This window comes from Homalodisca vitripennis, chromosome 8, assembly GCF_021130785.1.
Source record: "Homalodisca vitripennis isolate AUS2020 chromosome 8, UT_GWSS_2.1, whole genome shotgun sequence".
Lineage (NCBI taxonomy): Eukaryota > Metazoa > Arthropoda > Insecta > Hemiptera > Cicadellidae > Homalodisca > Homalodisca vitripennis.
The window spans coordinates 28085605-28148710 of record NC_060214.1 but is presented as its reverse complement, the minus strand read 5'-3'; the positions used below and the strand labels follow the sequence as shown (position 1 = coordinate 28148710).

The 63106-nt window shown below is 33.4% G+C and overlaps 1 protein-coding gene across 1 annotated transcript; it reads left to right on the top strand.

The window, feature by feature from the left end:
• Positions 1–2469: 2469 nt before the first annotated feature.
• On the top strand, positions 2470–45081 carry LOC124368091 (glycogen debranching enzyme-like). The gene is given in 24 exon segments (XM_046825365.1): positions 2470–2484; positions 5622–5786; positions 5788–5861; positions 6902–7028; positions 7031–7089; positions 7512–7641; positions 9045–9168; positions 9884–10149; positions 12512–12646; positions 13958–14148; positions 17116–17320; positions 23280–23287; positions 23371–23540; positions 25716–25983; positions 27202–27380; positions 29097–29202; positions 32045–32261; positions 32478–32549; positions 32551–32626; positions 33776–33991; positions 38589–38797; positions 40577–40762; positions 41656–41892; positions 43783–45081. Coding segments are annotated over 24 exon segments (3489 nt in total). The 3' UTR covers positions 43837–45081.
• The last annotated feature ends 18025 nt before the right edge of the window (positions 45082–63106 follow it).

Below are 63106 nucleotides of genomic sequence, written 5' to 3'. Positions count from 1 at the left end.
TAATAACTTTGTTTTATGATTCGGTGTCCCAAGTTCTCAAAAAACAACTAGTGAGTGAATGTTTTTATCTGCCTTACAATAACTTTAAATGTAACTTAAACTGTGAGGGTTTTATAAAACAATTCAAACTCAAGTTGGCCACCAAATTTGAGAGTAACATTAGGAACCTCGAGTTTTGTGCCATTCTTCTTCTTTTCAGAATACCCTTAAAAATAAGATGTGACTTGCTAGGGGTCTCTATTTAAAAATTTTGACTTAGTCCCAAAAATATCCCATTTTGGTGGTGGAGGGGAGAAATTCTCATACATAAAAAAACTCCTCAGTTTGTCATATAAACATCTTCTAAAGTAAATCACTCCATCTCTATTCATATGAAAGTCACCTGGTATATTTAGTTAGGTGTAAAAAAGGTGTAAGTTACTTTTGCCTTTACGACCTCGTGTGTTGAATTATGATATTTGAAAGTTATATCAAAGTTGTAATTTAGAACCTTACATTAAAGTGGTTCAATTAAATCTCTCTTGTGTGTTATAAACATGTTTGAAAATGTCATATAACTCTGTAGAAATAAAATTACACGTCACTCTAAATCTGCATAACTTGTTTGATACAACTTGCATGCAAATATTATACAATAATTTATATGATTTTATTCCTGGGCACGCAAAGAGAAAAAATTCTAGAAGCCAATATTTGCATAACTGTAAGACCTCTTGCCTGCAACACTTCTCATTCTCGTACACAATATTAATCCTATAAACGCTATAACATAATATTAATTTCAAGCAATGTTTTACTAGAATTTAATTGTAACTTTATGGATTTTCAACACAAACTATGAACCGTCTGAATTAATTTAAAATAATTATTAATCTCTTAGTTCCAGGTTGTGTAATGTGACTCAGACAATGTTAAAATGCACGTAACAATGAAACTGACAAAGTTAGATGTTTTTATATCCACAACTAAGTCACTTTATAAAAAAAGCTTTTTACTAACACTGTTATATATACTCTTAGGGTTTTGGGTTGAGTGATTTAACAGTAAAACCTTTATACTGGAACTGACAAAATTAAGAGACAAGGATTAAGAACTAAACATCAACATCTTATTTGGTTTATAAGAACTCAAAAATCCAAAAAATATTATTAACTGAAAGGTTTTTTAGATATATTTATGAATGTAAATAATGCTACATGTAATCCAAATCAAATCAAAAACCATCCTTATAGTTTTTATTATAGTTTACATTGCATTTTATTCATTACGTAAGGGGCTTATGGGGGTTAGGAGCTTGCTGCTGGGGGCCTGTGGGGGGTGACGGGTCGGTGCTGCTTGTTGCGGTCATGTGGTCAATCAGTGTGTTAGAGTGATTGAATGTTTCTTTGCTTTTTGCTCTTCATTTTGAATTAGCTTGTATTTCTCATAATATGTATAAAGTTTTCTTTTGTATTTTAAGTATTCATTTAAGATCATTTTTACTTTATGATAATTTAATTTTGTATAGTTAAGCATTTTTTGTTTTTTTTCTATTTAAAGAATAACTTGATAATTTACCAAATTGTATTAAAACTATTATAAATTTACAGTAATACAATATGACATTGAGTGGTAGAGAGAGCTTAATAGTCCTAACTCCGCCTCTTAATAAAGGCATTTTTCATTTTATTACGTGAAGCCATTGTGTTTATGTGTTTTATTGCAAGTATATGCAATAATAAGTAGCCTATGAGGGAGAATAGTGAAGTGTGGCACTGGGTTGAGAGAACAGTGAAGTAAAATATATTATTTCTTAACTTCTGTACAGTTTTTTCACAAAGATCACAGAAAAAGATCTGATGAAAGTATAGTGTTGTAAAGAGAGAGAAGGATTTTAAAAAAGTGCATCCGAATTAATGTATAATAAGACATCACTTGAAATAAGAATGACAAGGCTTTGTTTACTGCGTCATGTTATATAATATACAGAACAGTTGTGCACTACTGTTACAACATTTGGACTCCGATGTGCTGATAGTGTACCTAGCAGAAGTTCTTTGGCCATGCTGAGTTTTAAATAAAGTGTTAGTGTGGCAGTATCGCTTTGAGAAACTTATACATGATAAAATCCACCTGCAAATTAATCTTTTCAACCACTTTCAGACACACAAGTTGTGTTGAAGTAAATTTACCTGAGCGCTGAGCGGCCATAAACAGATGGACGAAAAATAAATCCTGTTTCAGAATCTCAAAAAAAAATTAAAATAACTAAACAACGTTTTACAATGTTATGTATATGAGTTTATGACTACAAGCATGAAAAATTTAGATTAAATTAAAAATATTAAAGAAGATTGTATGATCAGAGTAAGTGTACACGATTCAGCCCACGATTAAATCTTAATTGAAAATTTATTACAATCTTTTTTTAAAGAATTGCTGTTCTCAGGCCTTCTACTGCACTATTAACATTGTACTTGCATGGGCAGAATGTCAGTGTACGAGGTATGACTATTAAAATAACGGGACTGACGCTACAGTGGAACGAGTGCGCATGTGCCAACCAACAATGGACCAACAGCTGTGTAGTTTAAGACTTCCTCTTCAGAATGCAGTTAGTCTCGTTTCTGTAAACAACATCCGTTGTGACCTTCATTTATGTAAGTGTTGTTATTTTTTTTTTGCCGGAAAAATGGTTAGTGTAATAATAGAGCAACGAATTTGTTATTAAATTTTCACGTTAAAACTTGGAAAAACCGCTACCAAAACCTATAATTTACTAAAAGAAGGTGTATGTCAGTGAATGTTTATCGCGGACTCATGTTTTTTTGAATGGTTTTAAGCGTTTTCAAGATGGTCGACAAGACGTGGAAGATGATTCGCGACCAGGTCGTCCTTCAACATCAAAAACGGAAGACAATGTCGAAAAAGTTGCTAATTTGATTCGGTCTGACCGACGATTAAGCATTCGTGCAGTTTGCTGAATCTGTAGGCATTGATAAAGAATGTGTACGGCAAATTTTACATGACAATTTGAACATGCGAAAAGTGTGTGCAAAAATGGTACCAAAAATTCTTACGATTGATCAACAAGCAGCTCGTAAAAATGTTTGTACTGACCACTTTGAATGCCATTGAAAATGACCCAAATTTATTGGAAAGAATAATAACATGTGATGAAACGTGGTTTTTTTACTTATGATCCGGAAACGAAAGCGCCAATCCATGCATTGGAAGACCTCAACTTCACCCGAGAGCCAAAAAAGCAAGAATGAGCAAGTCAAAATTTAAAGCAATGATGATTGTTTTTTTTCGACATTCGTGGGATTGTGTACCTTCACTGGGTTCCTGAAGGTCAAACAATTAATCAACATTACTATCTTGAGGTACTTAATAAACTACGTGAAAGAGTAAGAAAAAACTACCCGAAATGTGGAAGGACAAATCATGGATTATGCACCAAGACAATGAGCCAGCTCATTCCGCGTTATCTGTCATGCGGTTCCTGACCAAGTACAGCATCCCAGTGTTAGAACATCCACCTTACTCGCCAGACCTAGCACCATGCGACTTTTATATCTTTTCCTAAGGTGAAATCTGCATTGAAAGGTACGAGATTTGAATCCGTAGAAGCTGTTCAAGAAAAAGCGGCAAGACCTCCTGAAAGAGTTGACAGAAGATGACTTTCAGCATTGTTTCCAACAATGGAAAATTCGCATGGAGCGTTGCAGGGATAGAGAGGGGTGTATATTGAAGGTGATAATAAGTAATTATGTTTAAAATGAAAATGACATTTTTTTACCAAATATCATGGGGGGGGGGTGGGGGGGGGGGGGGGTGGGGGGGGGGGGGGGTGGGGGGGGGGGGGGGTGGGGGGGGGGGGGGGTGGGGGGGGGGGGGGGTGGGGGGGGACAGTTAGCCCTACAATAATTTAGTTTATTCTGTTGCACCAAGCTTTTTATTTTCTCAGGCTTTTGTAAGTAAAATTCTGTATATTAACCTGCAAAAACCCTTGTTATAGTTATCAAATATGCAAACCTTTGTTATAGTTATCAAAGAATATTTGATAACTATATACAGGGTAGCCCACCCAACCGGGAAACCGGGAATAAGCTGAGAATCTACCTGTAGAATAGGGAAAAATCTCAAAAAATTTTTTTCTCTAAGAATTTAAGAAATCATTTGACAGCTCCTTGGAATAAGCTGTCCAAATAATGTATTCCCAAATATGTATTTTACAAGTCGTGATTTGTGAAATTGGGAACGAAGATCGACGATGCAAGCCGAAAGACTGCGACGACCTATGATGTTGCTGAATCGTTTACAGAGTCCGTGGACAGCACGTGGCTTACTGGTAGGAAGGACTACCAGCTCAATGGGCAATGAGCTATGGAACAACATGGCATAAGGTTCTTCTTACACGTAAACTGTTGGTTGGAAAATTCGGAGTTACAGTTCCGAATTGTCCTACCGATCGTGCACATGTGCAGGAAAGTCGTTCAAAATGATTAGTTGATCGGAGAAATTATGGGATTTCCAACAGTCATCATTTCAGCAACGCTGCTCTAAGGACGAAAAACGGATGTGTGTGTTTCTCTGAATGTGTGGAGAATTTAAAAAAATTTTAAAATCTAATTGCACTCAATTTTTATCTTTTGTAAGCAAACTTATTATATTAAATACATTATGTTTAAAATATGAGATACTTTTCTTGTTCATATAATACTAACACTTAATTATTACAGACAGAAATTCCTTTCTCCATTGCTTATTTTTTAGTGATAGGATTATTAAAAGGAAACTTGGACAAAGTTTGTAGTTCAAAGATGAGGAATACAAAATCCTCTTTCTATGTAATAGTTTTCTAGGTATTCAAGATTAAAAATTTCAATTTAACATTTCACAAAACATTTTATGTAACTATTAGAGAACTTGTGAGAAAGGTTCCATAAGTCTTAGTTGTGTTTGTTTGTTTTTCAATAGTGTACCACAAAAAGGTTGTTCTATAAAATTTTGAATTGGGAGGCATCTACTCCTTTTGTGCATTGTTTCTTCAAAACTCTGAACGTGCTAAAAGGTAGTTAACATTGGCCTAGAACTAATCAGTACCCAGTTCACTGATTAGCCCCTTATATGAAGCTGGAGTTACTACACAGGTCTGAAACTGTCCCAGCAAGTTTCATCTCAATATTCCCATAGCAAATTTCAAGTTTCACTAAATACCATCTTCTAGACCAGGGTTACTACATGGTTAAGAATTTTTTTAAAGAAGTTAAACAAAATTTAATTTAAAGTTTTTTTCATTCACAGCCACATATATTTTAAATTAATATTGTTTTTTATATTTTGTTTTAAAATTGTAAATAAATGAACTGCATAAAATTTGTTGGCATTTCTCAGGTTGAAATAGCTCAGTAATGTGAAGGAGAAATTAATAGCGATTTTTAAATTTACATTTGAGTTTAGAAACACTCATAAAACTGTTTTCTATTCTACAACCATTACAATTTTAACACAATCACTTGCCCATCATGTATATTGTATCCAACTGCTACAGTTTGTCTCTGAACAACTAGTTGTTCATGGTAAACTCTGAAAATTCGCATTACATTTTAAACAGTTTTTGTGTGTATTTTTAATAGCTGTTATACTCTGAACTGTACAGGAGTGACTGTTTTGATGAGGACACCCGATTGCGAAGATGTACGGAAGAGTTCAAGAGGAAGCTGGAGGAGCTGAACGAAGCTGTAAACACCCAAGATACAAGGGGCCACCTGGTGGCAGCTGTGGAGAACTGTATTGCAGGCCATGCGCTACTTCCGGGTACAAGGCGACGGGCCCAGGATACCTGAAGTGACGGCAAAAGATCCACTCGTTCCTAGGTATTGCCATAATTCGACACAGTATTCTGGTAAAGGAACCTCATCGATCTGTGGATTATGGGTTACTAGTGTTAGGTTACAATTGTGAATGCAGTGGACCATGTTGATTACTAATGCTGGGTAATCAGTATACTAAAATTAGTAAATTCGATTGTAGTAATTTTTCTCCAATTTCTGTTTTTATTAAATCATTTTTATAAAATATGTTTGTATAAAACCTGGAATTATCCATCCTTGTAGCTGCCATTTTGATCAACTGACCATAATGACGATATCCATTTCATATGTCATAGGTCTAAAAAGAAATGAATAATCTTGATCCACCCATTGGCTTAACTTTTGCCATTCCCAGGATATGAGCACATCCATATTTAGCCGCATTCAGTGCAATAACAATGAGCAAGTCACTTTAAGTCCATCAAACTTTAAACTGTGATTTAAAGTTTAGGCAGTAAAATGTCACTAAAAGTTTGTTGTGAACATTTTTGTGATTATAGTGTATTGTATTTTCTTCAGTTAATTCACACAATGAGCAAAGTGCAACATCAGTAACAAGTTTTATTGACTATAAAAGAAACATTAATGAGCATAAATATTATTAGACTTAGTATGATATTTGATATAGTCTAGTGAGTGTGTAATAGCGATATTTTTCAACCAACTTTTCCATTATTCCGATCAAACTTTAGCCACACAGGTAGTCGGTTGACAGGGTGTCTACTGTAGTATAATTTATCATAGCAAATTTCAATTTTTTCTTTGTATAGATTGATTTCTGAAAGTACAGTTAAATTTGAGAAACATTAACTTGAATAAAATGTAATGTATTTTGTAGTATTCTAATTACATTCATTTACAAACATACTTAATGTAAATTTCTATCATAGCTAACAACCTAAACAGAGTCAAAACATTGGCTGCAGTAACAACTAAGATTGATTCCTGAGAAGATTTTTTCAGTTTATAGATTTATAGTAGTTTTTTTTTTATTGTTTAAAACATGTTGCAACAAAGTGTACAACTGTTGTGGCCATTTCCAGATACTTCACTGACGCTGACGAGTCGCTAAGTGAAGATGTCATGTACTCTAGCAACGCTTGCTACGTGATGGCGCACAACGGCTGGGTCATGAACGCTGATCCTCTCGCTAACTTCGCTAGTCCCGTCGAGAGTCCAACATTTATCTGCGGCGTGAGCTGATCGCTTGGGGTGACAGTGTGAAGCTTAGGTGAGTAACAACTTTTATAAAGTGACTTATTGAAAAAATTAAGATTTACTGTTCAAATATTCACTCTCATTTGATTTCAAACTGTACAGTAATTACTGTTTTAATAAGAAACTACATCCATTTACCAAAAAAAAACCTTTGCAGTAATATTTTTTCTACTTAACAATTTAGTAACCTGTCATTACAAGTAGTATGCCACCGAAGATAATCCAAATCTTGCTGAAAGCACCACTAAATATTGTAGCAACAGCAACACTGCTTTTTGCTAGTTCCAATTTTGTCATTTAATGTTAGACAACATGAAACGTGCAATTCTTTTTTCCTCTTAAGTCCAGAGTTTCACGCTTTTGGTATATTTTCAACACAACAGTGATAACTATACTTTCCTTATATACCAGACGTTGCTAATGTTTATCTGCCAGATATGGAGAGAAGCCAGAAGACTGCCCATTCCTGTGGCAACACATGCAAGCCTATGTGGATCAAATGGCTCAGACGTTCGATGGAATCCGCTTGGACAACTGTCACTCCACACCTCTCGTTGTTGCCGAGGTTAGTGTATTGATAAATGGGAGTGATTTCATTGTCAGTGTGTAGTGTAAAACAAAGATCAGAACTTATGCATTATTATCTCCAAGATTCAATACTACAAAGAAGATAATAAGCAGTGTAGGTCTTATTATAAAACTTATAAAATATGCTTTCAAATTAGTACAGTAAAACCAGTTATATCTGGCCTAACGGTCTATTGAGTATGGAATCATAATATAAAGGACAGAAGTATGCAGTATCAATGTTTCTGGGACACTACATAACTATTAAATTGTTGAATGCAGCACTATTGTTCCTCATGAAATTTTATGCATTTATGATATAGCAAATGTTTACTATTTGAAACTTTAAAAACTAAGCACTGTGGTGGAATGTTTTAGTACATTTATGGTACACATTTAATACATTTTAAAATAGTATAAATACAATTTTATTTTAGAACGAAAAAGGAAACATTCTCTAATATATAGTATGTAAAATTCTGATCTTGACTTTTAAAGCACTGATGTCATGGTTTCATCAAGGTTTTTTAAAACAGTATGGAGGAAATCATTGGAAAGGGAAAGAAAGTAGTGATGAGTAAATTTAGAATTTTCAAATCTCAAATTTATCAACTTAATAAAGAGTTAAATCGTTACAATTCCAATAGAACAGTGAAGACCAAAGGGGTACTTCAGGAATTATACCTGATTAAATGGTTCTTTTTCTACATATTATTTTACAATAGTGTGCCATTTGATTAATAATTATCTATTTAGGAATTTTAATTTTATTGTTTTCTAATAGGTATTTGTGAATCTTACGTGAGTAAAACAAAAATCACAATAGCCTTGTCCTGTAGTATTCGATTCTCCTGTGTGACAAGCATTTTGCTTAATTTTGTATTTTTCGCCATGGCAATATTTTTAAGTTTTTCTTCTTGATTGGGAAACATTGTAGAAAACTGTAGTGACATTAAAATAGCTTATATGGATAGTAGCTATATGTCATTTTCTTATTTAAAAGAAAAGTAAAATTTCTCTTGATAAAAATCGTATTTTAGACTCTTTTCAACTTTTAGAATACTAATATACATGCTTTATTTCCATGACTAGTATGAATAGTATTGCTTTTGTAAATTTACACAAGTAATTTGACCAAGCACAAGCCGTAAATGTAATTAAAACGTAATCAAGTTTACTGTAAGAATGTGTTTACTGTATTTTTGTATTATTACAAAAATAATTATTTCTAATGAGTAAATAAATGTGATATAGACCTCTTGAGCTCTCAGGGTTCGTAAAAAATAATAGTTTATTAATTATGTGGTGAAAGAAATAAGTTTGGGATTGTTTATGATCTTTTATAGCAATAAAAAAAATCCATTGTATGGAAAGCATAACAACTCTTGTCTGTGATTGCAGTATTTGCTAGACTCAGCCCGGAGAGTAAGACCAAACTTGTTCGTGGCCGCCGAGTTGTTCACCAACTCTGATCAAACCGACAATATTTTTGTCAACCGACTTGGCATAACGTCTCTCATCAGAGGTACGTGCAGTTAATGTTTACCTGAGTAATGTTATATATCAACCTTTTTCTTTATATAAGCAAGAGCTGTCTGGAATGTATAAGAGGCATTCAATAATAAAAGAGACAAATTTGTATGGGAAAAAAAGTTTACAGAAATGTTATTATAAAACAGAAATTTTTCAAATTTTTCAACACAATTCCTACCAATATTTATGCACTTGTCATGGTTGTTTACTAGCTTTTTTTGAACCTGCTGCAAAGAACTCTTCATCTCATTGTTTGAGCCACTTTCACCAAAAATTGTTTGATATTCGTGTTATTCTGAAGCTTCTTCCCATGTAATAATGCCTCATTCAATGGACCGAACAAATTCAATTCTGTAATGAATGTAGCCTATATTTACATTTAAAATTGGTGTTTTAATACATTAAAAAATTTAAATTTAAATATATACAGTACATGTACGAATTTTAAAGATATTGCTGACATTAAATGTACAATATGTATATGAGTTTAATAAGGACTGATTTTTACTGACATTTATGTTTTTGTTTATTTTGTACAATGCACTTGATAAAAGTGTCTTTCTACAGACATTTACCAGTAAAAAGTTTTTTCTACAATTCCGTGCATACAAGATAAAACATTTAACAAAAAAATGTATATTTAGTAATTTTATATGCTTAACTTCTTTAATTTAGTAAAAGTGAACTATAACGATACTGATGTACAGAGGCAATGTCTGCCTGGGACTCTCACGAACTGGGAAGGCTAGTGTATCGTTACGGTGGGGTGCCAGTGGGGGCCTTCCTGCCCCGCCCTGACCGACCCTTGGCTGGAGGCGTGGCCCACGCATTGTTCCTGGACCTGACCCATGACAATCCCTGCCCGCTGGACAAGCGCAGTGTGTTTGACAGCTTGCCAAGTGCTGCACTGGTCGCCATGGCCTGCTGCGCTTCCGGTAGCAACATGGGCTACGATATGCTTGTCCCACACCATGTGAGTTAAACATTACGTTTTCTCTTTAAACCTCTTCATATAATTTCTTTCACCTTATTTTAAATTTACCTAATCTCTTGTATTATCAAAGGTAATAATAATATAATTGGTATTAATTATGAAAACCAGACATCTCCTATCCAAAATAAGAAAAAGGTATAAAGGATAAAGCTAATAATTAGTATGATACTGTCACTAAATTTAATTTGTTTATTAAGTCTGGAGGAATTTTCTCCTCATAGAAGAATGTTGGAGGAAAGAAACAACAGAAAAATCTGGAAACAGGAAAAAATACAAACTTACACTACTTTACTTTATATGCTATACATCGAGAGACTCCATACGGGCCCTGAGAAGCACGACAGGGGTGTGGTGCGGTACGGAGTGGGAGAAAGCCGTCAAAAGAGGGGAGGGGCTGACTGCCGCCCGCGCCACAAAGCTTGCCACTGGCACTATTGTCAGTGAGCTGTATCTGCGTGCTGCGTACGATAATTTAAACACATGTTAGACAAATTTAACATTAATTGTTAACATACTTCCAATAGTAACAATTAAAATATTTCTATCTGAATTTAAGCATTAATGTATACAATTGAAACTTAGGATTTAAGAACAATAATTTTGTTTACTTACTGAATGCTGTAAACTGGTTACTGTGGTAGAGCTTCGATCCCACTTAGATTAAAGTCACCATTATCATCATCACTGCCACTCTCACTCATGCTGCTGTCACTGTCACTATCATCTTGCAAATTAATGACGATATGTTCTGTCATTTCGTTAATTTGAGGCTCTAACCTAATGTAGTCTTCCTCTACTTTTTTGACGTGGTTTACACGAGATAACCATTCTTCAGTAGTTATTTCCTCAAATGTTGTTTCCACAAGCTGCTTTATTATTTCCATTGAAAAAGACACATTACGTTTAGCCACCCTCTGTTTCATGATACTCCATATCATTTCTATAGGATTAAGTTCGGGATGGTAGGGAGGCAAACGCAGAGTTGAATGACCATGTTCAGCTAAAATTGCATCAATTTTGAACATTTTAAATTTAGGTTTGTGTAAATTAATCAAACTGTACAGCTCCGGTTTTAGGCTACTTGTTTGGAAATTTATATTTCTGTCTGATAGCCATTTAATCATGTCACCTTTTCTGCAATTAGATGTTGGCGCTTGGTTAATTTCGACATTGTGGTATGGGGCATTGTCAATCACAATAACAGAATGTTCAGGGAGATTGGGAATTAATTTACTTTTCAACCATTTCTCGTAATTTGCAAAGTTCATATCGTTATGGTAATCGCCGGTTTTTTTGCCTGATTTAAAATTTAGCAACGCGTTTTTTATAAACCCTTTCTTGTTTCCAGCATGTACTATAATTAATCTTTTTCCTTTGCTAACTGGTACTTTACATCCCTCATTGCTGTCGTCAGTCCAGGCTTTAGGGGTTGCATGAGTCGTATGGATATAAGTTTCATCCATATAAATAATGGGTCTGTTCTCAGATCTGTACTGAGTAATTTTTTTGAAAAAAATTACTCTTTTCTCTCGGATGTTAATTTTTTCTACTAATACTTTTCTGTAATTAGTAGTCTCCTTCCATCTAAAATTCATTTTTTATTAAATACATCGAAGAGAGAAAGAACTACCTTTAAAATTAATTGAACTCTTCAGAACAGATAGCAGAGATTTTATTCTTGGTTTTCGCCATGAATTCGGTGAAATTCATTTATAGTCCTCCTAATAACACCTATATCGAAATTGTCTAGATCGGTTTTAGGTTTTGTACGATTTCGATTCTTTTTCGGAGTGCTAAATTTTGCATTGTCTTGAATTACTTTTTTCCTCTCAGAAACTTTTTTTTTTTTATAGTTGTCAATGGCACGCCAGTTGCAGCTTTTAAATGGACGAGAACATTGTTTATGTTTATTGCGGCGCCACTTTCTTTCTCATTTTTCATGTATTCATAAACATTTGGTACGATTTCTCGAGCTTGGCTATGATATACTTGACCACTTTCAACTTTTTTCATGAAGTTTACACCCGCCATTTCAGAAATATCACACAAAAAACCTATAAGCAGTAACGGCAGCAAAACAGTGCAAGTATCACAGAGGCAAGAAGAGTGTTGAACAAGCAAGCACGAGGTCCACACTACACAGCTCCGCGATACGGACTGAGGAAGCGTTACCCCCACTCCTCCAAATGACAAGTAGACCACTGCGCATCGCCAGGCCAGGGCCCGTATGGAATCTCTCCATCAGTACATTTGTTTTGAAATAGGTATAAATAGTCTGACAGTTTTAGTTATATTTTGCCTCTTTTAAAACGTAGAGATAAAAATTAAAGTTGTTGTTTAGATCCATGTGGTGGATGAGTCTAGAGAGTACTTGCCATGGGCAGACGACGCAGTAAACATCAACACAGGCATCATCGCTGGAAAGAGAGCCCTCAACAACCTACACTACCAGCTGGGAAAGAATGGATTTGATCAGGTTTGTATATAAACTAAAACATGGTTAGGATTGGAATCTTGATGATTGTTACTTAAAATCTTAATTGCTTTATAGCTACTATTGAATACTGAAGAATGCACGCATTATTCTGTTTGTGAACCGTAAGTTGTAAATCAGGATTAAAATTGTAGTACTTGAGATTTTCACTGCTAGATTTATGAACAGTAAGAATAAATGTATTATAAACGTACAGTTGAGTGTTTGAAAACATGATTTTACAATTATACATAAAGAAATATACACTAACAGCAATTAACCCTAGAGCTGGCATGGAATCCAGTTGATTCGAACAGGAACAGCGGGTATACTAAGTAACCTAACTGCACATTCAAGGTATCAAGTTAGGATAGCTGTGTGGTCTAAGGCGCTGCTCTTGGATGCAGGAGTTAGCCTTGGAGTTGTGGGTTCAATTCCTGCACTTTATGTTAGGGATATTTGCAGTCTTGGTGTACACTTATGAGAGTCACTGGTCTGTGGTAAAGCCTGTGGGAGGGCCCACCTTAAATTAACATTGGTTGGTTTGGATGGAACTTGAAAGGATCAGTGATTTTTGTATGCAAGTATACCAGTCCCAAAACGTATGTTTTGCATTTTTTGTCTTTACTATATATATATGCAATTGATTTATGTTTATTTTCTGTTCTACAAATTATTTACTATTGAATCATTATTATAATAATACTTTTAAGAGTTAAAATCCATTTATATCACAACAACTTCCAAATTGTAATATGCAAAAAAAATTACTCAGCAGGAAAAAATACGTCATCAATTATGACTCTGCCAGTTTCCAGGGTTAAAATAGCTGTGTTTTCGAAAATGAACAACGGCTCTCAAAGCAGTCATGTACAAAACACGTTTGTACATTTAGTTGCACATCTATTTTGTGTGAAAACCTGCATTTTCTTTAACAGTTATATAATTTAAAGAATAGTTATCTCTTACTTGCTGGGCTATACTTGTGTGTACAATTTAGCGTTATGTTTCTGATGTTGTGTATCTATAATTTAAAAAGTTTTAATTGAAAATGTCAGCACTGTAGTTGTGAATAAAATATACCAATTTTATTGAGTTATTTTTAAATTTTGATCCTACTGTAAATAGCAATAAAATGATGTCCACTCCATCATGTTCGCTTGTACTGCATCTTACCATGTCTAAATAACTGAGGGAAAAGATCAAATTTTGCACTCAGTTCCCTTGCTAACAATTTGAAGAACTGATATCTCCCCTTGTTAAAGAATTATTGAATAAAACGCAGAAAGAAAGATGATATTTTGAACGACGCAGGTATTTGTTGACCAAGTAACAGAGGACGTGGTGTGTGTGACTCGACACTCTGCCACCTCCAGAGAGACTGTGGTGTTGGTGGCCTTCACAGCGTTCCAACACCCCCACCCTGACAAGAATGTGGTGGGTCGTGGTGTCACCGTCTCTGGCAACGTGGATTACATCATACTGGAGGCCTCTCTCGCACACAGGTAATTAACCCATTGACCACTTATCATAGTACCGTCTCGTGACGGCCGATGGGGTACCAAAACACCGATCACGAGACGGTACTGTAATGACGACATACGTTATTAACATTAGTATGGGCTCAAACAATAAAGTTTATGTATTAAACTTAAACTAAAGAACATGTCCTATACATATAAATATTTATTAACTCTATAAAAATATCGGCATGATCAGCGTTTTGGTACCTTATCAGCCATTACGAGACGGTACCGTGATGACGACATACGTTATTAAATATTTGTTTTAAACATTAGTATGGGCTCAAATAATAAATTTTATGTATTAAAAACTAACAGAAGATCATATACTATACATATAAATATGTATTAACCCCAGAATGTGAATAAAGGTATAATACTATAACCTTGCCCTTTTTTCGTGTTTGCTAGGATTTATGTAAGAACACAAATGTCACATTTTACAAAAATCTATGTAAAACTTGAAAAATTTTAGATAAATCAATGAAATAAAATGTTCCCCTTAAAGAATTAAATTTCATATAAAATTACATCAATCATCATAGATTATAACTGTGTTTTGTACTAAAAATATTATCTTGCTTTCAAAATTTACCCAAAAATAAAATTTTTTAAAATTATTCTCGAAATTAAAAAATCTTATATAATTTAGTACTTATAAATTACAGTATATTATAGCCTGTTTCATTAGCTAAAAAAAATGGCTCAGTCAACCAAATAGCAATAAAAGTGAGAGTTTACTAAACTCATGTATTTTTTTATATTTTAATTGGATTTATACAAGGAGGTTGCGCACAAGAATATTGAGTGGCTAATCAATGGGTTAAGCTTTCTTTTTCGTCTCAACGGCAGTGAACATTTTGTTAAGAAAGAAAAATTCACCATTTTGTATTAGTTAAATGGTAGGTAAGTGATATAAAAGTTCTTTAGAAAGAGAAGTTACCATTGAATTCGTCTACTGTAGAATTTCTACAATAAAAGTTGTTACAGTTCATATTAGTTTATAATCTGGCATTCTTAGCAAAACGATGTTGTTCATAGCTATGTCATTGGAAATCCTGTTATTTTCCATAAATACAACTAACTGTACCATCAGCCAACTGAGATGTATTATCTAATTAGAGAGAATAAATGAAGCTGGAAGTGAGGTTCTAATGTGATTACTCAATCAGACCGTGCTTAATATTAGAACCCTAAAGTACATGCTAACTAAAGCTTCAATTATTCCCTCTAATTAAATGATAAACCTCATTTTACTGGCGGTTCATTTGTTTTTTAACTTGGAAAATTTCCAATGGCATAGCTGGGAACAACAATGTTTTGCCAATAATGCCAGATTATAAACCATTCTGCACTGTACCTATTTTTTATTGTAGAAATTCTACTGTAGACGAATTCACAAACAATAGTAACTGTTCTTTCTAAAAAACTTTTTCCATAGAAAAGGAAGAAGATAGTAAAAGAGTGTATTATTAAAAAAAAGGATATTACAAACCATAGTAATTTCATAAAATTACAAAAGTTGATAACATAATATAGAGGAAAGTCACTTTAAATTACACTTATGCATGGCTATGGCCACAATGGACTGTTGGCTGGATTAGCTGCCATCCACAGATAACTGTAATGTTTGCTTGTTTGATTTTAATAATTAAATTCCCCTTTTAATTACCATTTAGACATCCACACCTCTTTCAAGAATCTTAGCCCACGCCAATCCTTTCCATTCATATATGATAGAAATGCCACGCCATGAAGTTTTCTTTGAAAAGAATTTTTTGATTGGGGGCTAGTATTGGACAACATACGAAAAAGTGATGTGTCTTTGTTTTCCTGAAGGTTGTATAAAGAACATAAATTTTGGCCAACCATCCATGGCTTAAGATTTAAATTAGTTAAATCAGCATGTCCAAAATAAAAGAATATAGAAATTTTTTTGATAAATATGATGTATGACCAAGTTCAAGGTTTAATGAGGCATACAGCCTGTTTTACTTAGCAGCTCCAGCTCTCTGAGATCACCCCTTATTCCTTTACATTTTTGCTGCCTTGTTAATTGATGTCAACTGATTACAAGTCCATTCTATTGTATCCACTTAAAATCATTTATCAGTTGTAATTATATTCTGTGCCATCACCCTAACTCTGTCCATTCTTTACACCAATAAATATTATTCTTGATAACTAATTTTGATGAAATATGTGGTAATCTGTCATTATTTAAACACATTACATTAAGGTTAAAGGGTAAAATTGTGTTTATTTGTAGGTCTGTTTCCAAATACAGGATGTAGTTTGGTGTATTGTTAGGCAAATTAAATATTATTTTACAAACTGTACAACCCCTTTGATATAAATGCAATCCAAACTTGACCTGTGTAACTCATTAGTGATCTAATTAAAAACCTTAAATTCAAAACATTTTATTTTGTAGCTGAATTTTGTTATTGCCAAAAGATTATTCCGCATTAAATTTATTATCAGTTTAGCTGCCTTTGCGTTTTCCTGCAAGTGCAATTCCCATGATAATTTTGTTGTTAAATTCATGCCTAAATGTTTTGTACCTATTTCACTACTTCTATTTTATCAATTTTATAAAGCCACAGTTTTTCTCCACAAGTTCATTTCCATAACTCTTAATCTATCTATTTAACTCTTATTTTGTACCCATATTTCCAAGCCCTAGATAGATGCAGTTTCTATTATTGTCCTATAAATGACATGTTTGATTGTAATTTTATCATTCCACAATTATGCTGTATTATTGCCATTTTACCTTGATCTATTTTATTGTTAGTATATGTCTTGCAAGTATCTTCAGAATTACACATTTTAATAATATCCCCAAACGTAAGTGTCATAAAGATGTCTATTCTACTAAAAAGATGAGGTTAATCATTTGTGTCAGTTACATTTAGTTCTGTGCTGAAGATGTGTACTGTTCTTTAGTTCGGCAGAGAAATTCAGCAGGCCAACTCAGTTTGAAAAGGATCCCAAGAAAATCAACGGTTTGACAGAATACGAGCTGAGCTTACGGGAGAACTTCAAGCCGTCTGAGACAACCATGTTGGAGATCATCCCCAGTGGTGACGGTGGGACGCGGCTAAACTTCACAAACAAGTTCAAGCCTGGATGTGTCGTTGCCGTCAAGTATGTTGGCTTAAACAGCACTAATTAGAGTGAACCTACTACATGCAGATATGTTATATTCAAATATCTGTATAGTCAAACTGAATCTAAAATAATAATGATCTTTTACACGGAAAATTAGTAATATTCATCTAGGTGCATTCAAAGATGTAGAGTAACAATTAGTTTTCTACACACAACGTAGCGGTGGTGGTAAGGGTTGATTGAATATAAATATTGAGTTTAGCTCCAGTTCATCTTCCTCGTAATGTTGTATCTATAATTTGATGCTATTGCAGACTTCACTCTTGGAATCTGGAGCCATGCTCATCTGAAGAAATAAAAAAAAAATCGACGACAAAGGAGCTCAAAACTAATACTTTACATTGTTTCGATATCAGAGACACCTAGTTTACAATATATAAAATGTAGTGTAATTCAGGTGAATTGGCATTCTTATTGCCTCATCAGGTGCACAATTCTCTCTGATGTCAAAACTATGTTAATTGTTCTTTTCGAGCTTCTTTCTTGTCAACTTTTTTTAATCTCTTCAGGTGAACATGGCTCCAGATTTCAGGAGTCAAGTCTTTAACAGCACCGAATTCCAGGTGCTGCCCTAAGAGGAAGGTGAACTGGAGCCAAACTCAACATTCAAACATTAGTTAATAACTTTTTTAAGACTGTCAAACCTCAAATCTGCAGATCTTGCGTTAACAATCTAATTTCAATATAAAAGTATGTACAGGCACACCTCATTCATTCTTTCCATAATTGTAACCAGATTACTTGACTGTCACAAACTATACAAAGTGTATAAATTGAGCCAACGTAGTCAAAGTATGAGCTATCTATGTGGCACTTGTCAAGTGTGCTCACAAACACAAGTGTGCAGACTACAATAACCAATGTTCTATATCATAATATAGTAAAAGTAATCACAACTGTTTTGTTTTGATGCCATCATACACCTGCCTGTGAATTTCTTAGCATAACCTACTATGTGCAATATGACAGAAACCATTAAAACTGCAAGAGAACTTTGGTTAAGCTTAGCCATACTCCACATAATAATTATAAAACAACCGTCTAAAAACTAAATTTAATCTATAATAAATAATAATAATAATATTTATTTGCCATAAGAATCACAAAAGATCATTGACAATGTCATTTAGCTGCTAAGTAAGCTTAGTCATGAGTCCATCACATATTCAAACATGGTCAATCAGTATTTTATAATCAATCAAACACAATATTAAAAAGGATTACAAATTACAAATATTATATGTTAACTACAACCTAAAAATATTTACATAACTAATACAATGTAAGATTACACCTTGTGAAAATCCAAATCATAAAATTCCCTGCATAAATCAACATAATGATTTTAACATAATAACCCTCCATTTAACTGATACTATCCAATATAAATACCAAACAGTACCCATCAAATACTCCGTCAACAACAGCCTCTCTCCGCATCAGCTAAGTATACATCCTTCAAGCAAAGACCAGCAAAACATGATTAACAAAAATGGTGATTTGTAACAGGCCTCGTGCAAAGTTCTAAAAGTCTATTGGATCAATGACAAAAAAGTCATCTAGTTTATAAAGGGGATGTTCTAATAGCCAGTTATAAAACTTGTTTTTAAACTGCAGGATTGGATATTTATCCATAAGTACCTTTAATTTATTGTAAATTTTCATAGATATAATGGTATGGCTACTTTGGCATTTACTCAGTCTAGAAAACGCTATGAGGGCTCTATCCTTATTCCTTGTATTATAGTTATGAATATCATAATTATATTTATAACTACTTTTATTTTTAATTGCATATAGGGTTAAGTCATAAATATAGAGATTAATTACTGTTTGTATTTTCATTTTAATAAATAAGGGTTGACAATGTTCATATTCTTGTGAATTTGTTAAAGCCCTTAAGGCTCTTTTTTGGAGTATTAATATTTCTCCTATTCTGCTACAATTTCCCCAGAGTATGAGCCCATAACGCATTATTGACTGAAAATATGCAAAATATGCTGTTCTGTTATACGATTCCGGGATTTTATTAGTAAGACTCCTCAAGAGATAAATGATTCTATTTAGTCTTGGATTAATCGAGTCAATGTGTTGGCTCCATGTTAAATGGTTATCAATAAACACTCCCAAAAACTTGACTGCATTAAGGTAATCAGGATTCTCAGGGATATTATTTTTTAAACTAAATATAATTTTTTGGGTTTTATCTTGATTTAGAAGAAATCCATTGGCATTGAACCATGTGGTGGCACCCTGAAGAGCGTTTTCAGTTAATTCTTCCAAAGCATTAATGTCTGCAGTGGAATTCACCAGAGTTGTGTCGTCAGCATATAATATAGTTCTGGCTTTTATAAAATCAGGGAGGTCATTTATTGATATTAAAAAGAGGAGAGGTCCTAGGACTGATCCCTGAGGTACACCGAAGTTGACTTTTAGTTCTTGGGACCAAATACCATCAATTAGAACTTTTTGACTTGTATTTTGTAAGTATGATTCAAAAAACTTAAAGGGGGAGTTTTCAACACCATAAAACTTAAGTTTATTTAAGAGGTAGTCATGATTGACACAATCAAAGGCCTTGCTCAGGTCACAGAGTGTGGCCTGAGCATAGGCCTTGTTTTCAAATGCCTGAAAGGCTTCTTGTACTAATTTATCTATTGCATCTACAGTTGACATCCCCCTTCTAAAACCGAATTGTGTTACATTAAGGTAGTTATTTACTTCAAGATGCATATTAAGCTGGTCATATACTATTATTTCAACAATTTTGGATATTATTAAGAATAAGAATAAGAATATGTTTTATTGTCGTTCAGGCTTACAAAAGCATTGACAAAGTTATTTATATTGAGCAGTATTGCCACGTCACTAACCTACTTAAATAAATAATATAAGGATATTTAAAGTTACAACAAATAAGTCAATAAATAAAAAACAGTTAAAAATGTATTACTTAATAAAATCCTAACAACTTAATCTCTATGAAAACTAGAGATCAAAATAACAATAGAAAACAATATAAGTTATACATACATAAACAAAACATAAATGTATTTATTAATAAAATTAGACAAACACTTATTATAAAACGTTAATAAATAATTAAGTACAGTTGCACAGTATAAAAATAAATTCTTAGTTTAAAAATTGATCACAGACAGTAAAAGAAATGCATTTAAAGAATAAAAGGGATTGTTGAGTAACCACTTATAAAATTTGTGTTTAAATATCTTCACTGAATTTTCATTTATAAGGTGAATAACCTTATTGTACACTTTAATAGACAATACTATGACTAGATAAAGATTTGCTTAGTCTGTGATACTCAATTACTGCCTTATTCTTGTTACGAGTATTGTGGTCATGAATTTCATTTGTAAATTTTAACAAGTCATGATTCTTCAAAATGAAAGTAATCAAATCAAATATATATAAGTTTATGATTGTTTGCACTTCTAATTTAGTGAACAAAGGTCTACAGTGAGCTTTTGTATCTGATTTTGTTATTACTCTAATTGCTTTTTTTTGAAGAATTAAAATTTCATCGATCCTAGAACAGATGCCAAATAAAATTAAACCATATCAAAAAACTGATTGAAAATAAGCATAATAAGCTGTTTTCAGATAGTGACTTGGTACACAACTTGTTAATTGTTTTAAAAGATATATAACTCTTGATAATTTTGAGGATATATAATCTATATGAGCCTGCCAACTTAACTTATTATCAATGTAGATTCCTAAAAATTTAGTCCTGGAAACCCTATCCTTGTCAATATTATTGCTGTCCATAGTTCGTAACGTAAATAACATCTTTTGAGTTTTATTTTCATTGAGCAAAAATCCATTTGTTCTGAACCAAGAAGCAGCATCTGTTATAGTGGCTTGAGATAGTAAATTAAGTTCATTCACATTATTGGCAGTATTTAGGAATGTAGTATCATCAGCATATAAAAATGATTTTGTGTTTAATGAGTTTGGCAAATCATTAATGCTGATTAAAAATAAGAGTGGTCCTAACACAGATCCTTGAGGTACTCCCCATTCAACAAAAACATCCTTGGATGTTTCACCATTAACTGAAACTGACTGCAAACGGTTCTTAAGATAAGATTCAAAAAATTTTAGAGGTGTACCAGAAATACCATAATATTTCAACTTCAATAAAAGGTCATCATGATTTACACAATCAAAAGCCTTACTCAAGTCACAAAATGTAACCTGAGCAAAGGCTTTATTTTCAAATGTCAAAAGAATTTCTCTTACCAGCCTGTCCACAGCATCAATTTGGTAGTATTGATACAGGGCGGTAACTTTGTGGTGTACTTACTGGCCCTTTTTTGTATATTGGACATATCCGAGATATTTTGAGCTGGTAAGGAAATACACCTTCTTCCAATAATTTGTTTATGCAGAATGCTAGAGGAACGGAAACTGTCTGAATTATCTTTTTTAAAACGCTGTTAGAAAGGTTATAAATGTCTTTACTGTTGGAGTTGTTAAGTCTCTTTGCTGCTTTTATAATATCTTGGGGGGTAATGTAGTTCCAATTAAAGTTAGCTTTACTTATTTGTTTCCTACTTAGAAGATCATCGAATGTCACGGGAGTCTTAACAAGTTTTCTCTGAATACCATTAACAGATTCAATAAAAAAGTTATTAAAATCATCTGGTGAGAGATTAGACTTGGAATGACTGGGAGTTGAATTGTTATTCTGTTTAATCAAATTCCAGGCAGCTTTGCACTTGTTGCTACTATTTTCAATATACTGAGCATTCGATGCTAATTTTGCATTCTTAAGAGCTGTTCGATATTGGTATTTAAGATTTTTCATTTGGTTTACCAAATCATCATTAGGACTAAGACTATTTTTAATAAGGCTGTTATAGAATAACAGTTTATTTTTCATCGAGGCCAGTTCACCCGTGTACCACTGATGTTTATTTTTATTTTTTGTATTTCTTTGTTTACTGTTTTTTATTTTAAGGCTACTATTTAACTGTCTAAAAAGATTTCAAAAAATACTTTAAAGTTTTGACAAGCATTTAAGTTATTACTGAGATATAGCTCCCAATCGTATGTGGCTAAGTGTTCCTCGAGCAACTGGACACTTTTGTCCGTAAGAACCAACTGTGGGGTTAAACCAGCATTAGTTGGTAGCTCCAGCCTGGAGTTATTCCTGGTTTTAATGGGCACACTTATTATCAAACCGTCATGGTCTGAAAAGGGACAGTTAAAAAGCTCACATTCTACTCTATTGTTTAAGTTAGCATTTATAGATATGTTATCTAAACAATTTTTACCCCTAGTGGGCATTTTATTTACACAATAAAAATTGAATTGCCTTAAGATATTCTGAAATTGTTTTAGCTGTAGGCTTATTAGTTGTGATATCAAAGGCCGAGTTCAGGTCTCCTCCTATAATAACAGTATAGGAAGGCCAGGATAATAAAAAGTTAAGAAATTTTTGTATATATTCTAGAAATTTGTATGATTTTCCTGATGTTGAATGGTATAATGATGCAATAATAACTTTTAAATCTTCATTAATTACTGCGGACACTTCAAAATTTAGTTCTTCACACAGTGCACTAGTGTCAAGTTTTTTGGTGTTAGTATCGTTACGGGCAAAAATAAGTGTTCCGCCCCTTCTTTGTACCACTCGGCTGTATACCGCTGCGCAGTAAAAGCCTGTGGGAAAAGAAAATTCTGATTCGTTCTCATTTAGCCAGTGCTCTGAAATACAGATAAAACGTATTTTATTATTATTTGGTAATAGACTTTCTAGGGCTAAGGATTTACCTTTCAAACCTTGTATATTCAAATACAAGACCTGAAAGTCTGAATTTACTCCTACTTTAATTTGTGTTGGACGTTTGTACCTGGAGAAACCATAACTCAGACCTGTGACATATATATTACATGTGGCAAACTGACAGACTGAGTAGTATTTGTGTATGTTTAGGATATTATTAAAGTAATTAAAGTAGATTGATAGAACTCAACTCTGTGTACAGGGTGGTGCCACAGCCACAGGTGCGCCCCGGCACTGCAGAAACTGAGTCTGGTGCCAGACATGCAGCACGTCGTGGCAAGCCTGTCCCTGGCCGACTGTAATCGAGTCCTGTTCAAGTGTGACAAAGAGGATGCTGCCTACGACATTCCTGGCTTCGGGCCCCTCGTTTACTGTGGTCTGCAAGGTGAGGTTGAATTTCATAGTACCTTTCTTATTCAAATTAGCAAAGTTTGAGATAAAGGAAAAATTTGTATAGAAGTTCTTCTACATCATTGAAGAATTTCACTCTATTACCACCTAATTATGACTTATAAATTGTATAATAACCTTGACTTTTATATTAATAATTTGCAATATTTTTTAAATACGTGTAACAAATATATAATGACCCAAATTCATATCTCACAGATGTTGAATAAAGCATTTTGATTTTTTTAAATTATTATAATGACAATAAGCTTATGTTTAATATAGTAACCAGTAGAAATTCTTAGTTTTTAGTACAAGAAAACTTCAAACTTTGATAAATTTGGACTGATTTCATGAAACATTATTTTTACTATAACTTCAATGCCACTGGCGGAAAAAAACAAAAGTAGATTTACTTATTGGCCTAAAATCTAAAACTGGTAGAAATCGTTCATAATTTCAGCCAGTCATTCCCAACTAAAAAACATTCTCTCTCTTTGGCAAAAGTAATAAATAACCGACCGAGCTATTCCAGAAATAGTTGAGATATCGAAAAGTAAAATTAAAAAAACTCATTTGTAAAATAATTTATTTCAGAAACTTGAATGCGAATTTTCAGAACTATGGGATTGAGGAAAATATTCAAAAAATTGCAAGGGTATATGCAAAAAATGTAATGCTATGATAATTAATGTTCACAGACCAACAAAATAATTGCCTGCTACACTTTATTGTGGCCCAACATGATGAATCAATCTAAAAAATATTTTAGAATGGTTCATTATTTTTTTGTTTATAACAGAATCACAGACAATCTATTAATCTATTTTTATAATTGATTGTACAATGAAGCAAGTTGTTATTTTTTAAATTGTATAGAGTTCATTTATTTATGTTGTGTAAAGAAATTTTAATATTAATTTGTGTAACTGCCAGCAGTTTAGTTTAGTTTAGTTTGTTATGTAAAGTTCATATTAAGAGTACATTAATTTTAATTAGGATAGCTGTTTTGGGAATAATTGAAGGTTTTGTACTTTGTTTGTGCTATATCATGTCCTGTAGCTGTCATGTAAAATTGAAAATAAATAAATAAATAATTGTATGTAATGTTCTTGCTATGAAATGTTAAAATCTGACTTTATTGGGTGTGAAGTTGAGACTATGAAGTTTTAAATTTACAAACATGTAAAACTCTTTCAGTACAATTCAAACTTCTTTATTAATTAAGTAACACATGTTACATAAAATAGTGCCAAATATACAATACCAATGTATATTAAAATGTAAATAACATGTAAATAAAAATGTAAGTACAGACAATTTTAAATATTTTGTAATTTTAAAAGTTTACAATTTATTATACATCAAAATATTGTCCAGAAAAATGTAAGGATAATTTAAACATGTCTTTCCTGTTTAAACTATTTGTATTTGCTCCTACTTAATGTATTGTGGAATTGAAATAAAATATTTCAAACCTACATACTTGGTTTATTTGCAATAAATTTGTAAATTATGAGCAAGTTACGCCAATTCACTCTAGCAAGAAGTATTATAATTGTATGAATCTCTTAGTAATTGTGGATTGCTACAATTTCGTGAATATACTTACCATAGAAGTTCAGAATATTTAATGGGACAAAATTTTGTTTGGGCAAAAATGTTTTACTTGAATTATACCTGTCTTTTTTTTAGTTGAATTAAAATTAGGATGGAATGGTTAGTACTGAATGTTAATGACAAAACATATCAAAAGATCTGATGGAACGTAATGAAAGATTTATTACATGGACGGATGGACAAAGTGTCTAAGAGCTTTTGACCTCAAAATAAATACAATTCTTCCTTGAACTAAGGGGAAACTACATACATAGTTTCAAGTTTCTAGAATTTTTTCTGTCAGTAGTTAATGCAAAAATGGACAGATAGACAGACTGCCCTTTGACCTTTTGACCCAAAAACCGTAGCGTTCTTCTTTAGATCGAGATGAACTTATGTACGAAGTTTCAATTGTCTAGAAACTTTCTATCAAGAGTTATCACACAGACAGACAGACAATGACACGATTTTGATAACAAGAACAAGATTAAATTGTATTTGATTTATTGAAGAAACAATATATAAGTTAGCAAGTAAAAATCTTCAATTATTGAATCCTTTTGTGTTGCAGGCATAGTGTCGCTGCTGTCAGAGATATCACCGAAGAATGACCTTGGCCACCCTCTGTGTGGTAACCTGCGCGGGGGGATGTGGCTGTGCGACTATACAGTGGGGCGACTACAGCTAGACCCAGGTACGCGACAGCTGGGTGACTGGCTGCAAGTGAGACTCGCGCCTCTCGCAGACGTTCCCCACTTCCTGCGGCCCTCGTATTTCGACCTGGTCATCACGCAAGTGTACGACGCTGTTGTTGATCACACCTACCACCTCATGAACAGGTACCAAACTTCTCCCTCCCACCTGGCATACTTTCAGGTTATACAGAGATTAAAAAGATATTAGTACTTAAAGTATGCAGATTATCGATCAAATATCCTTTTATGGTTCTCAAAATATATAATAAATATTGCGCTTATTGTACTGCCAAGTAACACAAAATGTAGACACCACAAAAGTATTTTTGCTAAAAATAAACACAATGCTAGAACTATGAAAGTATCTATCCATGATGCGTAGTTAATGTTGAGTTGTGTTATGTAATTTGAAACATTTGGGTGGCTGAAAGGGTAAAACAATAATAAAGAAAGCATATAGTTTTTGGATTTTGTTTCCAACTTATGTTTCATTATTTTAAGAAAATCTATTGTTATACAGAACACTCTGGTTTTATTGACAAGTTTTAGTAAAACAATGACTATTAAATCATTTGTTGGATCATTTTTAAGAGATTAAAATGAATCAACCACTTCTTCTGTAAAAAAACAGAGACAAATATTCATTTTAGAGAGTGATAAATGAAACATCAGATACATTCAGAGGTGCCTCTAGGATCAGTTTTAGGGCCTTTCATTTTAATCAATGATTTTGCATCTCAGATGATGCCAACCTCTTAAACCCAAACAAAAATGTTGAATAGCTACTTATAGACATGAGCGTGTTTCAGGGGACTCAAGCTCCCTCCCCCCCAAATTTTGGAAGACTAACATTAAAAATTGTACCCAGTAGTTTGTTTTAAGCTAGAACAAATTAATGAGGTCTTAAAGTTAAACAATTTCTGAGGAGAAAATTCCGGGGTCTCTGTTATTGGAAGTATTGTATTTCTCTTTAGGCACCCAGCGTGTCAGTCCCTCCAAAATAATATACATATACATATACATAACCCACACTTCTTGTGCAGTAAAATAAAGGGCCTAGGTGACACAATGTGTAATATCAGATATAATCGTGTTTGGCATTTTTATCAAAGTGTACCATTCTAATATATCTGTCTATGGCGTGGGAAGGGTTAAAAATTTCAAACTGCATTATAAATAGGAACCTATATCAAGTCCATGAAGTTATCACATCAGAAACTTAGATTTCAGTGTCTCTAAGGCTAATGATGTATTTAAAGTTTTATTATCTGTTAATACTAATAGTTTATAATTTATATTGAAAATGGAGTTTCTCATGGAAAAATATGTTCTACTTATACAGAATTGTAATTGTTGTCACAGATTTGTCAGTGACGGTTCATCGTTTGTGAAGGCACTGTCACTGGGCAGTGTGCAGTGTGGGGGGGTGCAAGCAGATGCCCCCCTGCCTCCTCTCTCAGCAGCCCTGGCTCCCCCCCTGCCCCCCACACGTACACTACCTGGGGGAGAGACTAAACAGGCCTGCGTCACTCTGTCTGCTGGTACGTTATGATAAGTAATCTTTTATTGATTTATTGTCTTTTCAATATTATTATTGTCTGTTTGATTACACTTTCAAGATATCTGTCTCGAAAGTTATCCAAGTTGAATATAGAGTGACATTGGGTTAGAATAATAACAATCTCAGGAAAATTAGGTAAAACTTGAAACAACAAAAATTTGTACTTTGGCTTAGTATACAGTTTTGTAATTATTACCATTACACACTAGAAATGTGTGTAATATATTATAATAACAAGCTTTCATACTCTTTATAATATTTAAGTTATAAAATTCAAGTGTTTTATTATTAGCCTTGAATTTGATTTTACAAGTCTTAATCAACTCAGTTACAATAATTTCCTATGAAATATGCTGTAAATAATGAAAAAGTAAAAATTTGTTTTTATGTACATAAATTAAATGTATGCCTGTTATACATTTGTTTCATTGCACAATCAAAAATATTATTTCCTGATTTCAATTATAAAACCTGGGAGAGGAGAAAACTGAAAATGCTTTTCTTTTTTCACTTAACCCCTTAATGGTTTACAACGGTTTTCTTTTTGTACCTTAAACTATGTTGTTTTAGTGTTATTTACATATACAGGTTTGTAGAGTTTGGGTATATACTTTTTATGTAAAAAAACTTATTTGTAGTGTCTTTTTTTAATTTTTTAATATATATTGTCCCCTAAGTCATTTTCACTATTTGAGTCCGTGTCATCATCAGGCAAATGGACCCATTGTCTCTCTGTACATTGAATATTTCCATGTACAATAGGTACTCAAAGTAAAAACCATAAAATACATCAAGATGGGTGAAATGCAACAACAACACTTGGTAACTGTCTGCACTGTGTGACTAAAGGTACAAACATACATGACACACGACCAAGGAAATGTTGTCATCTAGTAGAAAGTGCCATAACTATTTCTGCAACGTGTGATTGTCATGGAAATGTTTCTTAAACAATATTACGGTAGACAATATAATAAAACAGGAACGATATAATGATGCGTAATATTACGTCAGTAGCACACTTTAGGCAATAGCTATGAACGTAATATTACATAAAACCTTGTGAAGGGGCTAAGGCATGAAGTTGAGGAAACCTCTCACTGCACTCAGTTATGTAAGAATCTCTGCATGGCTCCTGGATAAGTAAGGTTAGGGGATTGGGGCCGCCTCCTGCCAAGATCCCATGTTTATACTCTGGGGAGAGATAGTAAGTAAAGTAATGCCTGTAGAGAGAGGGATTTTTTTAATGTCTTTAAAGTGGGGTTTTTAAACTTATTTTTAAGGTGTGACAAGTGTATTAATAAAAGAGATTTAGAAAGATAGATATATGTAGAATTTGAAAATAAATATGTTTTTAAAACAATTAATTGGTTTTTGTAAAAAAGAACTGTCCTCACTCAAAAATGTTTCTTGTAGAATTTGACTAAAATGTAAGCCAATATAAAATAGCTTTTGAACTTCAGTCTTTGTATTTGGATTCTGGTTTAATGTTCTGCAACTGAAACAAGATAATTTCAGTTATACTTTCTCCGTGCTTTTATAGCAATAGTTTATCTTATTGTTGGGATAATGTGTGCTATTTGTCTTTCTCTCAAGGATATGCGGAAACAAAGAGTATTTTATTGGTAAGTGTGACTGGGATGAAAGTATGCGAGAAAGATGAGTAAAATATTGATAAAGTGGTTAATTGTTACAGGGTTGCCTCACTTTTCCAACGGCTACATGCGGAACTGGGGAAGAGACACGTTCATTCACGCTCTTCCTGGTCTTTTTCTGCTTCCTGGGAGATATGATGAGGCCAGGTCTGACTTTCTCTATACAATATTTACTTTGTACTAATTGATATAATCAGATATATTAACCCATTGGCAACTTTACTCATGAAACAGCTGCAGTGCTCTTCAAACTTTGTGGTTTAAGTAGCAAAATGCAGGCTTTTATTAGAAAATGTTTCCTAAACTTATTTTTAAAGTGTTTTTATTGAAATTTTTACTAAATCATTGTTTATAATTTTGTTTTTAAAACATGTTATATTAATTTAGTTTTTTACTTTATTTTTATTTTACATTATTGTGTTTTTTGTTAATAAAAAAATTTAAAAAATAGCATTTTTAAAGTAAAAGCTTTTACTGAAGAAAATAATTAAATTATGACTAAAACACATTTTTTTATCAAATTTGCATGTAGTTCCCTACACAAAGATATTTAGACATGCCATTAAAAAAAAACCTTTTTATCACAATGTGTAGTTTTACAAGTAAATTTTATACTTGGCAGACTATTTGTAATAAGATGTGAATCATAGGTATTTATACAAATCTAATTTATTTTGTCATGAACCAAAACACACATTTTATTAAAACATTTTATTTTTGAATTTTTTTACTAACATGTAATAGAATTTTAAGGTTGTTGTGGAAACGACTGCTCATAAACACTCATTCACTTACATCAAACAGTAATGAGCCTATCCTTCCTCATCGCAACAACAAAAATAAAACATTGCAATACAATAACAGAAACACAAATCATACAAATAATATGCCGGCTCGTGTGTAAACTGCGTAGTCATGGTCACAAACTGCAAATTGTCAGTGCTAAAGCCATCAGATGTTGGCTGAGAGAATAGCAGATAAAAGCAACATGTCAGTTACTAATGATATATTTTATGAATATTGCTATAATTGAATATTGCTATAATTGAATATTGCTAAAAATGATATATTGAATATATTGATATAATTTATGAATATGCATATGTATAAAATAAACATATTTTATTATTACGTTATAATAATTTTAATTTGTTTAAAAAAATAACATTATTATTAAACCTTAGATTTTAGGTTTCGGGCCCTGCAATTGGATTACGAGTATACTCCAATGGGTTAATGTGCTAAATAAATTATGTCAAAATATGAAACAAATTCTATCCTTTATCTATACTATACATTGCGTTTTACAAATTTATTTCTATTTCTAGAAGCAGTGTGTGGATTTATATGGTTTCAATTAGGGTTGCATAAAATCAAAGTTAAGTCTTTTTTTAATAGATATTTAACAAATTTTATATTGTAAAATAAAGACCATTTAAGGAATTAAATATTAATTTTATTCAAAATGTCAAAATGGAGTAGGGATTGCTTTATTCTCACTTTGCATACTTATTAATTATTATAAGTTGTTTTAATTATAATTAAAACATTCTTTTTTTCTGAAATTTTAGTCATAGCAACAACCCAATTTGGATCATAATGACAGCGATAGAAAAGGCAATATCGCAATGGCTTAACCTTTTTTGTACCAAATCAAGTTTATCTTTTTTCCCATGAATGCCAAGTTAACTTGCAAATTATTTGTTTAATTTTATTAAATCTAATTTTTTATTAAAAAGGAATATAAAATATTATAATTATTGTGTTTACTTTGTATTTAATAGTTTGTTTGTTATCAGCCACACACACACACACACACACCATAGGCAAACGGATATGTTTAACACTTTGAGTGCTGGCCCTAAATGACATGTAACTCTGTAGAATGCTGGGCGTTTTTGGTGGATTTCAAAAATTTATTAAAAAAAAGTATTTAAGGTATGAGAAAAATACTTACATGCCTTAATTCAGCTTACTTTCGTCTTTCTTTTAACGTGAGATTGTTAGTGGTTTTTTAAAAAAACTACACATACAAAATGTTTTTTTAAAAACATTTATTTTTTGGAAAAAAAATTATTTTTTGAGACAGTTTTTTTTATCTAACTTACTAAACTAAGCATATATACAATTATTTACAATGCCCCATTTACAAATATAAACTGTCCTTTGCATAATACAAATCATGTTTTTATGTTTTGTAGTTTTTTGAGAAAAAACTATGCCGTCATATTGATGCGTCGGCATCACTTTCGCTGTCAGCACTGTTTTCAGCATCTGTAACATAATAATATACTATGTAAAATATGAATATATTTTCATTTTTATTCATAATAATAGAATATTAGTTGAATAAAGTTAATTTATTATAATACAAATTATAGTTTGATTCACGAAAAAAATAACATAACCAAACTTTTAGACTGATGTTTATATGATAAATAGACTTACTTATTCTTACCTGAAGTATGTGTCTAATCTTCTTCCATTAAATCAGGATCAATGTCAGAATCGTCAAAAATACTATCTACACCAATAAAACTATCTTCATCTAATACATCACTGATCGCAACGTCGTTTCAAGCTGCGAGAAGCCATGATTGCGACATCGACTGCCGGCTGCAACGAACGTCACGTCAGCGGCAAGTAAACAACGCGACCGAAGTTGCTTTTGTCATTAACCTCATACAATACATCTGACGCTTTCTAGCGGTGAATTGTGTTACTAAAAACCCAAATAACATTGTAGTGTAGGCAAAAACCCGTTTAAATACGGACAATGTAATATAATACCAATTGAAATGACAACCACGTAAAACTACGGGATTAGCATTCTTCGGAAGTTTTGCCGTTCCGTAAAATTACGGGATTAGCACTCTAAGTGTTAGTTTTGGTTCTGTAGAGGGTGTATGGTGGGACATGATATTAAAGCCTCACACCTACACCCAGTGATTTAATGTAATTGTTTTAAAAAACATTATTGTCGGTGTAGATTCATCATCCTGGCTTATGCCGGTTGTCTCCGGCATGGCCTCATCCCAAATTTGCTGGACGGTGGGGTCAACGCACGCTTTAACTGCCGAGATGCTGTTTGGTGGTGGCTGTACAGCATACAGTGCTATGTGCACAGTGCTCCTGGTGGCACGAACATCCTGCGTGACACAGTCAACAGGATCTATCCACGTGATGATTCTGAGCCCACCTTTGTTGTAAGTATGCTAAATATAGTTATCTGGTGTATACAACAAATAAAAACCTTTTATGATCTGATATCACAATAATTGTAATCATATGGCCAAATATTTTTTTAAATCATTTTTTTACTTCTTTCCAAATTTTATTCAAAACTAATGTATAATTAATGTTAAACCAAAATAGCGCTTTAATGTTTTTTGAACTAAGTGTTTTGTCCGTTTATGGAATAGGACCAACCACTTTATGATGTGATACAAGAAGCGATGCAAGTTCACTTCCAAGGGCTTTGCTTCCGAGAGCGAAAATGCCGGTACGAAGATTGACGCTCACATGACCAACCAGGGCTTCAACGTACAGATCGGAGTTCATCCCAAGACAGGTCAGCAAAGTCGAGTTTCATAATTGATTGATTTTAGTCCATCTAAATAAGTTAGTTGAAAATTACTGTTACGGTGGTCTAAAATGTTTATTATTGGTTATATTTTTGAGCACTAGAGTATCACTTATCTAATATTGCCAGTTGTGTATGTTGTATGGGATAAAATCAGGCCATTTAAGTCATTGTGTAAGAGAAAAGACTAAAATAAACAAACAAATTAAATCAATTTGAACCAAACATTTTAAATAATCAAATAAAAACTTAGTGAAGATCAGGTTGACAAATTAAATTAGGACAGTAATGATATTTAGTTGTACCAAGTAAGCTATTTAAAATTCGTAAAATGTCAAAAGGAATATCGATAAATAAATGAGAACAATTAGTTATAAGTTTGCTTTGATATGCAACACAGTAACACCATCTACATAAAAGTTGTAATGAAATAAACACACAGTAATAATTCAATATATTTTATTTTATAGGTATAAGCAATTTTGATGTCAGAAGTGTATGAAAAAAATAGAATGAAAAGAAAATATTCCTTCCATCTCAGTCCGAAGAAAGATAGATTTCATCTGTGGTTGCTATCTTGAAGTATCAAATCTAGGGTGCATAGTTGACTTGGAAGGATTAATTAAACAAACACTGATGATATGCTGGCTCTTTATTAATTGGTATTTTAATGTAATAATTTCAAAAATACAGGAACCAAAATCTTTATTTGTACAAATACATAACATTGGTGGTGCACAACAGCAGTAACAGGTACAAAGTTATATTAAGTTAAAAGTAATCATAACTTAAAACTAAAATAATTTTATTATCTAAGTTGTTATACATGAGAAATAGAATAAAATACATAATATCATAAAATATCATAAAATAAAATCAATATTGGTCCAAACATTGGTCCAAGCTTGTCAGGCTATAACTACATTAATATAATTCAAATTGTATAGAGCATTTGTTTTTGCATGAATATTGACTGATTCGGATGCATAAGGGATAAAAAGAGAATAGGGCCTAAATTGGATCCTTGTGATACACTAAATCCTGACAATATTTTTATTGCATTGTTTTCCATGTAATAGAGTTTATAAGGATATAGTGCAGGTCTGATTATGACTTGCTACTGTAATGTTGCTGCAGGGTTTGTGTTTGGCGGTAACGAGTGGAACTGCGGCACCTGGATGGATAAGATGGGTTCAAGTGATGCAGCTGGGACGCGAGGCAAGCCGGCTACACCTCGTGATGGTTCGGCTGTGGAGTTGGTCGGACTGTGCAAGGCAGCGGTACGCTTCTTGGCCCGCATGTACCGGGAGGGACACTTCCCCCACAGCGGTGTCACCAGAACCAACAAGGATGGTAAGGGCTCATTACCAAGATGTTTGCTGGCTTGATCATTATGCTTGTGATTTGGTGGTGCAGTTTTTATTCACGTTCGTAGTACCTTTTCTATGTACAATTATTATATTTGTATAATCTGAGCAGTTTAATTAGTAAGGTTGACAATTCCATAGAAAAGGTAATTTTTCTGTATTCTGAAGGATCAAGAAAAATATTGGGTGAGGTCTTCCTATAGACTTCTCTAACGGTCTCCATATATAATGAGACAACATTTTAATAAAGTACTCAATTCCATTTACTTTTAAAAACATTAAAAAAAACTTTCGCACCAAAACCCAGAAAAACCCCTCTTGAATGTTAAGAAGTATGAATTTCAAAATTGATGGCACTCCAACACCTAGGGATTTATTGAAATGTTCTAATCTGACATTGCTTCACAAGTAGAATATCTTTTGCATACATTGTTTTCTTGGTCTGTTACACTCTTTACAGGCCGGATCTATCATTTCTTCTAGGGGGCCAAGCTTGACTTTTGGCGCCCCCCCCCCCCCGCCCGATACCCAACTATTTACCATAAGTTTTACTACTATATGCTTTGTATATGGGGTTGAAATAAAATAAAACTTAGCTCTATTTCATTCTCAAGCTCTTCTTCATTTAAAGTCACTGGCATATGTTGTAGCTAATTCTTTTGCTTTACTTTTCAAAGTTTTAACATCCATTTTTTTTTATTTGATCCCCACACAAAAAATTAAACTTTATCAGCAAACGATTTTTAACGCATATCATATCTGTTAGTTAGCTCACTAATAATTCTATCACATATTTGAAAAAGTGATCTTTTGAATAAGCTCTTCTTCTTCTTCAGTAAAATTTGGCCCATCATCTTCATGTGTGTCTCCTGTCCATTTTCTTTTTCTTTCTCTTTCTTGTTTCCTTGTACTCTGCTGTTATGCCCATATTATTAGCTAAAAATGTTGCCTCATCAATTGCCTCTGAAACAGTTAAATCCCTAGTTGAAGATAATACATTTTAGAAGACCTTGTATGTTTCTTGCAGCATTGTCTACTGTTGTGTCCTCTCTTTGTAGAAACTTGCTAACTCTATCAATTTTCTTGAGGACTGAAATACCAAAAGTCATGTCATAATAACATATTCAAACCTTTTCATGTTTTTAAGTAGCGATTTAGCTTCAGCTCTTGTTTCAGGAGATGAGAACTCATGGGTAGTTATAAGGTCTTCAAGAGAAGAGAGCACTTTGTCCATATGTTATAAATAACCTCCACAGAATCAATCCTTGCTGACCATCTTGTTTTACTTTCTGATTTTAACGAAAGGGGAACATGTTGTTTTAAAACTTCCCACCTTGATGTAGAGCCATGAAAGAAGTTGTAGAGGCTGTTTATAATACCAAAATAACGATTTGCTTCAACACAGGCCTCTGCTGAATGAAACCCCAACTAAATTTAAGGAATGGGCTGAGCATGGGACAAAGTAGGCCAGTTTGTTCTCTTGCACAATCCTTGACTGGACACCCTTGTATTTCCTTAGCCATGTTTGCTCCGTTGTCATACGACTGGCCCCTGCAAAACATCAAGTCTAGACCATCTTCTTTGAGCTTTTTAGCAATGCTTTCAAAAAGCCCCTCGCCTGTTTTTTTCATCACAGTAAAAAAATCTAAAAAAGCTTTCACATACCTCTGGCCCTTCGTCAGTATATTTAATGTAACGAATGACTTCAGTCATTTGTTCATTTTTACTTACATCAGGGGTACAGTCGAAAATCAATGAAAAATATTTAGCTTTTTTTATGTCCTGAATTATGTCTTCTCTAATTTCATTTGCAATGAGATCAAGAAACTCATCTTGTACTGTGTGAGAAAAAAATAGCCGAGTTGCCCTTTCTTATGGCGACCAATATGCTCACGGCAAGGTCTCATTATAGTGGGAAATTAAATCTATAGTGTTGAGAAATTTTTCCACTATTTGGATCTGCAAAGTTACAAGTTTTGTTTGTCCCTCTGAATGCACTACCCTGTTTTGCCAAAAAATAAGACAGCATCTAGTATACAGCGTAGTACTTCTCTCCAGTGGGTTCCTCCTTTTTTATCTGATCCCTGCAACTCCTTGTCGATCCCTCCTTTACCAAGTGACGTTTCTAATGCTTTCCATGAAACAAAGGTTTTTCTTATGGTACTGGGAGTTTTCATGTTCTGGCAATTTGTCACTGAGTTTTTTTCCAATTTGTGAATCCCTCCTTTCTTGCTAAAAACGAAATTGTTGATTCATGTTCTGTGTTTCAAATGACGAAAAAGCCTGCATGGAACACAGTACAAAAGCATTCATTGTCTCGCTGTAAGCCAAATAAGATCTTTTGACCTTTGAACCATTTTTCAAAATTTTTTGTAAAACCAATCTTTTGTAAGGTGTTCGGCCCTCCCTACCGCTTTTACTCAAATCAGGATTATGATCATCGTTTTCACATCTCCTTTGTATGATGTAACATCTTTGTTTGTCACTAAGCTGAGTTGGCCAAGTTCCCAGGGTCATTAAAATTAAAATTGTACTCCACATTCACTCTCCTGTTCTTCATGGTTAGGCCCTTTTTGAGTCTGAAACTGAAACGGCTTCTTGAAATGACGTAGAAGAGGCCCAAAAATCAGTAGCATGCGAAGTATGTGGTTTTTCACAAATAAAGTCATTGTTGTCTTCTTCCTCTGCACAAAAACGTCCATGAGATTCTTCTCCTCCAGCGTTTTCTTCTTCCCCACTGCATCCTTTTGAACAGACGGTTTATTTCTTGTTGCTTCAGGTTCGGCTTCATCTGTAAGCAACAGACATAAATGCACACATGACCAAACATTTTAATTTTTTAAGTAGGTTACATGTACAACATAAACAAATTATTACATTGTGTAATGTTTTATAAATCATGTAGGCCTAACTAAAAACATTTACAAAAAATATAATGTTGTTAAATAGTGCCAATAATGCTAAAAAAACATGCTATCTTAATTGGGATACTATTACAGTACTAGCCCACAGCCTATTCGATATATTAATTGTTTTAGTAGTAAGGGCCAAGGGGATATTATTACAATCAATGTAATTGTTAACATTTTGTAACGTATGTTACCGTATTAAAACTATCGTTAATAATAGCATAGAAAGTAAGTGAAAGAAGCATTTTATGTATATGTTTTTTTAATGTATTTAGTTCTGAATATTTTAAATGTGTTTATGCTACGCAAGGTGTGGTGGGCGTCGGCCGAATGAATGTGAACGGGAGAGGATTTTCATTCAGGCAACGAATCTATAAAATATCTATAAACTAAAACTATATTTACAATTAATGATCTATAACCACTATTTTTAACATTAAAACTGAAGTTTTTTTGTTATTATGCCGCTATAGCCTATAAACTGTTTTTGTACTCAAAATGAATCTTAACAAATTAAAATACAACAAAAATTAGTTTACCTTGGTCCTTGATAATTTTTGCAACCATGATGACATTAAAGTTGACGATTTCGCGGCCTCTTGTTGTCTTGCTTTAGCTTTCTTTCTGTGGAAACACCCTGATGGTTTTTTCGAGACATGTTGATCTATGTTAGTCACAGGTAGGATAATTCATTACAACTGCGACATGAAAATTCTAACCTAAAACTCATCAAAAGTTCACGCTCACGTCAAGCGGGAACACTCACGATGTCACTAGTCAGGGGCGGGAGCGGGAGACTTGCGCTTGCGCTTTCTAGTCCTAGTCAAGCCGTAGACAATGTTGCCAACCCACAGCCTTAGTTATGAAAATACCCTGCCGCTTTAAAGATATTTCTTACTAGGCCTATGTTCTTTTGGTTTGCGCAAATATAGTTTACTGAAGTAAGAAATTGTATGTACGTAGACTATATTGTGCTATTGACACTTGACAGTAGAAATGGTAAATGTTTTTTTTATGGTGGCCTCATCCCATCATTTGGCGCCCGGCGCGGCGCCCCCCCTAACTCGGCGCCCGGGTCACATTGCCCCCCCTGCCCCTCCCTGGATCCGGCCCTGCTCTTTTATTATGGATCTGAAAAGGATTTAATCTGAATTGAATTTATTCCACAGGTTAAAACTCTCATAGTTACTTTTATTAAGAATCAAATTAAATATTGGTTATGTAGGAATTTATTATTGCTCTATAATCTTTTCATTAATCTTCACTTGTTTTTCAATTATATTCGTACACCAACTTTGAAGAAAAATTGACTAGCTAATACTAATTTTTTCACAAATAATGTATTATTTTTAAACATTAAACACAGATGAAAAAATATATATTTAGATCTTCATGTGTTAGATGTGATAGAGACAAAATAAAACATAAATTTGGAGTGTGAGATTTTAAAATCTTTACAAATCATACCAGGTTTAATCATAATAAGCTGAAATTTAATTTGTCCATAGTTTGATTTCTAATGTTCTAATGGGGAGTTTATGGAAGGGAATCTTTGAAGAATGCTATACATTTAAAATATTATTCCTCATTACTCCCTAAATGTGGTCCATGTTTCATCTAGATTGGAAAGATAAATGCCAGAAAACAATGTGTGATTACATCTATATTCTGCAGGGAGCCAGACTTCATGGAGGTACGAGGAATGGGACGCTAGGATCGCCAACAACTTTGAGTCACAGTTTTGGGTCCCCTCGGCTCCGACGGCAAGCGAGGAGAGACCCGATCTGGTAAACCGGCGCGGCATCTACAAGGACTCAGTGGGAGCCACCCAGCCCTGGACGGATTACCAGCTGCGACCCAACTTCACCGTCGCCATGGTCGTGGTATGTACAAGTTTTATTTTCTTATTGTAAAGAAAAATAGATACCCAAATTGTGGGGTAAATTTTTATATTTACAAATTCCAAAACTTAATCACTTTTATTATAATAAGCTTTGTAAATCTAATGCTTTCCTCAGCTGTTTTTACATGAGTTACTAGTTTCCCATTTTACAGTATCATTTGTGTGTATTATCTGATCTGAAGCTAATAATAATAATAATAATAGTATAAATAATAATAATAATTAAATATTGTATGGGTCAATGCTGTGCAATATTACTCTCATGCTGCCCACATGCAACTTAGTTCTTACACATTGGCCAAACAATTTGATCTGAAATGGGTTAAATTAAACAATAAGGTTTTTGTACATTTTACATGGTTTTGTACTCGTTTAATTCAAATATGCAACTTTTATCATCCCACCACAATGATATGTTGCTAATAATATTTGAGAACATACAAGGGAACTCAACAATATTTGGGATATCTCATGGGTTAATATGCAAGTTTTCAACTTCATATTTAGAATGAGTTTGTAGTTTTTAAGTAAAATAAAATATCAAATGTTGCAAATGTGCATTGTAATACTTTGTGTATTTTGTATTTAGTTTCAGTATTAGTGTTTAGCATTTTGTTCTTCAGACCTGTCTAATAAATATTAAATAATTATTGAATTAATCTACTTTATTTACAAGACCTGCAAAATATGTAATGGAGTATGTTATTGAATAAATATTTGACAGTTTGTACCGAATGGACGAAACACATGTGGTTGGATACCGCTGAGGTCATAGTAATGAATACTCGATCTTCAAAGTTTACTTATATGTTTAATTGTGGCAAATAAACGTAAAAGCACCACTTCTAGATGTTAAAAATAAAACAATGTATTACAAAGTTGCTGCCAAATACAGTGATACTGAACTAAATTATATCATGGGTGTGGACCTAATGGTTCCAATGTTCTATGGGAATTTTGCATACGAACTTAATAATTATTAAAACTTTAAAATTGACTTCCCTTCACGTTGATGTCAACTCATAAACGCGGGTGTCTGCATCTTGGCTTGACGTTGGAGATGTAGTTGGAAAAAGTGAAGATTATTAAACTAGAAGTCTAAAAGCACTCGAAGTTGTAATCAGAGACTCAAAGTTGAAATAAGAGACTCGGTTGAACTTGTGTGCAAGGCGCACAAGGTGTTTCTCGGCAGAAAGATGGTCAGCTACAAAGATCTTGAAAGAAAAAATTAATAACAATTTGGTTATTAATCCGTCAAGAATTTAGTTCCAAGAACATCAGATGTAACGTATATTAATCAGTAACGAGTAACAGGGTTGCGAAAATATGTATTATATAAAATACAACTAAATAACGGTACAAGTTTGATTTCACAGAAAGGAAATCCATATTTTAAATTACAGTACAGTATGGTAGAAATATATTCTAGATAAGGTTTATAATAATATACAAAAATAAGTAAAATAATTTATTTTGTTTAATCCTTTGTTTGTGCTTATATTGACTCAGATCAATTATATTCAATATTCCTATACAACTATTTTGTACTTTTATCCAGTTATATGATTTCCACGATCCAATCACTTCCACTGTGAATGCGATTTATTACTGTAAAATTAATTTTTGACAATCTAATGGAATAAGCTATACTATGCTATACTATGGGTGTTCCTGGACACTTGGATGTCGGTAACTTGACTGTGGTCCCCAGAGCATGGTGTCTCAAATGGATTGTTGCAGAAAATGTGTTTTGTTACAGGCGCCAGAGCTGTTTCTGACGAGCAACGCCTGGCAGGCACTGAAGGTGGCCGAGGAACACCTGCTGGGACCCCTGGGGATGAAGACATTGGACCCTAGCGACTGGGCATACTGTGGGGACTACAACAACGACAACCAGTCCTCTGATCCTAAGGTCGCTCATGGATTCAACTATCACCAAGGACCGGTTAGTATAATACACATTATTTAGTGCGGTTAAAGCCAGCATGAAACACCTCTGGCACTTTACTGTATTTATTGTAAATTATTTTATCTATTTAAAACTAAAAGTTTTTCTTTATAGTTAACATTGACTTAGGTTGTTAGTGAAGTAAAAAATTTCAGAGTTTTAAACGCCACTGACTTTTAGTGGAAAAGAACTAATAGTAGAGTTATGCCAACAAAATATATTTCATGAATCAAGCTAATATTTGTACTACAGTCGGATGTTGAATTCAAACTTGGAATAGTTAAACTATTCTTAATTTTAAATTTTAGATAATTCAAACTTTTCTCCTTGCCTTGTGGTATCCCTACAGAATAATAAAGTCTGCATAACTTGAAATCTTGGAAATTTTAATGTTGTATTGGTTCCTTGAGCTTTGAATTATCCATGATCAATTGTAAAAATTATTGTGAAAATAATAATTTAATACATAATTGATATTTTAAAACTTTGTTGTAAGTTACTAATTATTAAAATATGTGTATAGTTGATAAGAATATTGTAGTACATGGTTAGCTATTTGTCAAAATTAAATTAATACGTTTAATTTGATGTTATTATTTAAAAATGATTACATTTATTTACTTTTAAGCTTTAAAATCATGTAGAAAATACATATTAGACATTTATAAATGAAATCCCATCAATTTGTGTGCGAACTCCATAAAAAATAGAGTGGAACAGACTTCTGCAGTTTGTCTAGGAGGGGATTAACATAATTATGAAAAGTGGGAAATCAGTTTGCGTGCCACTTTTTCTCCATCAACTAATTTCTCAACTAATTAGTTAATTTCATTGTTAGCAATATAATAAACTATAGGCACTCACCTATATACTGTACTACATGTTGGTAGGAGTGGGTCTGGCCAATAGGGTTCTTCTTGCGAGCACGCCTTCACTTCGCTGAGCTGCAGGGAGGTGCAGGGTGTCTGGCACGTACTATTGCGCACACACATGCCATTCTTGCACGTCACTACAGCTACCTACAAAACTCCCCTTGGCGTGGACTACCAGAGTTGACTAACAGCAATGGTACATTCTGCGCAGGCAGTTGTGCCACACAGGCATGGAGCATGGGCTGTGTACTAGAGGTGAGTACAGTAGGTTAGCAGATACACTTTTTCATAAAATCAATATATTGATTACTCCTGGTGTTCATTCATGAATAATTGAAGAACCTGACTAAAAACTGTAGAAGTGTCGCACAAGTCTGAATATTGTCATTAATAGTTACAAGTTTTAAGGTGATGTAGTTTGATTTTGGGTGGGTTAATTTTTTAATTTTCAAGTCATTTTTCAATAAAATATTTTTTTGGAACACCTTGTACAATTTATAAAATTGCGTAGGCCTAATTGTCTTAATATTTTTATAAATTTTGAGCAAATAGCTTTTTAAATCCTATGTGATTTACACTTGAACTGACACTAACATACATAAGTTTATATCTGTAATCCAAATTTAATGTCCAAAACATTTACAAAAATAAAGTATTTCGTCATGATATGAATTTCCAATCTTGCATTGCTTCAATTCTTGGCTTCTATATGATGTACATGTAGGGAGCAGCCAACTAGAGGATTGTTGCAACAAAACTTTTTATTCTGGAACTGAGGCTATGAAGACAATAATTCTTTGATGAAGGTTTATCAATTATCTACTTTTAATTATTGAGCATAAAGATTGCTTAATAGTATATGCAAATGGATTTAACACTCTGATGAAACAGACATGCCACTAGGGATTAGTAATGGATGCAAAGAAAGCATATATAATGCACATGTTTGAGATATATAGGGTTATTTACATATGACTTTAGCTAGAAACGTCATAGAAATGTTTTATTCATGTCATTGTCTTTCTTTTGAATAGATTTATAAAAATTACATGTCACAAGATAGGGGTTGCTATTTGAAAATTTAAAATTAGCCCCTTCTACTCCCCTGTGAAAAGGGGGGGGTAATTGTTTTGTCATCCAAAAAAAGTATTTTAATAAGTATGGTAAAGATCTCATTCCATTTTTGGAATATATATCGGTGTATCAGGACTTAATTTAAACCCTGTATATGTATATGAAGATTTTATGTAGCCTACTAACTCTTAGCCCTGGCTTTGCTTTGTAAAATCACTTATGATGTAATATGATTGAATCCTTATGTACACATACATCAGGTACATATAATTGCAGTGTTCATGATTAAGAGGATCATAGTTTAACCTAACTCTTATATCATGTTTGCACATGCACTAACATGATAGCGGGGTTTGCCTTGTTGCCCTGATCAAGAAAATACAAACACATAGATCTCAGGAACCTACTTCGATTTACTTCTAGCCCTTGTACTTACTTACAGTTTTGGAAATGTTCAGTGCCATAGTTGAGTTTGTCTTGTAGTGCAGATGAAGAAAATATAATACAGATTCATAAGACTGAGGAGTCTACAAAAGGTGTCTTCAGACACTTCAGACTTTTCAAATTCATTAAAATTGCCATAGCTGAGTTTTTTTTATTACCTTGATGAATAAAAAAGATGTTTCATTTAGATCTGAGAAACCAACCCAGTCAAAAAGTGTTGACTTCTGGTCTTAGATATTTTCAATTGCGTAGTAGGGTTTGCCTTGTTGTCCCAAGAAGAAAAAAATAATACATATGTAAATATTTATTCAGAGTTAAAGAATATTCCAAGTAACTTTTCAGATCTTTTTCTTCATACAAACCTTCTTAGGATTTCAACGAACATTTTACAAAAATAATTAGCCGAATTAGTTCAGCTGTTGTTTAGATAGTGCCTAGCAACATATTTTGCGATTTATTTTTACTTATGGGTTACAACTTGACTTTTAAGGATCTGATGATGGGATACCATACCCCAAAACTTGGATAGTCTAGTATTACAGGAAAAGAAATATGACGTACTAACACTCTATTCTTATTGAGTTATTATAAATAAATGTTATACATTACATCAATATGTGTCAATAGGTTTTGGAGAAACTACAATCGCTGGAACGTTCACTTGGTGATCACGGAAATTGACCGAGGCCAAGACCACGAGCCAGGGTAAGCTGGGGGCCGCGCGGACACGTCGCTCAGTCCGGTGCGCAAGGACACACCACTCAGTCCTGTGCACGTGTCTACTGGGCACCCCACTTCGATAGTCTGGAAGAGTTCCCTGTCGAGGTAGACCTGCGCCCGCTCAAACCCAAAGACCGTTTGCGCCGTGCAATCCGCCTCTTTCTTGCCTTCTGGCTAGTGAGTTTTCTGTTCATGACAGCCGCTTATTATGCGCTCTTCTTCTCGTAGCGTTATCGTTGTTTAGACAATTTAATAATTGAAACAGTATATAATTAACAACTGAAATAATATGTAAATCTAAAAATCTATTTTTAATATTGTTATAATTGTTGCTTAAAAAATTAAGCTTAAAATATTTATTTTATAAATTTGTTTAAATTATATTTTTGTAGGTATATATTTTTATATTAAGTGTTGTAGAAGTCCAGACAAATATTTAGTACAAAGTAATGTTTGAAAATCTCTCCAATATTTAAATGTATAATTTCCTAACGATAATATGGTATATAAAAATATGAATGCACAATCAGGCAATAATTTTAACTATCTTCATATTCTTAAATTTTTGCAAATTTAATCTCTCCGGTAGAAGATTAGTTCTATGTTTATTTTTAAGTATTCTTAAGTTAGGTTAGGTCTTTATTTTAGTGCCAACATATAGGAGAAATAATTAAGTCTTTAATACTACTTAATTTTACATGTCATATATTGTTAAAAGTATTTAAATATGAATTTAAACGTGGTTATTTAATTATATTTAACCGAATGTCAATACTGGCTGTTTTTTAGTGTTTTTAGTTTATAAAATGTTGTTGATTTATCTGTTATTGTTTTGGTTTCTTTATGTTGAATTTTAGAATCTGTTTATTGATATTGGTTAGGATAGCAAATGTTGAAAGGATCTCCTACAAAAATGATTATGTTTTTTTAATTATTGTTGTCATTGAACATTATAATGTAAAATGTATATTTTTATATCAGTGTTTTATTGAAATATTTGAACTCAGTTAAATTAATTGATTTAACTTAATTGTGTATTTCTACTTATGAATGTTTTTTTTATTTTGAAGGGCTTGTTGCGTAGTAATTCTGTAACAGTTAATTTTTGTTCAACCTATGTTAATTTAAGCCAGATTGTAATAATATAAATATTCTTATTATAAATTATATAATAACATAAATAATAATACAAGAAACATTTTTAAAGTAAGGTTCATTTTTTTAAACAAATTTATTTTTAGGTTCTACTGGTTTTTTAATTTTTCCTACAGGTTGCCTTGTTTATTTAAGAATTTTTTATATCTTAAAACTAAATTTTTACAGAAGGATAATACTTTTAGTGATTTAAAAAAGTGATAATTGTATGTAGCAAGTCAGGACTATATGGTGGATGATCCAATACTTCCCACCCGAAAGTTAATCTTATCTTGGATCTAGATATCAGTGTGAAGATTGCCATTATCATGGAGGAGCAAAATATTACATGGTAGGAGTTCTCACTGCCATCTAAAAACTATTTCTGATATTTACCTTAATTCACTACAGTATCTTCGTACACTTCACTAAGCTAACAGTGAATGTCAATAGCAAACATGTTTCTTTCAGTCAAAAAATATATATCACTGATTAAGTTTCACAGGTGGCGGCCATTCAGTAATATTAAACAAGTTAATTATGCACAGGGAAACTCTTAGGTTGGATACAGAGCTGCAACTGATACATGTGTTTGCAAGGAATGCCGGCTGATGACATGCACTCTTGTTGCAAAATCTTTTATTAAATAGGTTTAAAATATCAATAAATTAATCTCTTGATTAAAAATACTTAACAGTATTTTTCAATATGAAGCAGCCGTTGGATTATATACTAAATTAGAATATATGAGTTCCAGTAGTACAAGAAAATTTGGGCTACAGTATCTCATGTAAATCAAATGGACTATGGAGAAATACTAAAATAAATTGTTTTCAACATTGTAATCTGAGATTCATGGCAGAAAGGCATCATATACTAAAAACAAGTGACCGAGATTGGATAAAATAGTGTGTGAAATATTGGACACACAATTTTAATTAACACACTAAAGAACGTTTTTCGTTTTTTCATTGAAAATTTATAGAAGGATAATAGTGCAAGTTTTGAGAGTGTTGTTATCAACGATTTAAACTTTATTATCTTTTATCAGTCATGTACCCACTCTTTGAATATTTAAATCCACCTCTGATATCAGAGTGATAATTAATGATTTATCTAAAAGGGCATTTCTTTTATGAAATAATTTTTACTATACTTTTGAACGAAATTTATAATATTATTCCCGGGTTCCTAATTGGGTTAATCCGTAGATTCTTTAATAAGAATTTCTGCTACTTTTTCAACCAGTGTAGTTTGTTAAAAAAGTTGATTTATTATCAACCATACAATAATACTGCTGTATGTAAACAGGGTGTCTCAAACAGGAAAATTTCAGGAATGGATTCCTCTTATGAGAAAAAAGATGACAACATGGGTCTAAAAATGCATATTTATTGTTATTCGACTTTTTAATGCAGAGTTAACTGTACATCTGGTACGGCAGCTAGCTCTTGTATTAGAAATGTTCATGGTGATTGCCTCCTGTCTAAATCTAGGCTTCTGCTTGTCGTCTCATTGGGTTGTGAAGAATCAATCTTCCAATTCTTTCATCGAGGAATCTGTTCCTTGAATTTCGCTGTTGAGTTTCAAATCACCCTCTATATGTCATGTTGTATTTGTTTTTCCTTTAATTCTTTCGTATTAATTTTCAGGTTTCTATACTAAACAAATTATCAAAGACCTCAAAATACCAGACTTGTTAATCCATATTCCTTGTGGAAATTGTATGGATACAAATTTTATGGACAAACCCCCTAGTGTAATTAATGTTAGTTCAATAATTATCTGAATTATAAATGGATCTAATAGAGAAAACTTCAAAAATCTATAGGGTTTGGTTTCATGGATTCAGATCAACTGAAGGTTTTACTATAAATGATACGCACAACTTTGTTTGCCTACACTGTCAATATTAACAATGTTGATGCACAGTATTACAACTTTAATTTCAAGCAATATTTAACTAGGAAGTAAATAGTTTTATTGTATCTTGTGATATAAAACGTTAAAATCGTCTTTAGAAAAAATATATAAATGTGTTGAAAGTGATTATTGTTTTCAATAAAAAGATTTGTTTTATAGTATTACAATGTGTTATTATTTCCAACTTCCTCTAAAATATTTAATACTGTAAATTTAAGAAAAAACATTTGAACCATTTTATAAATGTATGTACAAAATATTTATAAACACAATAACAGAACCTCCCCCACTATGATGTTAACTATGAAGAACTACAAGTAATTTTATAGAAGTGTACCATGATTAGAATATTTTTAATCTGTAGAGATACAGAGAGCTTTTAATGAAAACTTCATTTATCTATTTCTCAATAATATAAATATGTGTTTACAATATTTTTGCCACTTTTCAAAGGTTAGTTTTAGTTTTTCCCTATGCTGCACCTATTATGTGGTAAGTTCAGATAGAAATGTAACTTTAAGATTGTGTGATGGGTGCTCAATTGGACTTGTTTAAAATGAACTAAAACTTTGCTTTAATTTGTTCTAAAAATTCCACAACTTAATGATGTGATTTTAGATTAATTGCCTATTGTTATTAATTAAGTAATTGTTGATATAACTATTTTAATATGCCAAAATTACCAATTTAAACTATGTAAGACAAAAACAAATCATCCTTAAAAAGGATTTTATCTTTCAAACAATATTTTCAAGTGACACTGTAATGGATCCTTCTACCACAATTATTGTTAACAGATCTGACTGAACCCTCTTCCTCTATATCTCCTTTGAAGCATATTACACTTAGAGGTATTAACCCTTCACACGCTGTAGTCGGATATATTAGAATGGTAGACTTTGACCAAAACGCCAAACATGATTATATCCGCCAAAAGAGTGTACCTGATATTACACTTTGTTTTTGGAGAGTTTTTAATTTCACAAAAGACCTTCGAAATGGCCAGTGAACTTTCCATGCCATGGTTGGTATGGAAATATTTATAGATGTGGCAGGGAGTGAGGTGCACCCTTTGTCTAGCATTGTCCACCTGCTTGTCTGTTCTGCATGTCCCACAGAGTCATAACCAAAGAGGTGGCGTGTATTACTGCTTCGTCGATTGTCATGAGTGCATGTACAATGTATCTCGTTATTGTTCATCGTGTGATGTATTGTGTTTACTGTCAAATTTTTATCTTGTTTTATAGTGCGACAAGGTGTATTTTATTTTGTGACCAAAATCAAAAATATTTTAAAAATTGGTATCAATAAATACGCTAATTTTAAGTAAAATGCTGTTTTTACGTTTACCTTTTATAACTTGATTATAATAAAAATTAGCTTTGAACTTAAAGTAAAAACAATTTTTAGCTATCTTGACATTAATAGAGAAATCAATGGATTTATTAGCACTGTGCAAAGGGTTAAACTTATTTTGGGTTTTTTGGAAGTATAAGATTTTTTGTGTATGTATTTTCTTTCATTTTGGAAGTATGCAATTACGATTCTTTGGAATCTCTTCCTTTGGCACATACAACTCTGAGCCTAGCATTCGCCCAGGAATTAAACTTTTAACTGCCATTCAGCTGTTTTTTTATAACGACAATAGATTACGGAGTAATTTGTCACTTTTGGACTGAAGAAGTTTTATTCTGCTTTTTATATAAAGCAAATGACTGAGACCAGTTTGTTCTAGATGCCCTAAACTATGCCATAGATTCATATTTGCAAGTGCAAGTGATTGTGTATGATATTTTTTTTACATAGACCTTTTAAATAATAGGTATTTTTTGTACATGTTTTTTTGTACCGTTTGTACATTTTTTTCAGTTTATTGCACAGTTTTAATTAATTCTTTTAATATAAGTTAAGTGTAAGAAAGGGTCATATGTCTAACTTTGCCTGTTGAATAATTTCAATTTTTATTTACTTCACAGAACCCCAACATTCAAGCATTGTCATCTACTTTAGAAAATAGCTAAAACACTGCTTCTTGCAGGATGTTAACACTTTTTTTGCACAGGCATATTTTGGAAAACTCTAGGTTCCAACTCTGACAACTTTCACTGGTTAAATGTAGTTAATTTTCAGGAAAGGAATGAGCTTTTCTTCTATGGGTTTTTCAGGATCACTATGGCCCTCTTGTTTTTTCAACGTTTCTCCTTCAGTTTTAACCCATCTTACCTAAATATTTTCACCCGAATTCTTTGATATCTTGACAGGTTGTTGCTGAGCCCTAGAAACTCATCCACAGAATGCCCCAAATCCAAACGCCAAACCTTCTTTATGGACTGCTTCAAGCTTCTACATCTCAGATTTCAGCATTATTACACTGAATTTTTCTATTTCCCAATTTTAGTCTGTGAGGATGATTTTTCTTCTGTTATCAAGTACTCTGGAGTTTTTAAAATTATTGGAGACTTAAGAGACTATTTCCTCTACTCCATCTTACAGCTGGGAATTTTCTCTGTCTCTATCTCCATTGATTCATCGGTGAATGTAGTTGTCTTCTACAATGTCTTCTCTGTAAGGCTTACAATTTTTCTAGTGTCACTTGGATCTAAGTGTTGTTCTTATTTAGTCCTTAATGAAATTCTCATGAAAAACTAGGGGAATGGTTGTCCACACCAGACAGAGCCCCACATGTTTGGGCAAAGAGGTGTTCCGGTATACTGAAGATTCCTTCCATTACACCTTTTCTTGCTCATTCACCCTCTTGGCACAGATCCCCTCACACCATAGGGTATAGCAGGAAGGACAGGAATGAACTCTAAACTTGCCTGGGATTGTTATCAAGCTCTTCTGTTGGCAAAATCAACAATGTGACTGTTTGTTGGTTTCCTGGTCATGAGGAGTCTCTGGAAACGAAAGAGCTGATGCCAACTTGGACTCAGCGTGTCACAACATGATGGGCTCTCAACCGTTCTGTGGTATTTCTAGCTGTGAATCCTTTGGGACTGTCGAAAAGTCTATGGCAACGGCTCTGATGCAATATCTCCCCAACAAACACCACCACCACTGGGAGATCAAATTCTAGGTTTTATGACATTCTATTTCAAATTATTGCTTGAGCTTGTTCTGTTACAAAGGGAAAAGTGATCAGATAGTCAGGGAAAAAGTCAAGCAATTTGGTCTTTTGTACTATGACAAAAAAAAACCACAACAGCGATTTGGTGTTTTGTAAAAGACTCCTTACAATTTACAACTGCATTGAATGATGAAAAAATGGCATTCAATTTGAACAGCACTCCTTCGTGAATCAGCTTGACCCTGGCATAGAAGCGATTAGTGTCGTTTTGAAATTGAGGGGAGAGAGGCTCGGGCTGTGTGTGGCTTATAGGCCCCCCATTGTTAGGCATACCTGTCTCACTTATTTGTTTCACTCTCTGTTCGTGGATCTTGCGATCTTGCGAAGTGAGGGGCGTGATATGTTTAGGAGATATGAATGTTGATCTCATGTCAAAAACAAGCAACGTATCTCGATATTACAGTCGTCTCTTGAAAGAATCCAATACGTCACAGATTGTCAATGAGCCCACCAGAGTGACAACAACCTCAGCCACATTGTTAGACCACTTCATTGTGGACAGGTTGGTTGAGGTCAAGAGGAACAGCGTCGTGGATGTCTCGAGTATTAAGGATCATAGGGGTGTAAGCATTACAGATCACAAGTTAACCTATTGCATTGTTGGGGTTACAAAGAACAAAATAGAACAAAAATTTATTAATATAGAGATTTTAGCAGCTTTGACTCAAAAAAGGTTGTAAGCGAGATAGCGGCTTGTGACTGGGATGATATTGAACGAACAAGACGTTGATATTGTGGAGGCATGGATAACAAGTAATATTAGGAAAGTATATGACAAAAATGCCCCTGTAGTATGTAAGAAAGTGTCCAAGAAAAAAGCCCCATGGCGAGACGATGACATCCGAAAGATGATGAAGGTTAAAAATAAGCTGCGAAATAGATATTGGAAGTAGAGGCATATAGATGACTGGGAGGGGTACAAAGAAATAAGAAACCGACTGAATAATATGATCAGAATGGCAAATAAGAGATTTTTTTCTGATAAGCTTTCCTCTTCAAAAAATCCAAAGGAGTTCTGAACATGCCTTAAGAAAAATGATATTGTAGAAACAAGGGTTTGCTCGAACATTCCACCTGAACTTAAAGTGCATGAGATCAATGAATACTTTATAAACATGGGAGCTGGCCCAAAGATTGATAAAAGCGTATGGGAATTTTTTGCAACCAATGGCCGAGAAGAAATCAGAGATAAATTTAAGTTTTACGCTGTCAGTAAAAGAGACGTTATTTCGGCAATGAATGAAATAAAATCTAAAGCTGTGGGCAGCGATAAAATTTCGATTGACATAATCAAGTCAGTGCGCCCCTACACAGTCAAAGCCATTACACACCTGGTAAACGTTTCCCTGGTTGGCAGCGTGTTTCCAAAGTCATGGAAAACAAGTATTGTTCGGCCAATACCGAAAGGGCAAGCTGCCAATCAGGTAGACCAGCTAAGGCCAATTTCAATACTGCCAGCCATGTCTAAGATACTGGAAAAGATTGCCATTCGACAAATAGACAGTTTTATGAAAACATCAGATATTTTACCGAAGCTGCAATCGGGCTTCAGGCGCAATCATAGTACATGTACAGCCCTGACAAATCTTTTCAGTGATATGATTGACGCCAAAGACATGGGTAAATATAACTCCATTGTTATGTTGGATTATTCTCAGGCCTTTGATTCAATGGACCATGAGATGCTTTTAGCGAAAATAAGCTATTATGGCTTTGACTTGAGCGTAGTCAATTGGATAAGGTCATACTTAGACTCAAGGCTGCAGGTGACGCGTTTAGGGAGTGAAACATCACCCCCGCTTGTGAAGTATCGAGGCATTCCTCAAGGTAGTTGCCTAAGGCCTATTCTGTTCAATATGTACACAGCCGATATGCCAAGCTGTGTGCAAAATTGCACAGTTCATTTGTATGCTGACGACTTGCAGCTGCACTTGTCTTATGAGCCATCGCAGATGGTGTCAGCCATTGATATGATCAATGTCGACCTTGAAAAAATATTGGGGTGGCCAATGGCGAATGGGCTGAAACTTAACATAGGCAAGTGCACTTTGTTGCATACGGCGCCACACAACATTGTGCAGTCCCTCAGTGAAAGAGGAGTGATGGTGAGGCTCGATGGCCAGAGTTTGGCTGTATTTGATAGGGCGAGGACTCTTGGCGTTGTGCTGGACAGTGGCCTCACGTTCTCTGACCATGTCACACATGCCTGTCAAAGAGCACTCAGTAGTCTGAGGGGACTCTACAGATTTAGAGATCTTCTGCCTGAGTCTGCGAAACTACGTATCATGCAGTCACTAGTCCTGTCCATTTTCGCCTACTGTTTCCCAGCCTACGGGAATAGCATTTCTGGGGAAGACATGCATCGCATTCAAAAGTTGCAAAACTCTGCAATCCGTTTCATTTTTAATTTGAAAAGATTTGAGATGTCTCTCCTTACAGAGATGCCGCTGGGATGATGTCGGTAGAGACCGTCTGCAGGGTCATGACATGCTGCATGGTACACAAGGCTCTTGTTAATCAGGAGCCTCAGTACCTTAGTAAGAAGCTCTCATTTCGGGATGAGGTCTCTCAACGCAGAACCCACCATGGGAATCTTCTTCACTTTCCCAAAGTTAGGCTGGAGTTGAGAAGGAGGAGCTACTCTTATTTCGGCCCGACCTCCCACCAAACGTGAAAAAATGTTCAATAGCTACATTTAAGAATAAGATGAGGCAGAATTTGCTTAATGTATAGATTTTCTTTATTATTTGTATTTCATTTTCAATGTATATGTTGTATGTGACGATAGTTGTTCTGAAAAGCAGTTGTTCTGTATGTAACTGAGAAACGCTTGATGAAAATAAAGACAACATTAAAAAAAAAATTAGCAAACAGACAAAACAAAATCACGAAAAAAATCAGTCACTCCTGTTTCTTCAAACTCTGTACAAAAGGAAGTAGAACATTCAAAAAGATGACACAGTGAGGTACTGTAACTACAGAAAAAACCTGCAATGGTCTTAGATTATAACAAATGTATGGGTGGGATAGATTCGTACGACATGATGCCTTACACTTATCTCGACAAAAGAACAGAGCCTATGCTATACGAAGGCTAAAGCAGGTCAGTGATAACAGAACAGCCATCATAGCCTACTACTCTTTATTTGAAACTCACCTAAGATATGGTTTAGTGGCCTGGGGTGGGACAAGCGCTTCAAACCTCCAAAGAGTATTGGTAATTCAGAAAAGAGCCATAAGAACACTGAAAGGACTAAGACCGCAAGAGACATGTAGAGAAGCCTTCAAGGAGCTCAGGATCTTGACAGTCACTGCACTCTATATTCTTGAAACAGTAATGCATGCAGTAAAAATAGGCCGAGCCAGATTAGGAGACCACCACACATACAACACAAGGCATCGGCACAACTTCGCACTCGACACTCATCATCTCTGCCTATTCGAAAAGAAACCATCTTATCGAGGAGCTGCCTTCTACAACTGTCTGCCAGAAGAAATGAAGAGAATCCCTGAGAAGAATCTGAAGAGAAGACTCATGGACTGGCTGCTGGAACGAACAATATACACAGTCCAGGAGTTTTTGGATTGGAGAACTCAGCAATGAAGATGAATGAAGATGACAAATTCTGTAACTCTTACTGTACATACTTTTTACCTAATTCGAACTTAACAATTGTAATTCAAATGACACAATCGCTGTACTCAATTTATATGTGAATAAAGATTTGATTTGATTTTAACATTAAAATACTGGGAAAAAAACGGTCTTTAACATGTTTTCATGATTGGTATTAAATTAGTACATTATTTATTACGAAAAAAGATTAAAAATAAACAAAAAACCAACTTCACATTATAAGTTTGTCGTTGGCATAGCTGACTTAATCACAGATGAGTGGCTTGGTGTACAACAAGAAGCATGTATAGGATCTGGTGGAAATAACCGCAGATCAAGGTGCCTTGAAATACTACCAGATAAAAAGGAAAAACCGTGTTGAGTCTCCACCAAAAGTTGAGCTGAATAAAAAATAAGGGAAGGAAATAATCCAGGACGGTGTGTTCACAGTTTGTAAAGGATGCCATGATGTGTTTTCCCAAACACTTATGTAAATCAATTGCTTGACTCTGTGTATATATATATTTTTTTGGAAAAATCAAAATAAATATGAATACTACACATTGGACTTTAAAAAAAACCAAGATGGAAATGTAAGTAATACGTTATTTATTTATTTAATTTTTGTTTTAGTGTTTGCTACCAGCAGTGCAAAAATGCTTTTCTGTATTATGTACATAATCTCAAAAACTGTTATTTAACTATAGTATTCCTAGAAAAAAGTTTACTATTGTTTTCTGCATTTATAACGTTATAACAAATATAAAATAATTGTTCCTATAGTATAAATATTGTTTTTAATTTTTTTTTTAAATCTAATGTGAACAAGAATAATAGTTATATACATTATTTATTTTTTACATGTCTTTTTTTTATTTTTATAGGAGAAACCGATCCCCTTTTAAGCCCTATTCTGTCCGTCCTTGGGCCACTGGCCTGTGCGAGGATCTTATCAAACAGAATAAGAGGGAGAGTCGATACAGTACGAGGTTGATTCTACTGATAAAAAGTGCAAAGGTCACAGACAGAATTTGAACTTGCGTTATTTCTAAGTCAGATCCAAAGCCCAATGACTTAGACCGCTCGGCCATTGGCACTCCCAAGTACAAATGTTTTATGTTGTTTTATTGGCTTTATGTTATTTTCTTAAATACGTATGTTTCAATACAAATATTTTGATACCTTCTTCATTAAAATACAAATTTACCACCGTTGTCCAGACTACCGAAGATGGCGTAGCTCTCATTCGCTATAGCAGGACAGTCAAAGAACAGGAATTCATCAGTTTCTTCCTGCCCATCACACATTTTACAGAGCGGATCCTCCTGGAAAGACGCTGTGGAGATGCTTCTTCAGGTAACCATGTCCTGTAATTAGACCCACAACCTGAGAAGACACCGATCCACTTACAGAGAGAAGGTCAGAAACTACTCTGAGGGAAGGCGACTGAAAGACCATTCATTCTGTTCATCCTCAGATCTGGATGCAGTCTTCTAATGTTCAGCATGAACACACTTTGGGGCTGCCTATAATAATAAAAATACTATCTGACACTGTGCTTTGAAATAGGACAGATTCAATTACTATTTATCTATGAGGACCATGTTTACTTCATGAACTTCAAATCGTGTTCTGATAATAGCTTCAATATCTTACAACTCCTGCCAAAATGAAGATATCTTTAAAAAATTAATTTTGGTTTCCTACGAATAAGTCAGTTCAGTACATGTCACATGAATCCCCTTACCATTTGAAAAATTCTATCCAAATCCATGATGGCGGATTTCAAGAAGGGTGCCAATGTCTTCATAACTCCTAAAACTTGTTCACCCACTTTCAGTGCCATACTAGGAGCTATTATTAATCCTTGAATTTCCTCGTAAGGAGTCACAAATTATTAATTTTTCTACTGTTCAGGTATTATTTTTCTGGCAGTTGTATCTATAATATTTGACTTGTGCATAACTTATGTAGTGCATTTCATAACACAGATAACTAAAATTAATAGGAAACGATAAAGTAAAAAATTGAAAACAAAAAATTACATTATTTACCATTAACAACAATTAAGGTATTTTTCATCACAAACAAATTGGTAAGTGAAACAAATGATAAATATTAAAAGTATTAAAATAATAAATCGTAAACTAAAATTCTTTTATTTCAGACACGTGTTTCGGTATAAAACAATTAGTATATAAGTAGTAATTATCGACAGCCAAACATATCAAGAAAAGATTGAAACATTCATTGACAGCAACAATCTTAAAAAATTAAAAAAGGACCCAACCCAAGAATACACAAAACTTGTAAATGCCACAATAACTAAATGCAAAAGTTTAACAAAAGGAGAGCAATGACAAATCCAAAAGCTCCTACACTAAAAGATCAATCAAAGACTCATAAACTGGATATTCCAATTAGACCAGTAGTCAACTTTCGTAACGCTCCTACTTACATGGTATGTAAGTATTTTAAATTACAAAATAAAAACCAACATGCATTTTGAAGACAATTACAGTATATCAAATTCAAGTAATCTGGCAAATAAAATTAAAGACATTCAAATTCCATTAAACTCGTTCTTCATTTCCTTTGATGTTAACAACATGTACTTGAACATTCCAAAACAAGAAACAATTCAAATTCTAAAAGATAATCTAATAAAATACAGTCAATTTAAAATGAATGAAATTGACGATATCTTATCATTGACAAAATCTACTGTTAATCAAAAATATTCTCAATACAAAAAGGACTTTTACAAACAAGAAGATGGGTTGGCAATGGGATCTCCTCTTTCAGACCTTCTTGCATATATATATATATATATATATATATATATATACAGGGTGATTCATGAAGTTCTCCCCCCACTTCTACAGCACATTGTACTAGTAAAAATAATGAAAAAAATGTTATATAAACATAGGTCCGAAAACGCTTCGTTAGCGAGTTACAGCTAGCGAAAGATTTCGCCTGAATTCCTGGGTAAAGAGTAAAATAAAGCCATACTGAACTTTTGGAAAGGTTAATTAAGTAAGAAATATCGTGGATTCTTTTGTATTTTTACCTGATAAAGCTAATTAAAATAGGTTTCAGAACTGTACCTGTAGTAGTTTTTGAGGGATTCAGGGTTAAATGCAAAAAATTGGGGCACGAAACAATGTTTTTTTTAAGTTTGATGTACAATAACTTTGTTAAATTGGTAATAAATACATAAAATCAACAAAACATTAATTGTAGAGAATTTAATTCTGAGAAAATTGATATAATCAAAGTCTAAAATAAAACAGAAATAAGTACCAAAAAAATCGATTTTATTCAGTATAATACATTACTAGTTTTAAGCAAAATTAATCAGGTTGGGCCAACCGTACGCACCTTTTTATATTAGATGTTCGAAAATGAGGCCATCATTATCAATACATTTTGCAGCACGTTTGTGTATTGCTTTTGTTGCGTTTCTTAATTTTTCAGGACTTCCCTGTATCTGCACAGCCGAATCCATAATACGGGCAGTTAATTCATCACGAGAATTCACTTTTGTCTTGTATACAATGTCTTTCATCCATCCCCAGATGCAATAATCCAATGGAGATAGATCTGGTGATCTTGGTGGCCAAGGGTGAGGCCCTCCACGACCAATCCAGTGTCCAGCAAATTAATGATTTAAGTAAGCAGAAAACGGCACGTGAAAAGTGGGGAGGTGCTCCGTCATGCTGGAAGTACAAATTTTGTCTGAGATGTAAAGGAACATTCTCTAAACAGCTGCGGCAACTCTTCTTGAAGGAAATGCAAATAGAACTCAGCATTTAGGCGTCCAGATAATATGAAAGGTCCAATCAGCCGATTGTGCAAAAGGCCACACCAGACATTGACGCTAAATCGGTGTTGAAAGTTCTGTTCCACTACCTCATGTGGATTTTCTTCTGCCCATGAGTGTTCATTGTTGCAAGTTATTGACACCATCCCGAGTGAATTGTGCCTCATCCGTAAAACAAAATACGCTTGTAGAGTTGATTATTAATATTCAAAAAGTTGCAAAACTCCAAGCGAAGCGGACCATCCCCTAGCTGTAGATTTTGAACCTTTTGTTTATGAAACGGATAAAATTTGTTTCGATTAAGTGACCTCCACACTGTTGACTGCGAAACTCCTATCCGCCTAGAAATACGTCGTGTACTTACACCTGGACTGCGATGAACAGCATTAAAACAATATCATCATCAAGTTGGACAGCTCGTTCATAATTGGTTCTAGTACTTGGTAGTGATCCTGTTTCCCGAAGAGTACGAAAAAGTTCCTGAAATTGTTTTGGTATCTGGAATCCTCCTATTAGGGTAACGTAGTTCATATTCTTCTACAGCAGCTCTAGCATTACCATTACAGTAACCCAAAATAAAAACCATATCAGCGTATTCCTCTGATCTAAATAAGTAAGGCATTTTTTTCGCTGAATAAACAATCGAATAATAACTCACAGAAAAATTGCATTTAATAACACGATTCACAGAACCCGATCTCCTGCTGTAGCTTGCAAAACACCACTAATACACAGTTCTAACGTACAGTACAGAATTACCATTGTTGATCAGCTGTTGTTCGTGCGTTACCAACTTAGAAATTAATAAAAACAAAAAAACTGCATTTCGATGATGATTAGTAAACAATAATGGGAAAATGTTTGCTTCATTTATTTTCGAACATTTGATGTAAATTTTTTATAAAAAAAATACAACGTAATAAAACATGATATTTTTATTTACAAACAAATTTATTTAACAGTTAATCTTGTTTTCTTAATTTATCTCATCATTAAGGAACAAAACATTTTGTTTTTGTTTTATTTTAACTAAATACCGTACGGTATTTCTTTACAGCTAGTAATGTATTATACTGAATAAAATCGATTTTTTGGTACTTATTTCTGTTTTATTTTAGACTTTGATTATATCAATTTTTTCAGAATTAAATTCTCTACAATTAATGTTTGTTGATTTTATGTATTTATTACCAATTTAACAAAGTTATTGTACATCAAACTTAAAAAAAACATTGTTTCGTGCCCCAATTTTTTGCATTTAACCCTGAATCCCTCAAAACTACTACAGGTACAGTTCTGAAACCTATTTTATTAGCTTTATCAGGTAAAAATACATAAGAATCCACGATATTTCTTACTTAATTAACCTTTCCAAAAGTTCAGTATGGCTTTATTTTACTCTTTACCCAGGAATTCAGGCGAAATCTTTCGCTAGCTGTAACTCGCTAACGAAGCGTTTTCGGACCTATGTTTATATAACATTTTTTCATTATTTTTACTAGTACAATGTGCTGTAGAAGTGGGGGGAGAACTTCATGAATCACCCTGTATATATATATGCAACATTTAGAAAACAACAAAATAATGAGTGGTACTAATCCATTTAAAGATAAAATAATTTGCTGGTTTAGATATGTTTATGATATTTTATGTCTTTTTGAAGGAAATGAGAACCAAGCAGACCAGTTTTTAACAGTTCTCAATTCTATATCCCCAACAATTAAGTTTTCAAAAGAAATCCAAAAAGTCAAAATTGACTGTCTTGATATAAGCATTTCTAATCTTAATGGAAATCACTCATTTGAAATTTATAGAAAAACAACCCAAACAGATCTTCTAATACCATCATCCTCTAACCATCCATGGAAACACAAATTAGCAGCATTTCACTCAATGATAAACAGAATGTTAAATATACCAATGAGTGATGAAAATAAAACTAAAGAAATGAGAATCATAAAATATCTAGCTGTCACAAATTGATATCAACCCCATATTGTAGACAAAATGATTCAGAAGAAAACAAGAAAAATCAATAAAACCAACACAATATGGCCTAATCCTAATAATAAAGAAATTCAGAAATATATATGTGTAACTTTCAATACTAAAATAAACAAAGCTGTTCGAAAAACCTTTCAAAATTCAAAATTTTCCATCAGTTACCAAACAAGAAATAATACATTTAAACTAATTGAAAACAAAGTAAACCAAAAAGATGACAAGCACGATTTATACAAACAATGTGGAGTATACAAAATTAACTGTAGTGACTGTGAAAGTATTATATTGGACAAACTGGCAGAAATTTTAATAAAAGGTTTTAAAGAACATATACAAGCTTTGAAAACAAATAACATGTCTACAATAAAATCAAACTTCACTGAACATTTATTAGAAACTGGACATAACTACAAAAATATTGAAAAGAACATGGAAATTTTGGATATCGAAAGGAAAGGAGAAAAATTAAACACGAAAGAAGAATTAAATATTTATCTAAATTATAACAAAGATCCTCACAACATATTAAATAGCAATTAAAAAAATAAACCAAATCCTATCTTTGAAAAAATATTAAACACAGAATACTAATCAAAATTACAACTGTGTCATATATAAATTTAACATCTGTTTAAATAGTCGACAGGTGTGTATTTATTTGTTTTGTTTATTATTTAGTAAGAGGTTAATGTTCACACTGAAGATGGTTTATACTGAAACACGTCTCTGAAATAACAGAATTTTAAAAGGGTATTAGTTTACGATTTATTATTCTAACATAAAGATAACCCTATAATGTGGAGTTCATAACATAAAAGTATTAAATATATTGAATGTGATCAAAGACAAGCACAAGGTTGAACTGAAGAAGGCATAGGAGAAGTTCAATAAGCCTGTGGCTAGGAGCAGGATACTGCAGATCAGACGGTTGTTAGAGAGGGCAGGAATGGAAGCCATGACAGGAATATTAACTCCTAGAAACACCATAGCCACAATGGTGGTAAGTGCTAGGAAATAATGTATGATGTCTGATATGATTCAGAAGATGACCAAAAGTAAAATGAAAGAAAAGCAGAATAGGACAAGATAGATGCAGCTGCTAGTGCCTCTTGCTGACTTGATGTAATGCAAAATAAAATTATGGGTGGTCTATATGTAAAGAGGTAACATGGCTGTTATAGGCTAGAAAAGAACAATACGCAAGTGCATGTCACATGCGGGAGACCCACAACCGGCCTGATTTCAAATTCTGGAGATGCCCAGAGCACCATTTCCCTGAACCATTTATTAATACAAAACAAAAATCCATTTTCAAAAAGTATTCAAGGTACTTTGGGATTATACCCGACCACACCAGTATGAAGAACACAAAAATTATAAATTTATAGAACAAACATGTAGAACGAAAAAAAAACAGTTACTCTTTAATTACAAAATTACAAACTTACAGAAGCATTTCTAGGAATTGTGATCGGTATTGTTGTCGTTGTTATCTTATCTTTTCTCGAGAATCCCGATTACGGCAGGCCCGCACGGCATCACATGATTATTTAAGTTTTTTGCACGGTACATAATTGCCTTTCCATTACAATTCAATTTATATTTCTGATCAGCCCCCTCTAGGAATTTGATATTTTACTGATAGGTACTATCTCGAGGGATATTTTTCTTTCGTTGGACCTTCGGTGCTGCCCGCTGCTGATGGCCGGAGGCACTCGCATTTTGGGTGGCGGAGTGGTGATCAAGAATAAAAAACAAGTTTTTTTTTTTATAAAATAGTTTAGTTTTTGTTTGGTAATGTTTGTTTTTGTTGAATTTTTGTGTTTGGAGAAATGTAGGAGGACTGCAATCATGTTATCTACTAGACCGTTCAACCTTGACCTCTGTCTGAGGATGGGGAGGGGGTTTGCGATAGACAATTCCTGTTTTATATTGACGAAATATTGTTCTGCGCTAATCTAGTAATCACTAGAAGCAAAATGTCAAATAACGATTTCATGTCTGGGTGTGGTCGCTATAATCCCAAGTACCGTATTCAATGGCTTATCTGACTCAGAAGTCATTTTTTTATATGGGGTGGGGATGCCTTTCTCCAAATTTATAATAATATCATATACATTTGTAATTGCTAGATTTGAAAAATGTTTTGTATTTTTAAATTTTGTTACAGTCACACATTGTTACTATATATGTCTGTTATAAGTTGAATTTTGTAGTGATCAACAGCAATAAAAATTTACCAGCTGTGGTGCAATCACTCCATGTTTTTTACATTCAACAATCAACTAATAGCTTAATAACCTCTTAAATGGTTGAAACAAGATGTGAAAATTCTGTCGCAATACAATTCTCTTCAGTTTTACTACGAAAGTATTTAGAGTTCTGTACAAAAAAAGACCAACCAAAAAAATTATAGGACTATTTAATTGTGGTGTAAAAGTTTTACCAAAATCTATTATTGCCCATTAACCAAAATCCATGTGCTTCAAAACTTAAATATAAAAATTAATTTTATTTAAATCCATCCCTCCTGTTTTATGTTTATTTTAGAAGCCAGTGGGATTGACACACAACCAGATATTCTATCCAATTTAGATGTTATTTATTGCATGTTTAACTTTAATATAGTGTTTAAAAATGGTTATTAAATGTGTTATTAGTTTATTCTACAATTTCTTAATACAGTAATTTATAATTAAAACCATTAATCATCCTGTGGATTATCAGAATTGCCAGGCCTCATAGGGCATGAAATATTTAAGTATAATCAGCTTGTTTGAGTGTCAAGAAGACTTGATGTTCTTAGCCTACACCAGTATTTCATAATGCCTTTGGCAATGCAACCATGTATAAAACAAACCATAACTAAGTACAGTAAAGAATTCCTTTATTAAAGTATAATTCAAATAAAAATTGAACATAGTTCCTTGACATCAGCCCACCGCCACCCCTCAGTCTTATTTTACTTATAAGACTAAGACTACTCCACATACAATTTAAAATGACCCACGGTAATTGGTATACATCGAATTTGGACTCTGCTGGTATCTGGGCAGCTTGGGCACAGCAGTGGATACGGTAATTGGTCTACGTCGAATTTGGACTCTACTGATATCTAGTCAGCTTGGGCACAGCAGTGAATAAATTAAATGGTCTACGTCGAATTTGGACTCTGCTGGTATCTAGTCAGCTTGGGCACAGCAGTGGATACGGTAATGGGTCTACGTCGAATTTGGACCCTGCTGGTATCTGGTCAGCTTGGGCACAGCAGTGGATACAGTAATTGGTCTACCTCGAATTTGGACTCTGCTGGTATCTGGTCAGCTTGGACACAGCAGTGGATACGGTAATTGGTCTACATCGAATTTGGACTCTGCTGGTATCTGGTCAGCTTGGGCACAGCAGTGGATACGGTAATTGGTCTATGTACCTCGAATTTGGATTCTGCTGGTATCTGGTCAGCTTGGGCACAGCAGTGGATACGGTAATTGGTCTACCTCGAATTTGGACTCTGCTGGTATCAGGTCAGCTTGGGCACAGCAGTGGATACGGTAATGAGTCTACGTCGAATTTGGACCCTGCTGGTATCTGGTCAGCTTGG